Source organism: Seriola aureovittata, chromosome 20 (genome assembly GCF_021018895.1).
Source record: "Seriola aureovittata isolate HTS-2021-v1 ecotype China chromosome 20, ASM2101889v1, whole genome shotgun sequence".
Classification (NCBI taxonomy): Eukaryota; Metazoa; Chordata; class Actinopteri; order Carangiformes; family Carangidae; genus Seriola; species Seriola aureovittata.
The window spans coordinates 8,482,496-8,549,396 of NC_079383.1; the positions used below are offsets into that span (position 1 = coordinate 8,482,496).

The following is a 66,901-nucleotide window of genomic DNA, read 5'->3' on the forward strand; positions in this document are numbered from 1 at the left end:
TATTATGACTTCTCAGCCTGAGTTTTTAAGTCTCTTATTTGTAGGGGTCATACCTTGTTGTCTCTCCATCTTCATTCTGCAGAACATTGCCATCCTGTCGCACAGCAATCAGGAACTGGTAGATGCACATGGAGGCATCTATAGCAATTTTTCTGCCTGTTAAGAAAAGCAGTTAGCAAGTTACAGTGGAAACCACATCTATTGATCACGGCTACAGTGATCAACTGCTTATATGGATCAAAAAGCTTCAAGAAATATTTCTGTACAAATGCTGTTAAATAATTTGCTTATAGTAATCAAGTGTTGCTAACAGTAATCAAATACAGTGTTTATTTTTAGGGTTGGGTATTGCCACTGATTTCCTAAATCAATTTGATTCCAATTGTCAAGGTCCAGATTTGATTCGATTCCCGATTCGATATCGATTCAGTTAAGAGATATTTCACTTACAACATAAATTTTTCTTGGATATCAATGAGATTATCAGATAATTACTGCTGTAAATTGTTCCTCTAACTTGGTGCATTATTAAAAACATTAATGCTGACATTATAAATGGACCCCAAAGCAGTGACAATAATGCTCTTTCTATTTAACCTGACCAACAGTTTCGACACATCTCACATAATAATAGATGTAACATACCCCAGTGCACCAGCTACACTGTGTATGAACAGGTACACATGGTTTATTCTTCACATCTTGCACATAGCTTAATTTTGTCCAGCTCTTCACTGTTTTCATCTGAAATGCAGCCACACATCTGCCTTGAGACTAGCCGCTGACATCATTGGGACCTCATCTGTCATGTTTGTCTCTCTGATGTGCAGTGCTGCTTGTTTAAGCACCAGAGCGCACCTATGGTGCACGTGCACGATTGAGTTGCGGCTCGTTTCAACGTTTATGTAACCACTGTTCCTACCAAGTTTACATTCATTTACTGACTTGTTTCGAGCAAATGAAGTCGCATTGGAAACATCCATTCAAAGGAGAAGCTGTAGGGGTGAAGCTAACAGGCTAGGCTATGAAAACGTAGCTAAGCTAACAGGCTAGGCTATGAAAACGTAGCTAAGCTAGCTTTAATTTCCTGCTGCACAAACTGTCCAAGTGTAAACAGACTGGCTTTGTCATGTTTCTGTGTAAATGCATCAAAGATAAAGAAACTGTCAGAAGAGTGAATGATGAATGAAAGGATGTCCTCTGTTTTTTCCTCTTTACTACTCAACTATTTAATTCACTGAGCAGCTTAGAGGTTACCGGCAGCTACTGGCATCTTTTAAGGTGGACTGTTTTCTTGCGTGTTTCTCAATGCATGGTTGGTGTTCGAGAATGACCTATACTCACCTTAACAGATCTCGTTGTGACAGCCTCACATGTCCACATAAGAGTGTAATATACGTATATTAAAACATCGATCTGGGGTTTCGTGAATCGATATCGGATTATTCTGAAGAAAATCGATTTTAATAGCAGAATCGATTTTTTCAACCCAGCCCTATTAGCCATATTTATTTGCATTCATTAAAACATAGTATTACCTGATACAGCATTCATACAATTTACCCAAGGGAGATGATTAAACGTTCATCTAACGTCATCAATATAAAGGAAAACATGTACCAAAGTAGTTCTTGATGTCTTGTTCTTTAATGGCACCTGGGGACTGGTCAGCAATCAGCTTGGCAAGTCCGTGTATTCCCATTGTGGTAGGACGTCTGAAATGAAATAATCCTTATTATATTTATATTATACACACACCCTACCGTCTTCCATGTGCCTACGGAACTACAGGGAACAATAAACGACCTAGCAATTCACAACCTTTCACATTTTGTTTAGATACTTTCTGCAAACAGTGTTAGGTGCACGACGATTAAAACTAGCTCATAGTGGTAGGTTAGAGTAAACTATGTGTAAAGTGTGTGAATTTAAAGTGAAACAAGATCACATTCTGTCGTTAAGTTCACTGCAGTCAGAAAAGGTTGCAGAACTGCGGTAGAATGAAGGGCTGAAACTTGAGCAAAAATACATGTATTCACATATTTGCTATTAGCGTTTTACAACTACTGACACTTGAATTTCAAATGTTGAATTAGGTTAAAGAGCTTAACTGTACATAACAAACTCACCAGTTAGCTGTTTCACTGTAGTTTGTTGTCTTTCTCCGGTGTCTCGGGCGTGACGACCTGTCTGTTTCGCGGGAAATAAAATAGCAGGCATTGCCAGTCAATCTATCGAGTACAGCGTTCTTGTTGTTCTTCTTCTTCTCCTTCGTCTTCTTCTTCTGTTTGGATTTACGGCAGACTAGATGCAACAAAAGCGTGTTGCTGCTTTCCACTGGCCATTTGTAGAATTCCATTGACCATTAAATCCTTATGTAGAGTCCAGTATGGTGGAGAAAGTTATTTACAGTTTTGTTATTTCACAATGCTCCGTACCTTCAGGCTTTTCTTTTTTCTCAGATTTCTCAGACTTTGCAACTGTCTTCTCTGCAGCCTACTCTCAATGTAAATCTCCTAAAAAAGGACGCCCAGGAATATGAACGTTTAACTCCTTCAAACAGGTGGGTTATATAGAATGCAGTCCATCATGATTTAAAAAAAAAAAAAAAGATCAAATACTTTGACTCTAGCACAACATTCTCGAAGACCCCAATGAAGTGCGCATCGATAATGCAGGTGTGATTAAACTGGTCTGAGTTCTAACAAGGAAGTCCTGCAGGGGCATTCGATTGGTTCATTGAGGCTGAAGGAAATCCGGTCAATAGGGCAAAATAATAGAATCGTTCGGGTAGGGATGCAATCCGTTTAAATGCTGTCTTTTGGTGGCGTTAAAGCATGAAAATAAACCAGTTTCAAATAGTTTGTGAGAGGGCAGTAGCACTGGCTGCGAATAACCTGTAACGTCAGAGGTGTGTTTTTGTTTCTTCGGCCACTCCGGAAAACTTAACCAAGCCGTCGTTATTTTTATTTTTTAGGGTGACGTGGAGTCGGATGCCTTCTTCGACACTGTCTAATGTGTCAGTAGAAGTACTCAGTGTAACAGGATATAACCTTAATGAATGCATAATATACTGGGACATTGCATTAAGGCTTTCCAAGATGTTTAGCTGTAAATCTCTGCATTGAGCTCCAGTGTCGGCTCACAACGGAGCAGAGAGGAGACTGTCGGGGCCTTGAGTCAGAGGAATCCGGCAGACAGACAGATTTTGTTGGATCTGCAGCATCGGGACTGAAGTGACACAACAGTGATACTGGTAGAGCACATTTCGCTAACTTCATGTCCTCACTCATTTGCGGGCTCAAAATAAAAAAGGATTGTGTATCAGTTATTAGTTTTACATGGATCAGTAGGGGTCCACATTGTGGTCACGTTTCCTTCCACAGGAGCAGCAGACAAATAGGATGGGCCCTGCGTTTTGTGGCACTTTTTAAACATTTGACCTTCCTATTGCAGCTGTAAATTGGGGAATAAACTAATTTTTCCATTACTTAAATCACTAGACACATGCGCAAAGGTCTCTTAAGCACAACTGCCTTGGCTATAGTCATCAGTCTGTCCTGTTCCTAATGGTTCAGTTGATATACATTGACTTTGGAAAATATTCAGACTCCTTCACTTTTTGCACATTTTACTGTGTGTATACATCTCATTTTAAATGGATAAAACTGACATTTTTCCCACCAGTCTACACTCAATAACCCATAATAATAAAATGAAAACATTTTTTTTTTAAATTGGCAAATTTATTTAAAAAATCCAAAACTCCATTTACAAAAGTGTTCAGTATTAAAGTCTTGACGTTTACAAATGACCTGTAAAAGTAATATTGGCAGCAATTACAGCCTTGAGTGCTCTTGGGCAAATCTCAACTTTGCACACCTGGATTTGTGCTGTTTACCCAATTCTTTCTGTCATCCTTTCAAGCTCTGTCAGATTGGATGTGACGCATCTCTGAACTGTCATTTTCAGGTCTCTCCACAAAATATGGGGTTTAGGTCGGGGCTTTGGCTGGGCCACTTAAGGAGAGACTTGTCCTGAAGTCACTCCAGCATTGTCATGCTGAAGTCTGAACTTTCACACCAGTCTCAGGTTGTGTGCACTCAGGAGTACATTTTCTTCAAGTACTTCTCTGTATTTGGCTGCATTCATCCTTCCGTCAATTCTGACCCATCTCCCTATCCCTGCTGCTGAGAAGCTCCCCATAGCATAATATGTATTATGCATAGCATAATGCTGCCATTACTATGCTTCAACATAGGGATGGTATTAGCCAGGTGATAAGCAGTGCTTAGTGTTCACCAGAAATAGTGTTTGGAGTTATGGTTGATGGTGCTTCTGAGAGAGTTATCCTTAAAGCAGGTTCTCCAGCCACTGCAGAGAACTTCTGAAGCTCTGTTATAGTGACTCTTAGGTTCTTGGTCACCTCCCTGAGCAATGCCATTGTTGCCCTGTGGCCAATCCTCCAAAAAGGAAGTGTCCTGGTGGGTCCAAACAATAAGTAACAATTATTCAGACTACTGTGCTCCTGGGAACATCTTATCAAATGAGGGTTCTTAGTGGCTGTCCTGGCACAAAAAAAATCAGAAGGTCTAACTCAACAGAGAGCCCGCCCCAAGCCACTGCCAGTTGCTCTAATCTGAAACTAGCTCACCTCTCAAAGCCTTATTTTAGTATGACCAGAAAATTAATTTGTTCTGAAGGTTACAGCATCATCAAGCTGATTTGTAAAATATGTGGCAGAGAATATGATCAACTAGATGTTAATTGCATTGCAACAGCAAAGTACAAATCTTGCATTGCTGTGGTGTTTGCTCAATAATGCTACATCTGTCCTGTGTATGGATCAAGCTTTTAAATTCCTCTTTTTAAATCTTACCTTGAAAAACAGAGATCTGTTCTGCATTTTGAGACAGTGGTAGTTTCTACACCAAGGTTGAGGACTAGCCATGTTACAAAAGTGTTGGTAGTCCTCACAATTCTGAATGAGTTTTCCTCAATTTTCTGCTGTGTTCTTTGGAACATTGAAGGAGTGACGTTGTATAAAATTCTATATGACTTAGAATTTTTCACATACCAGCCCTAATTGGCAGGGACACAAGCTCATTTCTTTACTTGAAATAAGAGGCATACTGTAAGGCTCTGTTCAGACCTGGCATTATGTGTCTCAGGTCATCTGATCACAAGTGGACAGCTCTAAGAACAGGTGTGAAGCCACCCAAGATCTGATCACTCAGACCAAATTCTGGGCCGAATGTGGCCAAATTCTTTTAGTTGTGTTGGCAAAAGTGTCCTGGGCCACATGGGGGGACTCCCTACTCAACTGACGTCCTCTGCCACAGTGTAATTAGTCCCACCACAGATTTTAAAGAAGCTACACTGACTACAACATATTGATTTTCTATTTTATTTTTTACTCTTTAAGTGGCTAAAACCTTATTTAATTATAAAACTGTGTGCAGTGCATTGATTTGCTCACCCCCTCCTTGCCCCCGCTCACTCTCTCTCACATTGACAACAGACCCATCTGTTCATAGTTGGACTGGTCAAAACAACAACACATTTGGTCTTTGCAAACAGAAAATGATGTACATGTTTATTTGCATATTGTGCGGGGAACTGAGATCCATTCACAAGAGGTTTCTCAAGACTCTTGAAGTGTCAACTGATGTGCATACAGCTGTCCACTTGTGATCGCATCTCTCAAGATGTATTTGATGCCAGGAGCAGGGCCTATGTGTCAGAACATAAAGTCTAGTTTAAATCACACCTGTTCCTGATGAATTATCCATCTTTGCAGCAGGGGTTATGCAGTGTGGAGTAGGACAACTGTCTGGTGGCTGCCAGAAGACAATGGGACTGCACTGCATCTTGATCCTGTGCTTGTTCTCAGGCTGGATAGTGGGCTACAAGCAGGGGGACAATGTGACTCTCTATGTCAACAAAGTGGGTCCTTATCATAACCCCCAGGAGACATATCACTACTACACCCTGCCTGTTTGCAGGCCAGAGAAGGTCGGTCTAAATTCTGTTTTACAGTGTATCGCCCAAATTTACAATAGTAGTACATATTTCCCACCATAAAAGGAATATGGTACTTCAACAGTGATGAAGTGTGATTGTAGCCAGCTGCAAAGTTTTGGTTTGCATGCTATAACTTCTTCATGGCATTATGTGCTGTTTGAATTCACTTGATCAGAGAATTATGACCACCTAATGCTTTGTGCTCCCTTTTTACACCTTGTAACATATATTGTATCACGTCTTCTCTAGGTACACCATAAGTCCCTGAGTCTGGGAGAAGTGTTGGATGGTGACAGGATGGCAGAGTCGTTATATCTCATCCGATTCAGAGAAAATGTGGAGAAAAAAACTCTTTGTCAGCTCACTCTTTCAGAGAAACAGGTTTGTATTTATACAAGTAGGGTATAGTTTTGAACTTAACATTGTATATTAGCAGACATCTTAGTTTAAATGACAATGCACTCATCTCATTGGTGATTGAAATTGTTTATAATTTATTAACTAACTTGATTTTAAATTGAATTTGCTGTATCAATTAGTCCCTGGTTGATGGGTGTTGCAAGACAAGGACCATTTAGTACAACAACTTTCTAAAATCTTGTAAAGTTAAACTTTATAATTTTTTCTATCATTATTAACCAATTCTTCAAGTACATTGTTCTCTTTAATGTGCTAATCTATTGTAATTTAGTTTAAAAAAAATTGTGAGTATAATTCAATTAAAATGCAAATTTTCCCTCTTCACAAATGTAAGATAATGGAACTGAAACTTTTATTTAGATATTTGAAGTTCTTGAGGTGTTCTTTTTGTTACGTACCTCTTATAAGGCTATATTATTTGAGTTGGAAGATATGTATTGGTATCGGGATTTAATACTGTATGCTCGGTGTGTGCTGTCACAGGTGAGAACCTTTGTATGTTAAAACCTGGTTTGGATCCTGGAGAAAAGGGCAATGTAGCAGAGCAGGATCATCACAGATGTTTCATTGAATTAGGGCCACAACACCATTAAGCTTCCACCACAGCTTCATTAATATATCAAGCTGACTTGTATATTATTTCCTCAACAATTCTAATAAAAATAAATCATTAAAAAATGGTTGTACTGGAAGCTGTAAAACTTAAAACACACAAAATGTGATCCATGGATTGTTTTATGTGTGGTAGGTGGACCAGCTCCGTGAGGCCATTGAGGAGCTGTACTACTTTGAATTTGTCCTGGATGACATTCCAATTTGGGGGTTTGTGGGATACATAGAAGAGAGCGGCTTCCTGCCTCACAGCCACAAGGTAAACCTGTTGTGCTTCTGAAAGTTTGTGGGATATGTGAAGTAGGCTGAAAATTGCTAAACAAATACACAGAATGAGACTGTAAGTTTTGTTAAAGTTTCATCTTTATGCAAAGTTCTTGTCTCAGCTGAATCAAATTGAATATCAATCTCCAGTTGTCTCACACCTCTCTTTCTTTTTCTCTTTTTGTTCTGTCTCTCTCTGTCTCCCTTTCTTTCACTTCCACCAGGTGGGTTTGTGGACTCATCTAGACTTCAACATCGAATACAACGGCAACTCAGTGATCTTTGCTAATGTCTCAGTAAAAGATGTCAAACCTGTTCCCCTGGAGGAGTGGGTGGGTGCAGGAGTGGGTGGAGTTGGTTTGGGTGGAGGAAGCCTGACCGTCACCCACACTTACAGTGTACGGTGGTTTGACTCCCCTCTACCTCATGCCCGGAGAGCTGAGCGTCTCCGAGACTACTCGTTCTTCCCCAAAACACTGGAGATCCACTGGTTGTCCATCATTAACTCACTGGTGCTGGTGGTGCTGCTACTCGGCTTCGTCATCATCATCCTCATGCGGGTCCTTAAGAATGACTTTGCCAGGTAAGTAAGCAAAGCAGCTTAAAACGGTAAGTTCTGTTGATGCTGATTGGTCTCATGTATTTAAAACAAGACATAGTTTTTTGTTTTTTTTTACGTGGGCACGTCAAGAACTTGTTCCTACGCACAAGTGCACCTACGGAGTGCACTGTATTATGTCGCTTTCTGATTCACTCAGCTGACCTGTGTCAAGAATGTGGGCACAGCTCTCACTTTGGTTAAACAGGGACGACTGGCTCGTAGCAATGGGCCCGGTACCCCATACTCCTCCAGTACCCCCCACAGGGCCCCCTGAGGGACATGGTCATAAGCCTTCTACAAGTCCACAAAACACATGTAGACTGGCTGGTCATACTCCGGTCGGCACCTCCTTTCCTTTGACCTGAGTTTCTCCCCATCTACTGTATGTCCCCGAAGACCTCCTTTTTCTGATTGAAGGAAAGTTTTGATGTTACTGGTGATTCAGCATTCGAAAAGCATTGCAGTCTTTGCTGGTATTACAGTGTCCATCCAGAAGTTAATGGAGTCTGTGGTGTAGTCAACCATTCTGTCAAGGTCAGTGTCCTTGCTGGTATCATTTTCCTGTGACTCCAACAGTACATTCCAATCTGTGTACTCAAAACAGTCTTTTAGAGACTCACTGGCCTCCGGGTTCCAATTCCTGAATGAGCTGGTGGTTGCAGCCTGCCTTAGTATACAGGGTTCGTAGGAAGGCTGAAGAAAAAAAAGATTATGATCTGATCTGCCAAGTGGTTGTAGAGCTGAAGCAATGTAAGCCTCCTTGACATTTGCATACACCAGATCAAGTGTCTTATTTTCCCTTGTGGGACAGTCAACGAACTGAGCGAAGCCAGTCTGGTGAGAGGTGACATAGTTAAAATCCCCCAATATTGCAATGAATGGACCAGGGTGCTGGGTCTGTACCCGTGAATGTTGTCACATGTGACAACAGTTGACAGAGTTGACATTTCGATGGTAGAAAAGGCTTACAGTATATCTCCATCTCCTAGCCTTTAGCTTCGCCCCAGCTCAGCATCCCCAGTACGGCTTCTTCAGATCGGTCAGTATTGGCTGTTTAATTCCATATCTGGTACACTTTAAAGCCAGGAGATCTTCCTTCATGTTTATTATTTTGTCCATCATCAGACGAAAGACCAACATACATAAAACCAGCGTATCATTCGAATTATGAGTTTGTTATGGCCAACTATGACAAGCACAGAAGTCCAATAACAAAGCACCACTCATGTTCAGATCAGGGAGGCAGTTCCTCCCAATCACGTCCCTCCAGGTTTCTCCGTCGTTGCCCGTTTCCAGGACACCACCCAGACACCCCAAGAAGGCCTGGTACAGATCGCGTTGTTTCACCGGGGGCTGGTTTCCCTTTTCTTAGCGAGGTGTCACAACTCTTATAAGGTCTCTTCATTGATGGTTTTATGAATTGCTATTAGTCTGGCCTTCCCCTAGGACCAATTTGCCTCTGGAGATCCTACCAGGGCCAATTGCCCCCGGCAACACACCTCCCATGGTCTCCGGGACACACAAACCTCTCCAAAACCTTAAGGTGGAAGTTCTCTGAGATCTTAATTGGCATTGTTAATTGATGAGTTTTAAATTTGGTTGTGTAGTGAACATTTAATTTTGAAAATTTTGAGGATTTGGCAATATTTTACAAAAGCTAAATATGGCTGACTGGTATGATCCTTTAAACTGTTGTTAGAAGTGTATACATGAAAGGGAGAGTTTTCCTGTGGCCTTTCTGTTTGTTTGGAACCCAAGATTACATCCTGGGTGAAAACACTTTTCCCTCACCCGCAGGTACAATGTGGAGGAGGAGAGTGGATGTGATGATCTGGACCAGGGAGACAATGGCTGGAAGATCATACACACTGATGTCTTCAGGTTTCCCCCTTACAAAAGCCTGCTGTGTGCTGTTTTGGGAGTGGGGGCTCAGTTCCTTACCCTCGCCACAGGTGAGCATTTGTTCTCAAATACACTAATACAGCAACACAGCTTTCTGAACACCACTGACCCATAGCAACAGTCTTTGTATTGAGCACCAGAGTGCTAAAAGAACCAGAAACCTGATAATGATATATGCACACACTTCATATGCACAGACCTCAGATGCAAGAGTGTGATCACCCTAATGTTTCTTCATTGCTATAGGGATCATCGTCATGGCATTGTTGGGAATGTTCAATGTGCATCGTCATGGTGCCATCAACTCAGCAGCTATCGTCTTGTACGCTCTGACCAGCTGTGTGTCAGGGTACGTCTCTTGCAGCTTCTACACACAGATCAACGGCCAGCACTGGGTGTGGAACATCATTCTCACTTCATCTCTTTTCTCTGGTGAGTCTGATAAGAAGGGTTTGTGATGAAGTTCATAGAGCACTTGTACATGTTCAGGTCATTGTGTCAGTATGTATGTGCACTAGTGCTGTCAAAATTGACCAAAAATGACATTTGATTATTCTTTCTAAAAAACATACACACATCGGTTTGAACCATTCGAATATCTATTTTTGCTCATATCCAAAAGAGAGCAAACCAATACAACATCACAACATAATCACTTGTCTAGGTGAATATTTTCAAGACGTTTCCTCACGGTGCTAGTGCTGAAATGGTTGGTTAACTGTAGCTTAAATAGCTTGCATACAACTTTATCTTGAGGGTCCACAATTCTGCTGTCTACTGACCAAAATCCAAAGTATTTCTAAATTTGTAACTTCTGTCTGTGGAGTTGGGTTGTGAATTCTCTAACATCATTACCCCACAGAATTATTTGCTTGTTTTCCCTTTCATTTTCAATCATCTGTTGTTGTGTGAGTCCTCTCTGTCATGAAGTGTATTCAGTGCAGACTCAGGCTGACATGCTAAGCTGCAAGGCAGACAGGCGCGGTACTGCTCCTTTTTTTTCACAATTTACTATTGATTTTCACAATCAAATATCTGTTTCTTTTTCTTTCTTTTTTTTTGCAATTTGATTATATTCATTGATAACCTTCATGTGCTCTTCCTGAGTGTCTTCAAACAAGGTGGTACGTACACTTTTTAGTGGCATTCTGTATGTTGTTATCTCTCCACCTCTCTGCTGAAGAGCAATCAAATTATTTCTCAACTTCATTAGTGTCTTTGGAAAAGCATGTTGACTCTATACAGTTTACTCATATCTATACTCACAATCATCACATACTTTTTCCTACAACTTTTTCTCCCATGGTTAATTTGAACATGGTCTCTTAACCATATTAATGCACCTATAAGTAACTTCAGAGTACTGAAACTCTATTTCATCAGTAATGGATTCAAATAAACTAATTTCTGCTGACAGCTTGATGTTTTCTCTACACTATTATTTTGTTTATCCCTTTAGTCAATCTGTCAACTAAAAAAATGAAGCCTTTTTCTCAAGAATAAATATCACCAACAATGTTGCTGGCTGCCATTTCTCTTTGCTACTTTTTATTTGTATACTATTGTTGTAAACATCAACTTTTACTTTGAGCTGAAACTTTTAGAAAAGAAACTGGAATGATTTTACCCAAGCCTAATGGCTTACCAATTTTCAGAATTAGGCTGGATAGGTAGAGTAACTCTTGTGTATTATATCCTGTGCAAAGCTGACAATGCTGCTCTACTCAGTTAGTGATTTATTTATTTACCAATAAGATATTCATAACATTTGCATTTTGTAGGAGTACTTTGTTCAGGTTCAGGAAGGTGTTTTAAAATTTGTTTCTGGCACATAATATTATGTGGTCTTATTAAGTAATTAAGCTGCCTTATTTCATTGTATTTTCATAATTAAAAACACTGATGTAATTGGCCATTTTTATTAGAATTATCTAGCCTAATTAAAAACAATCCCTCTCTGTCACTTGGTCATTCATTCCCACAGCTCCTCTGTTCCTGACGTGGAGTGTAGTGAACTCAATCCATTGGTGGAGTGGTTCCACTCAGGCTCTGCCGGCCACCACAGTTCTCCTCCTGCTGGGTGCTTGGGTGCTGGTGGGCTTCCCCCTCACTGTAATTGGAGGTATTGTGGGAAAGAACAGAGCCGGCAGCTTCCAGGCACCCTGTCGCACTCGCAACATCTCCAGACAGATCCCTACACAGCCCTGGTACAAACACACAGCTGTGCACATGGCCATTGGCGGCTTCCTGCCGTTCAGGTGAGTTGTCCTTGGGTGTGAAAAGGTTAAGCTTTATTTAAGGGAAAACTGAATAGCATTAAATGTTTCCTCTACATTCTGTATATTCTTAGGGCAGAGAAGTAAAAAAGTTTAGTACAGAATAAACACCGGAGGTAAAATGGCATCATATTTTACAAAATTACAATTAATAATCAATAAAAACTACTTTTAGTGGAACAGGATGCCCCACAATCAGATTTTATTTATCAAGAATTAGTGTAGGATCATTTATTGTAAAATATCATTGAGGGACCATTGAGCTTTAAGGATTTATCTACCCCAATAGAAAATGTTGAAAGTAACGCCTCTTGAATTCCTATTCATTACACTAATTCTTCCTTTCCATCAATTTTTTCTCAGTGCCATTTCAGTGGAGCTGTACTACATTTTTGCCACAGTTTGGGGCAGAGAGCACTACACCCTCTATGGCATCCTGCTGTGTGTCTTCGCAATCCTCCTCTCAGTGGGCGCCTGCATCTCTGTGGCCCTCACCTACTTCCTGCTGTCAGGTGAGGACTACCGGTGGTGGTGGCGGAGTGTATTGAGCACAGGTTCCACAGGCCTCTTCATCTTTGTCTACTCCATTTTCTACTACCGGAACCGGTCTTCTATGAGTGGCCTGGTTCAGAGCACAGAGTTCTTTGGCTACTCTCTGCTCACAGCGCTCGTCTTCTCGCTGATGCTGGGCAGTGTGTCATTCTGGGCCTCACTGGCATTTATTCGCTACATCTACCGTAGCCTCAAGATGGACTAGACATGAAATGTGCACACACACAGCTCTAAACAAACATTTCCTCATAGCACACATGGACAATCTTCATTCTCCTCTCTTGCTCTTTCAGTCATACACACACACACACCTGCACTGTTAAGGTGTTAATGGGAGGAGAAATAGAAACAGGGGCCTTTACCTTGATTTGACAGGAGCTACTGAACTACTGGAGCTTTCATTGTTGGAATAAGAAATGGATGGATGGATAGATAGATGGATGAAAGACAAGTAGGGGAGGGGGCTATTTCCATCAGTAGGGGATGTGTAAAATGCACAATGAGATACGAGTGAGTGGAATTAATATTGTATGATGCAGTGTGGCATCATCTGCTCTGGTTCTTACTTCACGGTCTATCAAGGCTAAGCAGGATCTACACATTCTTTACAGAAAGTTTTGTCAGGCTATTCAAGTAAAAATAGCAGATATTATGTTTTGCACTAGTCCTGCTAAGCTCAACATGGCCCTGCAGTGCATAAGGCGTGTTGATACCTTGTAGATTCAAGAGCTGTTGCAAACTGTGGGTGATGGGAGCAATATTGTCATTGTTATGTTATTGGTCCCCATTGACTGATTTTGGTTCTACTGTAAATATTGTCTTTTCAATAAAGTGCTTTTTAATACAATGATGCCAGCAAACAACTCTGGGCTGATTTTTTTTTTTTTTTTTTTAAACCAAGACTTTGTATTTTTCCCCTTTATTTTATAAAGGTAACAGTAACCTAAATTGTTTTAGCTAAAGATGCTACACTTTTCATGTCCAACGCTTTTTTGAGCTGTTGGACATGTTTGATGCATATCTACTGCCTCCTAGTCTTGATAGCTAGTATTGGAGTATGGCATTTAAAATTAGCTGCTAATAGCAAAACTGTCACACCATGTGTATCATACTCTATTCAATCACAAATTAGAGAGGAGTAATGTGAATGTATGTTATCAAGGTCACCATGTTATGCTTACAGCAAAACATTCAAAGTGAAATGAAGACAATTTTTCAAGTTTAAGTGAACTTGTATTTATATATAAAAAATAAAAAAAATAATGTGTAGCATATCAGACCTGTATCAGTACTTTGCCTTTTAAAAAAAAAAAAAGAAAAAAAAAAAAAAAGACACAAACCAATGTAATACGAAGAATGCATCCAACATGGACCCATGTAGTATCACCAAGCGCAAAGAACACACCAACATACATTAAATAGTTGCATATAAAAATAAAACTTCAAGATCAAACAGTAAAATAATTTTGAACAGTATGTGTATGAACAAGGCATATGTACACCAAGCCAATCAAAAAAAATGACCTCAGTTAATTACAAACTACATTCACAAACAGTAAAGATGGCTGTCAAGTAACATTTACAGAAATGCTTATGAGCTCAAACAACTGTTGGCTGGAATGATGTACTATGGCTGTGTTTAAAGACTTTCAGCTGTCGACAGGCTCCTCATCTTTGGTTTCAAAGCTCATATCATGCCCAGTGTTACTTGCAGATGAGTTAAATACATTGGGACTGTATTCATACTGGCCGACACCTGGGGGCATGGACCAGCCAGTTGCCTGGGGCCTTGTGGACACTGCAGTCTGGGATGAAGTGGACGACCAGGAGTGGTACCCGGGAGGTCCAGCGGCACTGCCCATAGCAGCCAAATAAAAGGCCACGTTCTGAGGAGCAGTCTTCTTTAAGGCTGCCTCCACCATGTGCTGGTTGTAATGCTCCTTGAGCTGGGGTTGGGCCTCTCCCTGATACTGCAAGATAAAACAATTTAGCAATAGTATCAAATTTATATAGTGATCTATATGACGACAATATATTGTTTGACTGTTTTTTGTCTTCACTTTGAGGCCATAACCAGGCTATCATTAGGCCTTCATTAAAAGACATCTTGCTCTATGCCCAAGCCTGGTTCTCAGTTATCAGTTAAAAAGAAACCTGGGCAGGACAATGAAAGAATACAGGAAAATGCATTATTCACAATCCAATGAAATGCATAGTTCTTGTTCAGAATTACATGAACAAAATATGAATCCCAAAATAATAATTGTATATGAACAAATTTTATCTACTACAAATAATGGGAGCTACTCACAGATGGGATATGCGAGGGAATGTTGGTGTATATGGTTCCATTAAGTGGGCTGTCCTTGTTGATTGTATAGCGCTCAGACACCCAGCTGGTATCTTTCTGATGCCTCCTTAGCTTCATCCTTCGGTTTTGAAACCAAGTCTTCACCTAAAAACTCGAGGGAGATCCCAGCTGATCACAGAGTGAACATGAATTCAATTTTGTTGTGCTTGTTATCCAACAAACTTCTCAAATTCCTCACCTGTTTGTAGGTCAGTCCTGTCATTTCTGCCAGGTTCTTCATTTCAGCTGGGGTGAGGTACCTCTGCACGCTAAAGCGCTGGACAAGAGCATTCATCTGACTCTCTGAGAAGGCAGCCCGGACCTTTCCTTTAGGGTTATTTCCAACAGTATTACTTAGCTTATTAGTGGAAATTAAGGGTACGTGTAAAGAGGTGATGTTGTTGGTGCTTTTATTCCTTGTGACAGCAAAGGTCTGTGGCTCCTCCACCAGAGAGCTGGAAACATCCTTGCTGGCAGTGGAGCTCCTGCTGCCTGCCTCGTTGCCAAGATCTTTCTTTGTCCATGTAGCAGAGTCTATCTGGGGCAGACTTCCTCCTCTGCTACTGCTAGAACTCCATGGCTCTAAGTGAGGGGGAACAAACAATGACTTAAGTAAGCACAAGTCTACATGGTCAAGAGGGATCATAACATTCATTTGTCTAAGTATGGAGTTTTGTTTTTCAGCTGAAGTTAACAAAAGAGACCATTATAGTACATTAAAGTTTGTATACAACAGGAAAAAAAAAAAAAAAAATACATCTCATTGAACCTCATTCCTTAGATTAATTAATTTTGTTGTATTGGCACAAGTTTCAAATTCTGTCACAGGATATAGACACTTGGCTTCTGCCAAGTAATAAAATAAATAAATAAAAAAAATAAAACTGTGGCAGAATATTTGGAATATTCAATTAAAACCAAGAAGAAATTGAATTGGACTGAATAACCAATTCTGGAGGAAGAAATCGTCGCTTCAAGCATCCAAAGGGGAGATGCAAGCACTGGCACAAGGCCTCAAGTTACAGGTAATTGTGAAAGTTGCTACAGGGCCACAGACGTTGGCCGAGTTTCTCTTATATTATAACCTCCTTTATAAAATGTGTTTCAGAATTTTAAACCTGGTGAGGTGTGCGGCTCCGAGTCGCTGGTTGAATCGCTCCCTGCTCGCCTGACCCCATGTGCCCGTGCATCGTAGGCAGCCCGGTGTGGTCTGGCCCGGAATAGACGGCCTGCCTGGGCGTCACCGAGGTAAACCACCCCGGAACCCTGGTAGTGGTGATGGCCGTTTACGGCATGCTGCTCCGGACTGCCAGGTGGAGACTCGTCCCGGGTCCTGGCGGTGGTGGCGTAGTAGGCCTGTGTTACCCCGGTGTTGTAGTTGTTCAAGTCCGTGACTCCGGCTTCGCCCCAGCAGGTCAAGTTCCCCTGGTTTTGCTCGGGCGCAGGTTGGTACATAAGGCCATAAGCATAGGCATGGTAAGAGGGGTTGTAGTTGTAACTTATCTGCGCCTTCCAGTCTGCCATTTCTCAGATTTTGAGCGTAGCGACAAAAATTTAAAAACAAAATACAAGATACGGTCAAATATTGTTGCCAAAATTGCTTAAACTCAAGCGAGACAAACCCACATGAGCTAACGGGCAAATTAAGGAAAGCCAATTAACAGCAAAAACTTCACGCACTCTCCCAGAGCCTGTTTATAAAGGTAGTTGTGGGTGTGGGCAAGAATGTAGGTGTGTGTTTTGATTTGAGCCAATCTCCATGGGCAGCAATAAATCCATTTTATTGGCCACGTTGATCAATTTGCTATTTTTTACTTTTGGAGCCAATAAAAAAAGTTAAACATTAAAAGGTTCCTTAAAAACAACCATTTTACATTAGCCCTCTTCTTTTACACTGAAGGGGCTTTAAATTCAAAATGTTCATATATGATATAGGCCTACTGAATATGTAGAATTACTTTATCTTGATGTCTAGATCGCATGGCCGTACCCACCTCTGAGGTCACTGACCTCGGTCTTTTTTCCGAGCTGCATAAAATAAAAGTAATGAAATGATTGTCTGAAAAACTCCATTTAAGTGTTGTGAAGATATTGTACAACGCCAAGATCACCGACTTTCTAATCTGATCACATCATTGCTTGCTGCTCACCAGAAATGCATGCCAATTGCGCACAGCTAAATTGGAAACTACCAGACATTGTAATGATTTCTAAGGCAAAGTACGGCTTGAAAACATTACAACATCTTTATCGGTTTTATAAATGATTATCCAGGGTCTATAGTTTATGAAAGTTTAGAGTTGTTAGACTCTAGCATTCTTGAAGCGCTTCTTCTGAACATTTCTGAAGGCCGGCTCTTTTCTATTCTTGATCAGTGAATTTGTATAGGCACAGCATTTTAAACCGTTATAGAAATTATTCTGTAGTGAGGTTTTCAAATGTGGACCATTGAATGGATGTGAAATTCAGTACACTCAGTAGACTATTTTTGATTAAATAATGTAGGCGGATAGCACTGATAGATTCTTCACTCAGATTTACTTGATGTGTCCTTTCTGAGTGTAAGTGGTGGGTGCACTGCTGATTACAGCTGTTGACCAGTGCTTAAGGTATTAGGTCATAATTAAAAATTAAAATTGTCAAGACGAAGTGGTTCAAATAGCTCATAGCCTATATTGAGCCATTTGATTCTAAAGTCAATGTGGATGCAGGTGTTTTTCATTACACCCCCCCCCCCCCCCCCCCCCTTCTCAGACCAAGTGAGTGTTGGATGTTTGAAATTCACACTGTCAAGCTAAAATGGCCCAAAAAGGAATGTCTATTCATTCATGCACTTGATTCATTGTTAGGCGTTCCTGTTTTTGGAGCTGCCAAGATTTTCATCCCTGGTTTTTTAGCCAAGATGAATGTTATATCAACCCAAAATTCACAATGATAAGCTAACACAGTCCGAAATATAATGTGGATAACATTATTTGATACTTAAATGTCTGTAATGAAATACAAGCAGGGGGTACATTATTTGGCATGGCTTATTTTGGAGCTGCTGAGATTTGCATCCCCTGGTTTTTTAGCCAAGATGAATGTTATATGTATGAAATTCACAGTGATAAGCTAAAACAGCCCAACATATAATATGAATAATATTATTTGATGTTTAAGTGTCTGTATTGAAATACAAGCAGGGGTGCATTATTCGGCATTAAAGTGGTCTGATCAAAAGAATTTAGTGTTCAGTGAAATGTTTTTTTGTATGTTTGTCTGGTTAAGGGGGTATATTGAACTCTGGTCCACACTCCAACATAGGTGGCAGTAATGCGCCTCAACCCTAGATGCCACCTACCTTATAACGGAAAAAGAAGAAGAGGAAGAAGGAAGTCCTGGCTGTAGTCCAGATGGAAGCAGGAGTGATGCCACTTCATTTGAGAAGACACCAGCTAACGGATGTGTATTGGACATCCCTGAAAGGAGGAGGTTCCCATCCCACAAAATAAAATTTTAGGAAAAGTTGCTTTTAGTGGGAAGGAGACAAAATTGCAGATGAGTTGAATCTCAAAACATATAAATACAATCCAACAGTATTTTTTGCAGCAATTCTTTTTTGGATGATAGAACAACCTATCACTTATATGTCACTTCTGGTGATGGAAAGAAATAATATCAAATATAACTTCAGAGCGCAGGTTGATATTATGGAAAGACCATCTGGATATATAGACGGGTCAAAACATATGGAATCAGGTGGGGTTGGAGCATGATTTGTAATAGGCTACCAAAATTAGAAATATCTGAATCTAAAAGGGTTTCAGATCATATTGTTGTATTTGCAGCAGAGATGACAGTAGTAGTAATCTTGCCACAATGGAGGCAAACTAGACAAGAAGAAATAGTAATTACCTGTTCAGATTCAAGTTAAGTACTAGTAAGTAACAACCACAAAACAAAACCACAGATCAAGCAGCCAGTATACTTTACGAAGCACTTCTGCTATATTCCCACATAGTGGAAATAGGGATGCCAATTAAATTTGTCTGGGTTCCAGCACATGTATGGGCATAAGTGGGCAATGAAGCATCAGACAATGTGGCTAAACAGGCATTAAACAGGAACAAGGTGGAAGTGATAATTAGCAAAATGAAGCAAATATGATAGTAATATCAAAAAAGAAAAATAATACTCAAGACAAATCCAAAGGGTTTCTGGGTTGTACAATATCCTGGTGAAAGCCTCTTACAGACCTCTCCTTTTGGGTAAACTGTGGAGAAATTACTTTATCCCAATTCCTCTAACAACTGGAAAGTTGTATGGACCAATTTATCCTTGTCATCCTTTCGTTCCTTTTGTACAGATGACACCACTGGCACATTTATTCATATGATTTGGGACTGCCTAGAGGTCAGAGCTTTTTGGGAAAGAGTGTTCTGTATTCTCTCCACTCTGTTGAGGCTACAGATTCCTAAATCACAGGACATACTACTCCTCAATGATACCTAAGCACAGGGGCTCACTGGACTCACTGCAGCCAAAAGGATGGTGGTCAACTGAGTGAAACCCCTGCACTCCTTATCAATTAAAGAATGGCTATAAGCATTCAGAGAGACTGACCAACTAGAGATTTCCTTTTCTAAGGTTCAAAGCATCAAAACCCCCAAATATTACAGAACTGCAGGAAAACAAATACGACAATTCCTCAAAGTTACATGAATTTCTGGTATTTGTTATGTGTTATACCCATGTGTATGTGTATACGTCTGGGTGTTTAAATGCCTGTATATATGTAGGTATACATGTGTATGCATATGTATGCATATATGTATGTATATGTGTGCATATATGTATATGTATATATATGCCTTTTTAATGTGTATATGTGGGTGCAGAAGGTGCAGGGGCCCATGGATGCATGCATGCACATATATGTGGACATATGGGTGCATGTACAGATTTTATATTTCAATGGTATGAAACAACTTGAATTGACTTTATCGATAATCTGGGGTGGGGAATGGGGATAATGGGAATTTGGGGATAACTTATTATTATTATTATTATTGCTATTTTTTTCTTTTGTTCATATTTTGTAATTATTATTATTACTTATTTATTTTATATTATTCTTATTATTTTTTGTTATGTAATTTTTTTTTCTCTTTGCATGCTTGTAGATTGAGCTGGGGGGCTCTCAATATACTTGCACACTTGACTTACTACATTTTGGATATATTTCATCTCTCCAGTAATATTTTGTGTTGTTACTTCCTGTTCGTTATACAATAAATAATTGATGACAAAAAATAAAAAGTCTCTACATATAGGGACACTGAAACAACGGGAAGACACTTGTATAATGAGCAGAGTCATGAGAAACAAAGAAAATCGGTAAAAACAGAGGAAAAGAAATTACATTCTCAAGGTTAAGAATAGGACATGCAGGGTTAAATGCAACTATGCACTTAATGGGAAATCACAACACAGGGCAGTGTGAAGGATGTAAAGAGAGAGACAGAGGTGAACATGTATTAACAAGATGTGGAAAAATATCAAAGGGCCAAAGAAAATCAGCAAAAATGTAGAAACGGGAGAGTGCAAGGGATAAGTTTAGAAAAATTGTTACATGTAGATATAAAAGACAGTAGGGCAGCAATCATTCGTTTTTTCAAAGAGGCTGAAACAAAAAAATAAAATTTAAAAAATATATATTTGATAGTATGTGTGTTTTTATTTATAAATGAGCATAAAATGAACCTTGTGCGGAATGGAAACTGCTCATCCCTTTGCAGCGTTTTTGCAGTTTTCGCCTTTACACGCTCCAGCCAAGTAGGTGGCGGTAATACATCTAGTTGTTGGATGTCAACCACCTCACCAAAGAAGAAGAAGAAAAAGAAGCAGTAGTAGTAGTAGTAGTAGAAGACGAAGAAGAAGAACTGTCCGGTTCCGTCCCACGTGCAGGCAGTTGAACCGTTAACAGATCAGACGGAAGTCGAACCTGTTAGTATTCGGCTCCTAGGTTCGATAACTAAAAATAAATATCCGACAATTTCGAAGTGAATTTTCACGGCTAACTCGATAGCTAGCGATTGAACCTGTCCACGGGGACATCGCTAGTACCTACACCGCGAAAGGACAACTAGTCTGTCTAAGTTTATTAGGAATATTAACGTTACCAGAAGCTGATACCTCTGAGCTATCGAGATGCCAGCGGAACTTGAGAAAATTCTTTTACAGCTTACACAGCCCGACAATGCAGTTATTCAGCAGGTGATGCCACATTAACTTTGTTCACGTTCGCAGTAATTTGTAATTCAGATGACAAATTTGAAAATCGACCGTTAAAGCTAACTGTTGTCGAATTAAGCTAGGTAATCAGCTAAGTTAACGTGGAACGTATGATTAACAAACTGTCAGAACATTGGTCATGGCATATAGGACCGATTTTCTTACGTTAGCCGCTTACTGTCAGTGAAGTGACTTCATTGAGAAAAGGGAAAATTAAAGCTTGGGCTGGGAATATTTTGGCTTCACGTTTAAATGTATTTCTGCCCTGTGATTCTACAATAATGTATATGTGGCAGTCAGTCGAACTAAGTAAGATCTTTCTTGTCCTTCTTAGGCAACAGCCCAGCTGAAACGGGCTTTCGAAGACCCAGCCATTATTCCAGCGCTGTGTGCTGTCATGAGTGGCTCCCAAAATCCACAGGTATTGTGTGTATGAGAGAGAAGTGTGTGAATTTATTTATCCCATGGGATCCAAATATAATTTCCAGTGTGTATGAGAGAGAAAGAGAGTGATGGGTCTCAGCTCTTGTCTGTTTGTCAAAAAGATAAAAGCTATTGATCCCTGCAAAGAAATTGATTTGTTACAATTGCAGAACACACAAGAAAGAGGAAGAGAAAAAAGTAAAAACTACAATAAAATGGTACATAGTGAGTGAAGTGGAAAAATATACTTATGCAAATGTATAAAAAGTTATGTAAGGGGTAGCCAGGCCTCTCTAACATTAACATTCAGCAGGTCCATGGTCCTGTCTCCTCTGGAGTTTTGCGAGGAGACGTGAGATCGAAATGCGGCCAATGGTAAGCTGGTAGTGGTGGAGCGGCTTATGCCGACCCTTTTCAGCGACAACCTGAAGATATCCACCAAGTTTTATGATCGGACAAATGATTAATAAGTTATGACCACTATTAACTAAGCCTCGCCCTTTGCAAAGACATTTCGATCCATGGCGGGCATGTTTTTTCGACCAATCAAGCTCATTTGTAATATAAATGTGCCTCTCAGTCACCCAAAGCTGTATACCAAATTTGGTATTGATAAAGTAAACATTCGAGAAGTTCTATTAATTTAAAAAAAAATTTAATGTTATGCTACATAGCTCAAAATTCATAATGGTAGTCGCTATTATCACAGAGCCTTTTTGTAGAGAATATTGACCTGTAGCTGTGAGGCCCATTTGAAAATGATGGGACTCTTGGTGTGGCGGGGGCAGCCTTTCAAATTCTTTACAATTTTGACTCATAATTATAGTGCCACCATATGGCTAAACAGGATCATATTTTTTGTAAAGCATTTACACACCATTTGGAGTTATGATACCAATTTTCGTGTGTCTAGCCAAGATGTAAATACCTGGAAATAAAAGTTGAAATGTTGATCTCTTGTCTCATATTCATCTTTTGATGTCAAACCCAAATGTTTTCAGTCTGCAGCAAAAATAAAGGAATTGGCCTCACTGTTCCAATACTTTTGGAGGGGAGTGTATGTTGAATTGTGGCAGGCAACTTAAAACTTAGTATTAATTTAATACTACTAATAATAAGTTATTACATAAATGGGAAAACAAGTCAGATATAGGGATTGGTATCTTAATGATTTTAACGATACTACTACTCTTACTGATACTGCTTATCGATCCAGTACTTTAACAGTACTCTTGTCGACGCTTTTTGAGGAAGACACTGTCTGGTGTGTGTATGTGTCACTGAAACAATAGCCCCGCTCCCCTGCCCTCTGCTCACAAACAGCAGGCAGGCAAAGAGAGAGAGACAGATCTCTCGTCTTCTGTGAGAATAGTGAAAATATATCATACATAGATGGATATTTGACGGAGTTAGTGAAATAAATGTGCAAGATAAGGTTTATCTACCAGAGAAAAAATAAAACAAAAAAAAGGCAACTTAAGTATTGATAGCAGAGCCATTAAGGTCGGCGCTTTTTCATACTGCGGTCTTGAGTAATGTATCCCCGAGGCCCGTTCAATACCGGGGCACGGTACCCATCCTTAGTCAGATATCGGCTTGACATTTGCAATAGCATGAGCAATCATCGATGGTTCTAATGGTCGTCGATCATCAATATCATCGTCCATCATCACAACCCTAGTAGGGATGTCACAATACCATTAATGTGGTACTGGGTACTATTACCAACAGAATTCCATGCTTCTCAATACCAAATTGGATACCACAAGAAAAAATAATAATAATAAAACAGAGGCTGCTGCACACACAGTGTGCTCACACATATACACACACACCTCCATATAGTCAGTGTGCAAGCTTAAATTGGCTAACCTGGTGACACCCCAGTGGTGTGACAAAATCAGTTAAACTGTCAGTATTATATTTTTGACAGACTGAATGGTTTTGACTGTAGCTTACTGATGTTGTGAGTACGCAGCTCACGTCATGAGCTGTCGCTATATTAGCCTAAACAGGATAACATAAGCCTTTGTGATTGTTGTGTGTGGAGCGTTGCTACAACAGATACCAGAAATCAAAAACAATAATGGTAATGTTTCAAGACATTATGACAATATGTTATTATAAAGTTAACAACTGAAACTCACTTGCTCTGAATTCTGTGTACAGATCCAGATGCCTGTCTTTGTGCTGCTTAGATTAGTCTGGGGTGTTTCTTCCTTTCACTTGAAGGACAGATTTGCATACTGGCTTTTGTTCGCCTATAACTTGTCCCTGATGATCTGCTTCAAATGCAAAATATCTCCATACACTAGACTTGGAGTGTTTTATTAGGGTTCTAACCCTGAAGGGGTAGAGCCCTTTTGTTTTTGCTCAGGTTTATTAGTATTGTTTGTCTTCTGCTGTGGCTCAAATTGCCATGAGCTGGTATGAATGAGAAATACAAAACTTGGCCACATAACTGGAAATGATGTGCGCTACTGGGCCAAGAAGTATGAACGCAATCAGGTACATGGTGGAACTGTAATTAAGGCAAAAAAGTCATTTTCAAAAGGCCACGCCCAATATATATAATCTTGGCCATAACCCATTAAACATTGGTCCGATCATCATGATCTTGGTCCATATCTTCTGGACAGGACCTCTAGGGGGCCAAAATGCCAAAAATACTTATCTCAAAATCAGTTGAAAAGATTTTCACCAAAATTTGTACATGTTCTGGAGGCGAGTATTAATGACAATATGAAGTACCCTATTGATTGATGATCAATCTGCAAAGAGCAAATTGAGAGAAAATTGGTATCATAACTCCAAATGGTGTGTAAATGCTTCACCAAAAATATTGTCACATTCGACTATATGGTGGCACTATAATTAAGAGTCAAAAAAATTTCTTTTAATTTGAAAGGCTGCCCCTGCCACACCGAGAGTCCCATCATCTTCAAATGTACCTCACAGCTATAGGTCAATATTCTCTACAAAAAGGCTCTGTGATAATAGCGACTACCATTATGGATTTTGAGCTAAGTAGCATAACATTAAAAACACTAAAATGAGTAGAACTTTTCAAATGTTTACTTTATCAATACCAAATTTGGTATACAGCCTTGGGTGACTGAGAGGCACATTTCTATTAAAAATGAATGAGATCGGTCTAAAAACATGGCTGCCATCAACTGAAATGTCTTTGCGAAGGGCAGGGCTTAGCTAATATTGGCCATAACTCATTTACCATTTATTCGATCATCATAAAACTTGGTAGATATCTTCAGGTTATTATAGAGAATGGGACAACCAAAGCATTAATTAGCTAAAATTCAGCTGCTTCTCTCAGTTGAGTGAGTTTTCTCATCACTCTACACACAATACCCCATAATGACGAAGCGAAAAAGTTTTTTTTAGAATTTTTTGCACATTTATTAAAAATAATAAACGGAAATATCGCATGTACATACATATTCACACCTTTTACTCAGTACTTTGTTGAGGTACCCTTGGCAGCGATTACAGCTTCAAGTCTTCTTGGGTATGAAGCTACAAGCTTGGCACACCTGTATTTGGGGTATTTCTCCCATTCTTCTCTGCAGATCCTCTCAAGCTCTGTCAGGTTAGATGGGGAGCGTCGCTGCACAGTTATTTTCAGGTCTTTCCAGAGATGTTCAATCGGGTTCAAGTCTGGGCTCTGGCTGGGCCACTCAAGGATATTCACAGACTTGTCCCGAAGGCACTCCTTCGTTGTCTTGGCTGTGTGCTTAGGGTCAGCTTTCCCTCGGTCGTGACTAGTCTCCCAGTTCCTGCCGCTGAAAAACATCCCCACAGCATGATGCTGCCACCACCATGCTTCACCGTAGGGATGGTATTAGCCAGGTGATGAGGTGCCTGGTTTCCTCCTGACGTGACGCTTGGCATTCAGGCCAAAGAGTTCAATCTTGGTTTCATCAGACCGGAGAATCTTGTTTCTCATGGTCTGAGAGGCCTTTAGGTGCCTTCTGGCAAACTCCAAGCGGGCTGTCATGTGCTTTTTACTGAGTAGAGGCTTCCGTCTGGCCACTCTACCAAAAATGCTTGATTGGTGGAGTGCTGCAGAGATGGTTGTCCTTCTGGAAGGTTCTCCCATCTCCACAGAGGAACGCTGGAGCTCTGTCAGAGTGACCATCGGGTTCTTGGTCACCTCCCTGACCAAGGCCTTTCTCCCCCAGATTGTTCAGTTTGACAGGGCGGCCAGCTCTAGGAAGAGTCCTGGTGGTTCCAAACTTCTTCCATTTACGAATGATGGAGACCACTTTGCTCTTCGGGACCTTCAATGCTGCAGAAATGTTTTTGTACCCTTCCCCACATCTGTGCCTCGATACAATCCTGTCTTGGAGGTCTACAGACAATTCCTTTGACTTCATGGCTTGGTTTCTGCTATGACATCCATTGTCAACAGTGGGACCTTATATAGACAGGTGTGTGCCTTTCCAAATCATGTCCAATCAATTGAATTTACTACAGGTGGACTTCAATCAAGTTGTAGAAACATCTCAAGGATGATCAGTGGAAACAGGATGCACCTGAGCTCACTTTTGAGTGTCATAGCAAAGGGAGTGAATACTTATGTACATGCGATATTTCAGTTTTTTATTTTTAATAAATTTGCAAGAATTTCTAAAAAACCTTTTTCGCTTTGTCATTATGGGGTATTGTGTGTAGATTGATGAGAAAAAAAAGGAATGTAATCCATTTTGGAATAAGGCTGTAACATAACAAAATGTGGGGGAAGTGAAGGGGTGTGAATACTTTCCGGATGCACTGTATGTAAACTATCTGAAATCTTTTCCTCATATTACCTCTTAGATTCGTCAGTCAGCTGCAGTCATGCTGAGATTGAGAGTAAAGAAACATTGGAAGAAGATTAGCCCTAACGACAGAGAGAGGTTTGTTCATAACTTTCCAGTGAAAAATGTCACACTATTGTAACATTACACCCAGTTGTTATAGTTGAAGTTAAGTTGAAAATGATTTCTAATTATGATTGCTTTGCTCATACAGCCTTAAGGTGGTGGTGTTGCAGGCCTTCATGCAGGAAACAGAGTAAGCTATTCCTTCTATATAACAATAATTTACTTTGTCTTCACTTTCTCTGATTTTTTTGTTCTAAATTAAACTGACACAGAGAAAGATACAGATGAAACAGATGTTACTTGAAGCATGTATACCCATATTACTTATACACACAGTACCAGTCAAAAGTTTGGACACACTTTCCCATTTTGGGAAAAAATGGGCACAATTTTCCATTTTGGGAAAAATCGGCACAATTTTCCATTTTGGGAAAGTTTGTCCAAGCTGTATGTAGCTATACATACTTGAAAAACCTCGTGAATGAATAAGCAGGGAGTCCTGTCTATATCTGTTTCTGTTACAGGCACACAGTGCAGCACTCGCTCTCCCAGCTGTGTGCAGTGATGGTTAAACATGAGACACCAGACCGCTGGCCTGCCCTACTGCAGCTCCTCAATCAATCCACCAAGAGTAGCAACCCTCATGACAGACAGGTACAGGACTCATAGAACAGTTAGGAATTTAGACAAGGTGTTTAGAGATGTTCAAACAATTCAGACTCATGTTATATTGTATTACGTGGTCTTTGTCAATAACATCCTAAGAATGTAAATGCTCTTTTGTCCTAACAGGTTGGCCTCCTGCTGCTGAATAAAGTGATGGATTCCAACCCAGAGGCCTTCAAGCCTCATTTCTGCCAGCTGCTACAGCTGTTTAGTACTATACTGCAGGACCACAAAAACCCAACAGCCCTGTACTACTGCATCCTAACCCTCACAGCCATAACTGCATACACTGGCTCAGAAGAGATGGTAGTATTATTGTTTTCCCCTTGATATCTCGCAAGTACAGTTTGAAATAGTATATAGACATTCAAACCACCTTAGATTGGATAGATTTCGATCTGTTAATGCATGACCTTCTTATACATCATAATGCAAGCTAGTTAAGAAAGTCCCTACCATAAACCTAACCATAGTCTTAGCCCTAAATTGTATCTAAAATATGGTCAATTTGAATACCTAGAACCTACACTTTTTAATGTCTGATGTGACATTTTTCTCTCTACAGAACCAGATGCATTCTATCATCCCAAGTCTGATTGTTGCTCTGAAACACCTCATCAAAGCAGACCAAGTAAACTGTGATATGTTAAAGACATATAATGACAAGTGTTGCTGTTTTCTGCTGCCAGTCAAGTGTATGGATAAATCAGACCTGTTGGATTATTGGGTTTGTTTTTGTCTGAATAGGACCAAGCCAGTGAGGCCATGGAAGTGTTCAATGAGCTCATGGAGAGCGAGGTGTCTATCATCGTCCCTCATGTTGCTGACATTGTCCGCTTCTGCTTGGAGGTAGGAGATGAATGTCTTTATAATGTATTTCCTTCCCAGTTTTGTGTTCTGAATTTCATTTTAACTTAACAAAATATTGTTTATCTGAAGCTATGGGCCATACATGAGAGTTTTAACTGTTGAACTGGCAAATGATGTTCGTTCCTCAAAGCTCGATGAGAACTTAACATATGTGTTTGTATCAGGTGGGCAGTGACACTGCACTGAGAGACTCTGTGCGAGTGAAAGCCCTCTCTTGCATAGCCTTCCTCATCAAGTTGAAGAGCAAGGTAAAGTCACCCCTCGGTTACTATGAATAAATTGCCTATATATTTCCTTTAGTTTGTAATGAGTAATAAGTGTCAAGAATACAAGTCATGGTACACCTCATGGACACCCTGCCTGCTTCAGAAATGCTTGCACAATAACCTCTGTCGGAATGTCTTCCCAACTTTCTTTGATCCACTCAGTGACACAGTGACCAGTTCAGGTCTCTTCATGTTTCCATTAGGTGTAAAAGAGCGATCACCCGAAAGCCAGTCCACCCATTTCTGCCTAACACAGCCTTTAAAAGGCTTGTTCAGGTGCACACTCAACTGGTAGAGCATATACCACTTAGGCTCAGTCCTTACCGCAGCAGCCACGGGTTCAAATCCGACCCATGGCCCTTTGCTTCATGTCATCCCCTCTCTCTCTCCCCAACTTTTCTATCATTCTCTCTCTGTCCCTATCTGAAATAAAGGCAAAAACTGCACAACAAAAAAAGTCTTGTTCACTCCAACGTGCAGAGCCTACAAAATACTAAGGTCATCCTGCCTGGAATGATGGCCAAGTCTGTTTTCATAGCTTTCAGCCCTGAATACATCATTCACCAGCATCACCTTTTTCTTTAAAATGCACCTGCCTTTTGCCCCATACTGTTTTAATCCAGTTGCTCATGCCCTTCTCCTCTTATCCAGCCCTTTTCATTTACCCCTACAGAGACACCGACTGGTATGTGCTCTTTGCGGACCGTTGTACTTTTGAAGATGACCAGTGGCTGCAGTTTTGTTCCATCTGCACAACATGACAAGACTACAGTGAAATGAGATTTCTCATGTCGGGACTTTTTAATATGTACTGTTTTCTTGCCTGTTTTATTAACAGTGCGATAGGGCAGCATATCAAAGCACATGGAAACGTCATCCATGTTCCCTATCTGTCCGAGTTAATTGGAATTCTTCTGATGCATTTTAATTATGAAGTGCTGGAATTTCCTCATTTTCTCTTGATAGCCTTTTGGCATCTTTTGCAAAATGTGTGTTCTTCTGTGAAGTTACAGTCCCTTTCTCTTCATAAACCTATCACACCAGCTATTGCAGCCACTGAAATTTGCCTCGCCTAAATCTCTGGACACCTTAATTGCTTTAATGCAAGATCATATTTTTTGGCACGGGGATCAGACATTGTCTTTGCCCATCAATCAACTCAGAAACAACATCCTCCATCCTTGGCCACAAACATTTTCTTCCTCTTTTAGCTTCTTTTTTTGTTTTTCCATGGCCTCAAGTCGATCTTTGCAACGCCACTAGTCACAAATCAATTTCTCGCTGACATTAAAGTCTTCCTGCATGGCAATTTCCATTGCATTCAGCAAAATCAACAACATGAAGTTTTTGTGCAGCTTGTATAGCGTATTCTTGTAGTTTTCTCTGTTTTTGCCATGTTGAGTTTGTAACAGTAGGCTCGCACACTGTAAATACTGCTAGCTGTAACCTACAGGTAGTTGACTTCAGCCTAATCGTTGTGTGGCTACTGGCGGCTTATGCACTGCCACGACACATGCAAGCTCTAGTTTATAGCGTCACCTGCTGGGTCTGTGTTGGATCCAACCCACAGGCCTATAAATAAATTAAGCAATATCCAGATCCAACTTTTCTCTTCATTTTACTGGTGTAAAGGACGCACTGGTTTATACGACGCACTCAAAGTAAAAAAAAAAAAAAATTGTTTTAACGATGCGTTTTATTTACCAGTTTTTATGGTATTCATCTCCATTTATTGGCAATTATTCTGACTGTAGACTGATGAATATCTAAACTAATTGAGATAACTTTTTAACCCTTTCCAGCTTTATGCAAAACTCTTGATTGTAGGTCTTCTGAGCGCTCTGTTTTGCGAGGCATGGTTCACATCAGCGATGCCATTTATGAATCGCGAACTCCAAATGTTTTTTCATAGACAAATTAGCTCTAACACACATTGTTTTGTTTCAACTTGTTTAATTGATTGGACTCCAGGTTAGATAACTCCTGACTGCAATTAGCTTTTGTTGAAGTTGTTACCCTAGGGGTTTACATACTTTTTCAACCTACACTGTGAATGTTTGATGCAATATTTTTGTTATTAGTTACAACAGAATGTGTTGTTTTCATTATTGTAACTTTGATGAAGATCAGACCATATTTTAAGATACATTTATACATAAATACAGGTATTTCCAGAGGGTTCACTCACCTTTTTGTTCCTGTTTTGGAAAATTGGGAAACAAACTTTCTTCAATTCTGTGGAAAATTTCTTCACCTGAGTTTAGAGAAAAATGTTCACTATAAAAATTTCTAGGCTATTGTTTATTGGTGGAATTAGTATAGAAGAATATTGTATAGCATTCAGAGGTACACATAAATTAAAAAGCCCTAAATGACAGAACATAAATGGCATAATTAATTGTGAATTAAATGTTTAGGTGTCCTGGATATACATATTTCTGTGCTAAGTCACTTTTTGATTGCAAGCAAAATAAAGAGAAACAAATATACTATATTATACTTTTCTGGCTCACTACCTGCAGGCTTAACTAGCTTGACCAGAAACAAAGGTTAGTATTAGGCTAAGTATTTGATATTATATTCACTAAAAAGTAAAACAAAATACTTCTGTGCTTTATAGACGGTGTTGAAGCAGAAGCTGCTGAACCCCATCCTGCAGGCGATTTTCCCCATACTTATTGCAGTTCCCCCACCTGGTGAGCAGGATCCAGAGGACAATGAGGATGACAGTGGAGATGGCACAGACAATGACAACCCAAAACATTGTGCTGCACAGGTGGGGAGAAGTTATTGAATTTTGTTAATATACTGTGTCTTCCTTTTGTTGTGTCCTGTTTTGTGACAAAATTTTCTTCTCAGAAACTTCAGCTGATTCAGTATGCTGTTTCAAGCAAGATTGAACTTGTTCAATTGTTTCTGTATTTTCAGATTATTGACACGATGGCACTCCATATGCCTCCAGAGAAACTGCTCCAACAAATTGTAAGCCATCTAGATGTATGATCTGAATGAGAATGTGATTTGTTGCACTAAATGGTAGTAGTAATACTTAAGTTCCTTTTTAATCACATTGAGTCATTTCATTCAAAGTTAACATTAAAAATATTGTTAGACAGACAGACTGAGGGAAATTCATAATGCAGGATTAAGTAACTGCTTAAATCATTAAGAGCACACACTTACATACTGCCTTTTTACAATGTATTTCTTTGTGTCTTGTGTTTAAGATGCCCCTCATCCAGACTTGCCTTGCCAGTGAAAACCCCTACCAGAGGAAGGGGGGTCTGATGTGTCTTGCTGTGCTGGCTGAGGGATGTGCTGACCACATACGCACCAAGTCTGTTCAGTTGACATAAATAAAATTCTCTTGAGTTTCACTCTTCATTTATTTTTCTTTGAGGACACACATTCTCTATGAGAGATGGTCTGTTGGCTAATTAATAACGATCACAGAGATTTGAGTATATTAAACTGTGTGTCTGTATCTATGTTAGGATGCTGTCATCTATGCTGCAGACAGTGTGCCAGAGTCTTTCTGATGGTAATCAAGTGGTGCGCTGTGCGGGCCTTTTTGCCCTGGGACAGTTCTCTGAACATTTACAGGTGAGTCAGGACACACATCACAACATATGCAATAGTACACATGCTGATTTCTGTGCTTAAATCCAATTACTTTTAAAGTATAGCACTTTGATATTATACTTTTTTAATGAAAATGTATTATTTATCAGTTGTTGTTGTCGTTGTTATTATTGCTTATACTGAGTACAATATTGAATCTTTTAGCACGTACTCATACAGATGCAGAACACTGCTTACCTAGTGTAGTAATACTAACGTAAGTACATCCTACATATCTACAGTGGGGTCCAAAAGCCTCAGAACATGGTCTCAACTCCTGCTGTAGTTTTACATAAATAAAAGGATGATTGTAATTTGGGTTTAATACTTAAAATTTAAGTTTTCTGTTGTTCCCTCAACCGAGGAGGTTATGTTTTCACCCATGTCTGTTTGTTGGTTCGTTTGTTTGTTTGATTATTTGTCCGTAGAATTACACAAAAAGCATTGAAATAACATGGGCCAGGTATGAATCCATCAAATTTTCTAAGGAAGTTATGTATTTGGGCTGTGCGATTAATCGATCGTTATTTTAATAACAATTTTGGCTTCCAATGATTGTGAAAACAAGATAATCGAGGTGAAACGATTGTGCTGCATTCTGTTTCACAACAATTTCATTCCCCTACAAAATCCATCCGATGCTCTCGGTACTGAAGAGATAAGGAAAATAGATTTCCTATTTGTTATTGCAACATAAAAGTTCTCTTGCACGTTCATGAACTTCGTTTCTGATTAAGAAATTTGTCTATTATGCATTTTCGCTATTCCCTACGCAAAATTTCATCTGCATATCTCTCTCTGACCCTGTGTGTATGAAGGGTGGGGCAGTGCTCACACATGGTGGAGCACTGTGCATTCCCATGCTGTACTTATTATTAATAGTAAGTAACAATGCGTCTGGCACAATTTAGGAAAGCTTACATCATTCAATATGCAACTGATAAAATTACATAATAACAATAGCGTTTGACCTAGCAGTGAGACATTTCACACAGCTGTTGAGCTGTATGAACTGTATTATGCTGATGTCATCATTTCACACAACAGGTAATAAAAAGACAATAAATCAATAAAGCTATACTTGAGAACATAAGACAAACTGTTGGATTGTTTGGCCATGGTGCTCTGCTCGTTGTCATTCTAGTTCACTCTGTTTCCACCTCTGCGTTCTAGCCCGAAGTAAGTCAATACTGTGCTGAGTTGATGCCTTTGCTGTTGGGATACCTCTCATCCTTGAACCAGGCCAAGATTGGCCACGTCACCAAGGCCTTTTACGCCCTAGAGAACTTCATGGAAAACCTGGGTAAGGAAAAAAGGAGGTTTACAAATGACTAACACAGAAGAAACTGCATATCATGCCCACCTCAAGAGAAGACATGAAACTTCCACAGACTTTCCTGACATTAATTAAAATAACCCAAACTTTCCAATGAACCTCTGGGTGAAAAAAAAAACTAATCTAAAAACTACAAACCTACATGCTTTATTTCCTCTCTTTTTCTCTGTAAATAGGATCAGATATTGAGCCGTACCTGCCCACCCTGATGGACACTATGTTGTCTTCTCTCAACAACACTGAAAACCTCAAGATAAAAGAGCTCACTGTGTCTGCCATAGGTGCCATAGGTAAGAGATCAAAGATTTGTCCAAAGACCTGCATAAGAAAATAATGTAATTTTTCAGGCTAATGTGTGAGTAGGGGTAGACAATCTTACTTTGGTATGTGATCTCCTTTTCACATGAATAGTAAGGATCGTGTCATTAAAAGGTGCTATATTTAGATATTTAAGTTCAATCAATGCTAATCAGACCATTGTTAACTGTTAAACAGCTAGCCCTCTAATTGCATCTGGTGAAGGTGACAGTGGAATTAGTAGTTGTATAAAATGCTCACACACCTGTTTCAGTAAATTTGAGGTCACAGAAAAAATGCTTTAGGAGTTGCATACTCGATTTTTGTCTCTCCCACAAACAACAGTTACACCTTCTGAAATTCTTCATTGCAAGTGCACAAATCCACAAAAAATTATGAAACTCATAAGCTTGCATTTTTGCTACAGGTGCTCCAGTGAATGTAGTGCAAAACACGTTCATACACCCGTATCAAATGATGTGAAGTCATACACAAAATATGCACATCTGTAAATCATGTTGTGAATTCAGGCAATCAGAGTTGCACACCTGTAGAATATTTTCTCGAAAATACGTTTTTTGGGATATTTTTGTAGCACAAAAACAAGTCAATAACTACAACTACTTGAATCTTCTACTACGAGTTGCAAATGCAATTTTTTCGCTCACAGATGACAAGTTTTGCATGCTCTCACTTTGCACCACATATTTCTGTAATATGTGGAGCAAAAGTGATTTGTGTATCTGTTGAGTCAGGGGTGGGCACTGTTCAGAGATAGGAAAACTTTTGGCCAATTAGAGGAGCTCATTTAGGTGCCTGTCCTTGATGAGCTTTTAGGGCTCCACATGTACCAGTTCTCCAACTGAGCAGAACAAAAACCGCCATCCCCAGCTGCAGTCCACCGTGGAGTTACAGTTCACCCACAGGATGAGAGACCTGCCTGCAGACTGCATCTCAAATGAATACTCCATATGAAATAAGCAAAAAGTGTAATTGGTTGTGACACAATTTGTAAACAGAAGACAGCATTGTGGGTGAAAACAGTGGCGAGTGGACAAACATCTGAAAAATTTGTCAAAGTGGTGGAAAGAGATGAATCACAACTTCCAGTCAGGACTTTCACAATAAAATCAGATTGGAAATAGAATGCAGATCGTGATTAAGATGCTGATTTATGGTGATGCTTTGTAGTTAACAGACTACATTGACAATGATAGCGAGCATTTTGAATTGTGGTATTGACTTGACAATTCTGCTCCTCCTAAATGATAGCTGGGATTATTTGACTGGGAGTTGTGTGAGGTACTTTTTTATAGTTGGTGTATTATCTGTTGTAGATGTGCTAAAATACATTTTTGCTTTAAGAAAAAACATTTTTTGATACATTTTTCATTGTGCTCCCAAAGTTCTTCATTCAACATGTCTAACAAGTGTAGAGCCCTGTAGGGTTGTTGATTTAATGTCAGCCTGTAAACACTTGGCCCACTATGACAAAAGCTTGCAGAGAAAATATTGTGAAAGTGAAGTAACCGTCAACCATTGTGAATCACTGTCTAATTAGCCAATGCTGCCAAAGAGCTGCTGGTTCCCTACTTCCCTCCAGTTATTGACAGCCTTAAGGGCTTCCTGACCACAACCACAGAGGAAATGAGGTCTCTACAAACTCAGTCCTTGGGTAGGTAAACCCCAGAGATTTGAATCTGAAGGAAAAAGCTGTGATATTAGTATATTTGCAACACAAACCTTTTTAGACTTATCCCTTGACTTATCTAGTCATTGAAATTCTTTAGTTTTTCTTGTACTTAAGGCAATTAAATAATGCATTCTGACTCAACATCAACAGCATGAATGAATGGAGGTTATTCATGTTTTGTTGCTGCTGTCAGATACCCTCTCTGTGCTGGCCCGTACAATTGGCAAAGATGTTTTCAGTCCTCTTGCTGCAGAGTGTGTCCGGCTGGGCCTCAACCTTAATGACACCATTGATGACCCTGACCTGAGACGCTGCACGTATGTAACTTAGATTTGAAGATGCATACGATTATCAATAGGAGGGGTTTTGTATTTATATTCTAGATAATCTCTTTCTTCCTGCATGTACCTTGTTGCAGCCATCTTTCTGCTTTGTTGATTTTTCAGCAATAATAGTAGAGAATAAAATCCATTCCAAATATCCCCACTTTTTGTCATTTTTCTTTCACCTCTCTTTCCCTCTGTTAGGTACAGTCTGTATTCTGCTGTATCCACAGTGAGCCCTGACTGCCTGACTCCTTACCTCACTGCTATTACAACAGTCATGCTGCTTGCCCTCAAATCTAATGAAGGCATCATGGTATAAAAAATAAAATATACATGCAGCACCCTCAAAGTAGTGTAAGAGACTATCCATGATATAAACATAATACAGTGTTTCAGTTTTCATCCTCGTCTCTCTACAGGCACACCTTGAGGAGGACAAGACATTTGTCCTGCTGGATGATGATGATGACAAAGAGGAAGACAAAGATGTGGATGATTTTCTAGAAGATGACACTGAGTCGGATGTCCACGATGTTGCAGGGTAGGAGTCTCACACATGCACACGTATTTTTTGTTCTTCAGCTTTTATTGCTTTAGCACATTCGGTTTGAAATAAATATCAAGTACATATTTTTGACATTCAGTACCAGTCAAAACTTTTGACTGGGACCGTATATGGATTAAATTACTTTTAAAACACAGCAGTAATGTGCACAAACAGAGTTCCCAACACACAGTATAGAGAAACAGAAAAAAATAAAAACACTATTCGATGAGGTTACATTGAGGTTACATTGAAGTCATAGAGCATGTGTCTTAGACCACTGAATCATGAGGACAACAGTTGTCCATGACAGCAATGGAAACTGAGTTCTACAGTATAGTACTATACTAAAGTGAGCCAGACTAAATAACATAATTACCCATAAAATGTAAACATAGTCAATTACTATGCTGGTGAGAGAAAAAAAAAAAAAGTGCAACTATCCAAATACTTACAGTCTGGATTGCACATGTGTGAAGAAAATCTTGTGAGTTGAACATCACCAGAAGTTCAGATGTCTCAGGCAGAAGTATTTATTGTAAGTTCTACACGCCATGGAGAAAATGATGACAGCAAGTGAACCAGAGTAGTGCAACAACAATTTTCTCAAGATGTCTGATCTGACATGTCGTATATATTTCTAGGTATCTCATGATTGCAACACTTCCTTAAGACTATTGGTCACTCAAACCTGATCATTGTCACATCCTCTTACCTAATTAATATTACATGTGTCTTGCCCTTTCCCCTACTTAGCTCACCCTTGACTAGAACTGGATTTAGGCAGTATTCCCTAAGTTTATGCTTTATGTTCTACATCCTTATCCATAAGACCATGGTTACTCTAGCAACAGAGGCTAAAAGTGTCTCCAAATGGCTACTTTTAGTCTTAATAACAACTAAACGGTAAACTATTGCATAACACAGTGACTTTATGACCTGAACCTTTGGAATGCGAGTCAGGCCTAACACTAAAGTATGAAAACTCCTTCACAACATGCATGCATATTTACTACTCCTGTTGGGCAAAAGATTGCTCTCTATGCCTCTGATAACATGTTTATCCATCTCTCAGGTTCAGTGTTGAGAATGCCTACATTGATGAGAAGGAGGATGCCTGTGATGCACTGGGAGAGATAGCCTTCAACACAGGGTTGGATTTTTAACAGATTTTAGATCTAGGCTTAGCATTTATATGATGGTTCTTGAATTTCTCTTCTAGTATGACGCTAGTCTCAGGAATTTTATTGCTATATATATTCACTTATTCGGTGTGCAGTAGGGCTGGGCGATCTGACTATCTTAAATTGTGGACAATTTTACTTTGGCATATTATTTATTTTTCAGATTGATCGTACAGATCATCAAAAGGTGATATAATTAGATATTTAATTTCAAGAATTCAATGGCTGCTAACGACACTATTGTTAACTGTTAAACAGTTAGCCTACTAACTGCAGCTGGTGACATCAGTCCTTGTTCTGCTTTGCCACCTTGGCAAGTTTGGCATAGTGACTCGTACAAGTTCACCTGTGCAAGAACAAGAACCACCGTCACCAGCTGCAGTCCAAGACGGTGGAGTTGCACTCCGCCTGCGGGATGGGAGACCTGCCTGCAGACAGGAAAACAGGAGGCAGGACAAGCCAGAGCAGCAACTGAATTTTCTATTTAAAATACTTACATATTGCACCTCGTGAATAAATAAATAACAGCGCTATCAAATACCCGTATGAACTAAGCAAAAAATGTGATTGGTTGTGACACAATTTGTAAACAAGACAGCATTGTGGGCAAAGAATAGCAAGTGAACAAAGCTCCGAAAGAAGCATCAGGATATGAATCACAACTTCCACACTCGCATAACATGAACTTCAGAATCAAATTAGATGGAAAATGGGATGCAGATAATGATTCAGAATGTGGATTACGATTCTACTTAAAAAGATTGTCATATGATCTTTTGGGCAGATCTCCCATCCCTAAAGTGCAGTTATGCTAGTGATGGTTAATGTTTTTAATTTATTTTCTGTCTAATTTGTTCAGATGTTCTTTCAAAGCCTGTAACTTAATTTCATTGTGTAATTTTTAACTTGCGTGGCTGTGGTTTCCCTTGACAGTGCTGCCTTTCATGCCTTCCTGGAGCCCAGCTTCCAACAGGTTTATGAGATGAGAGATGTAAGTTGCTCTGTCTGGCTGATTGGCCCAATCATCCCTCTAATGGGCTATGTAGGGCACTTGGTGATCTGTATTTATACATTGTGCCTCCACAACTTTGTGTCTGTTTATAAATGGAAGTGCCTGTAGGCAGATAGATAATTGCAAGTTCTGAACTCAAATCATTAACCAAACTCAGACCTTAAAAGGTGTTTAGCACAGTTACTGTAAATTGGTTATCTATAATTGACTTTCTTCCACATTATCTCAGTTTAGCAAGACATTTGGTGTGGAGATGTGTCAAATTGCCAAAGCACAAGATAAAGTTAAAGACACTTTGTAAATTCTGGATAATAGTAATCTGGGTATTTGTTTAATTGATAGGAATGAGTTGCCGTAAAAAAATCATGTGTTCAGTTAAATTCAGTGTGAACCTCCTGTTTTTGTGATACGGTGCGGCATGTTGGTTTAATGTTTAGCATTCTCACCTCAAAGGAAAAAGGTTTTGGGTTTAATCCCATTAGACTTGACTGAGGCCTTTGTGTAGCTTTCGTTCCTTCTCAAAAGATGCTAATTAGATTAATAGAGCTGGAATTGATCCCTGAGTGCTGCACTATGCTCACTGGTTGCGCTTAAATTGTTAGGATGGGACCACAGACTATTAAAGTCCTACTGCACTGAGGCTTTAATATTTTCCCTCTCATGTAAGTCTTTTGGATAAAAACGTCCACCAAATGTAAAGTAGTAAATGTAATAATGGATAGCATTACTAATAATGTATTAATCAGCCGTGTGTGTGTGGTTTTTCTTGTTTGTTTGTTTGTTTTAGTTTTATGCAACACTACCCACTGTGCTGTAGCTTTATGTTTTTGTATGCTTCCCTACCTCCCTAGTTTCCGCACGAGGATGTCCGCAGGGCAGCATTTGGGGCCATGGGCCAGTTTTGTCGAGCTCAGCACAAAGTGTGGAAGCAGAATCCCACTGAGGCCAACCACCATGGTAAAGCTCTCTTCTCAGGAACTCTATGCTACTGTTATTATGTTAGGAAATACAGAAATGGGCATTGCTGCTTTTTGCTGCAATTGGGATTATTGATGAATAACATCAAGGGAAATTAAACAAGTTGGCTCTAAGCAGATTTATACTGTTTGATTATACAGACCTGCCAGCCTGTAAGCAGTTTGCGTAGCAGGAATGCATTTTGACATCAAAGTGTAATAGTACAATTTGTCAATGCTGGTCCCGCTTTTTGAGTTTGACCAGTTGAGTAGTACTCAAGTATATGCCAATGAGTGTCTGTCGAAAAGCAAAAGAAGAATAAGAATAATTAAACCAATCATAGCACCGGGTTTGTTTCCCTTGCCTGCACTCACCTACCAAAAACATATTCGCAAGTGGGGATGGTTGACAAATGTGTCATTTCAAGAGACACTAGCTAGGAGCAGCAAATTGACAACAACATTTTGACCTCCTTTGCAAAGGTATACGGACTGGGGAGGACGTAGAAATTTGAGACTGTGAATTAAGTTAAAAGAATGAATTACATTTGTATTTGCAAGCTATCTTGCTTGTTTACCGGTCATTGAAGTTGGCAAATTAAGTCATATTGTCCGTATGTTGTAGATGGTTGAACGCGATTTTCCATAGTATTCATAATATGAATTATTGCAGCCAAATGTGTAATTATAATTACCAGAGCAGATCATGGCACCCCGGCTGAAAAAGTTTTTAACTATCAAACGGGTATTAATGTAGTTGCCTTTAGATAATATTAACTTAATTCCTCCACGTTCTTGTTTCCATTGCCCAGCCCTACTGAAGTTACTGGACATTGTGCTTCCTTGCTTTGTGGAAACGATTCGGACGGAGCATGAGCGCCAGGTTGTGATGGGCATCCTGGAAACCATGAACAGTGTCATCAAATCCTGCAAGGAGGAGGTTTTCAAACATCCTTTACACCTTAAGGAGATTAGCTATGTCATACGTGATGTGCTCAAGAAGAAGGTGAGAGGAGAGAAGACTAATGGGGGCTGGGGAGGCATCATTTTCCAAAGCTAGGGTTGATAAAATAATTTCACGTAAATGATGATTCCTAGGTGGATGTTGATCTTTTTCTCTCTCTGTTCAGACTGTTTGTCAGGATGGTGGTGATGATGAAGCTGATGATGAAGACCAACAGGTTAAATGTCCTTGCACTGCATGAGTCAGAGTTATGAACATTGAAGTCCATATTTACAAGTGATCTGTCGCCACATTGGAATAGATATCTGAATCACATTTTTTATTCTTCAGAAAGGGTTTAGACCCCATCACTCCCAATCTCTCATTTACAAAAGTACTCAGACCCTTTTTTCAGTACATTGTTGAAGCAGCTGGAGTAGGGCAGTCATGTGGCAGAAGTGCAATGCATAAAATCATGCATATACAGGTCAGGAGTTCAAGTTAATGTTCACATTAATCATCAGAATGAAGACAAAATGTGATCTCAATGATTTTTACTTTGACATGATTGTTGGTGCCAGACAGGCTGATTTGAGTGTTTCTCGAACTGCTAATTTCGTGGGATATTAAAGCGCAGTAGTTTCTAGACTTTACTCAGAATGGTGTGAAAAACAAACAACTGCCAGTGATAGGGTTGTGCTGATGGATGATGATATCTGTGATCAGTGATCATTAGAACGATCGCTGATTGCTCATTCCTTTTGCAAAATTGACTTGTTTTCCCATTAATGTAGTAACTTAATATTTGTAGTATTAAATTATTATTAGATTTGCCATGCCACAGTTTAACGTATATAACGCACCAACACACACGCACACACTCCGATCAGCTGATGGTAATGAAGCTGCTTGTTGTGTGTAGGCGCTGCACTGTGCTTAAACAGAGCGGAGAAGATCGGCAGACAGACAGAACAGGAGAAGAACATAACGTATATGCCCCCCATACAGTTCACGTAATCTAGTTGATATTTATATTAATTTCAAGTACTTGATGATCCAATCATCACTAAATCGTATGTCATAAAGAGGGCTAATAAAAAGAAATGAAATGGTGTATTGATTGATTTTCCAAACGTCAATCATGCATTTGAGTAACATGCAAGGAAACATTCCACCTGAAAAGTGTCTGGTAGCTGCTGGTAGCCTCTGAGCTGCTAAGTGAATTTTTTTTATTTGAATAATTAATAAAGACGAAAAGACAGAAAACAAACTTTTATTCATCATTCACCCATGATGAAGCTGTTCATAAAGTAGGTGGAAATCTTTTATAAAGATCTGCTGTACCTGTGATTAAGAAAGCAGAGGAGTGTGCTCGCTTTTTGGCCGGCGGAGAGAAATGGGGCTGCCCGATTATGTCAAAAATCATTATCATGATTATTTTGATCAATATTGAGATCACGATTATTCAACACGATTTCTCATTGACTTTGGGAAAAAAAAACAGAAAAACAAAAAAACTGATTTCAAAACAATAAGCTTTGTGTCTATGTAGTTATTCCCATTATACGTGATATAAGTTATATATAGTATTAGATATCTGAACGTGGGATACATTCCCCTGACCACCCCCACCCCTGACTGACCTGAATTTCTTAACATTTCATATGATGTTCTATCCATTTCAGATTGAATTTAAGAACACACCCAGAACAATCAGCTGGTTAATGGTTACTTTTCATCATTAACCCATATTCGTATAATGTAGTTAACTCTGTGTGTGGGCTTTAGGCTCCAGCATACAAAACGCTCCCGATGCAACGACGGGCAAACTACGAACTAGTCGGTCGAAAACTGTACATTTCTCACCCGTGTTTCCGTCCTTAAACGAAAAAGACTGAACCACACTACAAAACGTTTAGTTCTCTCCATTATCACTAAGAGCAGTGTGTGTGTGTGTGTGTGTGTGTTGCACAGTGCTCCAGCGTGTGTGAGAGCGCTGGCTGCTCTGCTCCTCTCACACAGGTACAGAGAGAGAGATGCAGATGCATTTCTGTGTAGGGAACAGCGAAAATACATCATAGACGAATGCCTTACTGAGAAACGGAGTTGGAGAATGTGCAAGAGAAGTTTTACATTGCAATAACAAACAAAATCTATTTTCCTAATCTCGTCAGTACCGAGAGCAGAACCGATAACATTGGATGGTTTTTGTAAGGGGGATGAAATTTGTTGTGAAGCAGAATGCAGCACAATAATCGTTTTCTGTTGATTATCTTGTTTTCATAATCATTGGAGGCCAAGATTGTAATCGAAAACAAAATTCAAGTTATTGCCCAGCCCTAAAATGCGCAATGCAAAAGGATACAATCAGCATCCATACTAGGGTCAAATGACTATGCAGTATTTATTGGCTCCGGCTCCAATCGGCATTGATGTAAACACAGCACCCTTGTTCACCCCTTTTCTGATTTTCAGAACTCTGTGAGTGCACTCTGTTACTGCATGCAATGACATTAGTCCCTGCAGTTGCGTGTGTCCTCTCAGGCAAACTTGGCAGGCATTGTAAAAGGACTCTGGGGGTATTTTTCTGCATTCAATAAACTTGTTATATACAGGGTAGTTTTGGTGTAAAAAGGATATCAGATAAGCACTCTTTGCAGCTGTGGTAAGCAGAAAAGCATCTCATAATGCACAGCACATTGAAACTTTAGGCTTATGAGCTACAACAGCAGAAGAAGTTGTGTTCCACTCCTGTCAGCTAAGAGCAGAAATCTGACGCTGCAGTGGGCATAGGCCACCAAAACTGGACAGATGAAGACTGGAATAATGTAGCCCGGTCTGATGGATCTGGATTTCTGCTGAGGCACACAGATTGTGGAATCGGAATTTGTTGTCGACAGCATGAATTCATGGTCCCAGTCTGCCTTGTGTCAACAGTCCAGGCTGCTGGTAGTGGTGCTATGGTGTGGGGATGTTTTTTGGCACTCTTTGTGCCCCTTAATACCAGTCAATCATGGTTTGGATGCCACAATGCCACAGCCAGAGTGTCCCTGTGTGGCCTTAGTTTACCGATCTTTTATTGCTACGACCAACATGATAATGCACCATGTCAGAAAGAAAAAGTAGTCTTAAACTGGTTTCATGAACATGACAATCAGTACACACTAATATTCTACTATTATTCAGAAGAAAGATTAGATACTTAGATAGATACTTTATTTATTCAGTACACACTAATATTCTACTATTATTCAGAAGAAAGATTAGATACTTAGATAGATACTTTATTTATTCCCTAGGTGAAATTCATGTGTCCATTAGCTCATTGTTGATAATAATATAAAACGTTAATAATAAATAAACAATAATAATTAGATTAGTCCACTTCCTTTGGCTGAGTTGTTGTATAGCCTGATGGCAGTGGGCATAAAGGATATCCTAAACCCCCCTGTTCAGCAGCGCAGTGAGATGAGATGTTTGCTGCACCTGTAGCTGCTTCTCTGTCCTGCTAGAATGTTGTAGAGAGGATGGTTGGTATTGTCCAAGATAGCCTCCTTTTTACATTGCATGCATCTCTCCACAACAGTCCTGAGCAGTAGCGATTGCTCTAAGCATCCACCGGAGCAGTTTTCAAGTTTTTCATTCCGTTGTTCGGAGTTGATCTGGAGACGTTACTGATCCTCAGCGACTTTGTTTTTGTTAAAAACGACTAGCGTTGTGTTTGGCGACTCTCTTCTGTCACTCTGCGAATTTACATATAAATCAACGGACACATTTTATGATGTAGGCCGAAAATGAGCTTCCCCTCCTATAAGACCAGCAGCCGCCACTGGTCCTGAGTGAGTCCAGACTCCTGTGTCCAGTTTCTTTGTGTTCATGTTGGACCTGCTGCTGCCCCAGCATAAAAAAGTACACTGGCCACCACTGACTGATAAAACATGTAGCATTTCACTGCAGAAGTCAAAGGACCTGAGCTAAAAAGAGCCAGCTCTGCCCCTTCTGGTAGATGGCATCCTTGTCAGGTAATCCACAATCCAGGATGTGAAGCAGGGATCCACCCCCATCCCTTCCAGCTTGTCTTTAAGGATGCGGGGTTGGATGGTGTTAAATGCACTTGAAAAATCAAGAACATAATCCTCATGTAACTACCTGGCTCATCCAAGTAAGAATGGCCCGGTGGAGCATGTAAAGGATGGCATCATCCACTCCAATATGTTCTTTGTAGGCAAACTGTAGGGGGTCAAGTGCATGTTAAAACTGTGGCCTCAGAAAGTGGAGAAGCAGGCGCTCCAGGGTCTTCATGAGGTGTGATGTGAGGGCCACTGGTCTGTAGTCATTTATCTCAGCCGGTCGTCCTACTTTAGGTATTGGGACAAGATATGATGTTTTCCACAGGGCCGGGACCCTCCCTGTTTTCAGGCTTAAGTTGAAGATCCTCTGGAGAGGCTCAGCCAGCTGGGCTGCGCAGTCCTTTAACAGCCTCAGACACACACCATCCAGGACGTAGCCTCTTGGGCTTTGCCCTCACCTCCTCCGCTGTAAAGGACAGGAGACTTGACCCCAGTGTGGAGGGAGTTGCAGCTGCAATGTCAGGTTGTGAAGGAGATGCTGTAGGAGAAACTGCAGCTGAAGCAGTGGGAGAGAAAACAGGTGAGGCTGTGTCAAACCTGTTGAAGAATAAGTTGAACTCATTGGCCTTATCCACATCACCTGATGTTGCCTGGCTGTTGTTCTCTTTATAGCCAGTGATGGTCCTCATCCCCTTCCACACCTCTGGTGGTGTTGTGCTGCTGTTTACTCTCTCCTTTTGTAGTCCTTCGCCTGCTTTAATCTCTTCAGCTCATGTTGCACACACCTGAGCTTCTCCCTGTCTCCATCCCTGAATGCCTCCTTTTTCTGGTTGAGGCGGGTCTTGATGTTACTGGTGATCCAGGGTTTGTTGTTTGGCAAGTAGTGTACAGTCCTTACTGGTATTACAGTGTCTATACAGAAGTTAATGTAGTCTGTGGTACATTCAACTATTCTGTCAAGGTCAGTGTCCTTGCTGTTATCATTTTCATGTGACTCCAACAGTACATTCCAATCTGGCCTCTGGGGTCTAGTTCCTGAATGAGCAGGTGGTTGCAGCCTGCCTCAATACACAGGGCTTGTAGGAAGGCTGAAGAAAAACCAGATTACGATCTGATCTGCCAAGTGGTGGTAGAGCTGAAGCAGTGTAGGCCTCCTTTACATTTGCATACAACAGATCAAGTGTCTTATTTTCCCTTGTCGGACAGTCAACATACTGAGTGAAGCCAGTCAGGTGAGAGGTGAGAGTGACATGGTTAAAATCCCCCGATATTGCAATGATTGCATCAGGGTGTTGGGTCTGTACTCTCGCAACAGTTCGTGAATGTCGTCACACAAGACTGCAGGCTCTGCTCGTGGTTGAATATAAACAACAATGGCGATGATGTGAGAGAACTCTCTTGGTACATAGTATGGTCTAAGAACAACTGCCAACAGTTCAATATCCCAACAGCAGATTTTCTTCTTCACTGTGATGTGACCGGGGTTGCACCATCTATTGTTCACAAGCAGAACCAGTCCTCCACCTTTATTCTTCCCACTTTGGCGTCTGTGTCCGCTCATACTGCAGTGAAGCCTGGTAAATCCACTCAACGGTCAGGAGTGTTGTTGTCGTTTAACCAGGTCCCTGTGAAACACATGAGACTACATGCGCCATATGCTCAATGGTTCTTCACAAGTGCCTCCAGTTCATCACACTTGTTAGCCAGAGAGTTGACATTTCAATGGTAGAAAAGGCTTACAGTATATCTCCATCTCCTAGCCTTTAGCATAGCCCCGGCTCTGCATCCACGGTACGGCTTCTTCCACTCAGCTGGTATGGGATGTTTAACTCCATATCTGGTACACTTTAAAGCCAGGATTACTTCCTTCGTGTACATTATTTTCTCCATCGTCAGACGAAACGACGTAGAATAAAAACATTTTAAAAATCGACAAAAAAATAATCAAATATATTGCAAAAAAACTAAGAGCTATGCAAACTTGCTGCCACTTGTTGGCAGCACATCATGTGTCATTTGAATATGACAATATTCTGAATTTGTTACAGGCCAACATCATATTCCATTTGGATATCCCAAATTTGGCCCTTTTCTGAATATTGCATTTTCTGATTAAGACGAGGGATATGCCAATATTGTTTGGGTTTTAGGAGCATTCTTTGGATATGTGAAAAGTGCATGAAGCACTTGGGGGTCTTTACAGCAGTTTGCAACACGCAGCCTCTTGCCTGTTTATGGTCAGCTCTGTACGTTGTACACAAACCAACAAGACAGTTTGCAAGGCTGGGGTAGAGATCAAGCATCATCCCCGGGGCTAAAAATTTAAGCCAACACATAGGTGACAAGGTTCATTGAATGGCTGCTTGAATTTGACTCAAAGTGAGTAAATCCTTTATAAAATATTATGAAATATTTACAGAAGACATATGTTTACAACGTGCTACGAAAAAGTGTTTTGGTCTCATAGCTAATTTTCCCCTTCGCTGGGTGAATTTTCATATAACTCACCCATTCAAATTTTATTTATGCATAATTAAAGGTGTGGCTGCTTTGAGGGACAGGTGGGTTAGCGTGTGCTTGCCACAAACTGGCATGCATAGAAGTCTTGGTTTCACACACATTTTTGGATTAGCCGGGAGTTAGGTGGAGTCGGGTGCTGCCAAGAGGGTGACAGTGGAGCAGCTTGCTCTGAGCTTCTACACCTCTCCTCTCGGTCTGCCACTAATGACTATTTTTGTAAAAATGAATCTATTGACTATTTTAACAAATTTTGTCGATTAATCTGAATGATTATTTTTCCTCCAGAAAATTTAAATGACACTCTAGCATGATCAATAAGCCCAGATTTTGGGTTAGACATTTTCTCAAACTCTTATTCAGTGTAAATTCTCAGGCAGCAGCGGACGGCTTCATGACTTTATTAAAGTATGTATCAGCTAAAGGGACAATAGATATTAAAAAGCTCTACTAATGAACAGACAGCATTTACACATGAACTAATCTTTCACATGTTTGTGATTGATCTCACTGTGCGCCATAAAAAATAATAATCACAAAATAACATTGGTTAAACAAGACTTATAGTGAAGAGATTTGAACTATGATGTGCTAATCTTCCCAAAGTCAGACATTAACCAGCTGATTTATCTTATCCATACACTTATTGATCCAGCTCAGACTATTAGTGGTTCTTTTTTTAAAATAAATTCTGAGCAGGATTTGAATGCATTTGGCTGGTTTTTCTCAGCCAGTTGCTCAATTTACAACAGTCTGCCATGTTTTAAGATTTGTGTTAAATTAAGATAATCATTTAGACTTGCATACAGACAGCTTTCATTGTAGCCTTTCCTAACAGTTAGCTATTGGCTTAACCAGTGCAATGTTGTGTAAAAGACACCGGGAGTCAACGGAGTGGATGAAAATATCTCTGTTCTGTTTGGTGCTTGTTGAACAGGTGGTTGGATAAAGTTCTTATTGGCCTTTTATTTTTTATTGCACTTACAGTGATGTAAAGTTCAGTGATAGTTGTCGTCAACTCCGGTCTTCAGTCATCTTTACTTCACCTGGTTCTGTGGCTGGCAGAGACTCTGTCATGCTATTTGCGCCGTGTCTGTATGTGTGTGCATGCGCTGTGTACCTGCAGCTCCGCCTCTGCTGGAGAGCAGGGCAGAGGGCAAAGAAGCACTGCGACCATAGCGATTTACAAAATAAATATATGGCGGTTAATAGTGACTGATCACAAATAAATCAATTTGTGGTAAACAATTCGTCAACATGAAATATTGACGTCGATGCAGCCCTACTCTCCTCAGAAACCTATTCATGACGTCGCAGGCTACGTCCAACTTTATTTACAGGCTATAGTACAGCATGCTCAAAAGAATAGTCCACATTTCTGAATGGAAGGCCAAATGTACCTCTTTTTAAACATTTTTGAAAGTCTTGGATATCAGTAGGTTTTTAAATATGCACAAATATCTCAATGTTAACCTTAGTTAATCAGAGTATGCATGGCTGCATGTAAACGGGAATATTCATGGAATATTTATTTTCATTAGCCATGTAAACATGTTTGTAGGAATATTTTCTTTTGGCATAAGGGCAAAAACTGGAATATTTTGTGCATGTAAATGCCGTGAATGAGTTCAGTGTACTTCACTGACCTCTCCAGTCGCCAGGTCTGAATCCAACAACCTTTGGGATGTGGTAGAATGGGAGATTCATAGCATGAATATGCAGGTGACAATTCTGCAGAAATTTTGTGATGCGTCATGTCAATGTGGACCAGTGGAAAGGAAGGTTTCTAGCATTGTGAACACCATGCCGTGAAGAATTTAGGCTGTTTGAGAGCAAAGGGAAGCCATAATCAGTATTAATATGATGTTCCTAATGAGGTGTTTGGTGTGTGCAGTTTGGTGCCTACATCCTTGTCCAATGACTCAGAGTGCTTACTGTTGTCTTGCTGTCTGTTTCAGGCGGAGTATGATGCCATGCTCCAGGAGTTTGCTGGGGAGGGAATCCCCCTGTTGGCCTCTTCTGTCCCTGCAGATAACTTCGCCCCTTTCCTCAACGACCTGCTGCCTCTCATCATGAGCAAAGCTGTGAGTCTGGATGCACTGACAGGAACAGGAGTTTAGCCTATTTAATCCAACACGTTTTATGCCTCTGTGCCAGTGACACTCTCTTTGTGTGTGTGTGTGTGTTTGTGTTTGTGTGTGTGTGTGTGTGTGTGTGTGTGTGTGTGTGTGTGTGTGTGTGTGTGTGTGTGTGTAAATGAGGGTAAATGAGGTTAGCTTATAATGACAGGAAATGAATCATTTGATCATTGATGCAAAGCTGCAGCACACACACTGATCGTGTGGGCAAATGCAAGGCAGTCCAGCAAGGTAGCCATCACACACACGCAATGCAGGCAGTGTATCCAGGGTGTAATGTAACTCTTGACAGTACAGCTGCTGACTGGTCACAAAGTCTTTGCAACTATGTGCTTATTTTCAAGAGACTGAGCTCTGACTTCATGATTGGCTAAATACAAAATATGGCATTTGGTTGCTTGAAAATTTGATTGCCTTAACAGAAACAGACAACCAACTGATCATAGTTCTCAGTGTCTACTTTTCCAAAAAAGTGGATGGCTGGAGTGACAATATCCATGAGGTGCTTCATATAAACAAGTTTATTCTTATTTACACAATTTTTGGCTACAGCCAAAAATGAAATAATGCCTTTGGTGTATCCTGTTTTGCTCAGTGTCAGGCTCACGTTTGTCCTCTGTTTCCACTTAAAAGAAGTCCTCTTGTACAGTGGCAGAGCGCTCCTTCTCTGTGGGTATTATTGGAGAAATCCTGCAGGCCCTTGTGAGTGTATCTGGGGGCAGAGGAGTGGCAGGCCGACTGTCCAATCGTTTGCTTCCTGTGCTGGTGGCTGGAGTGAAAGACGGTGATCCTGAGGTACGCAACAATAGCGTGTTTGGACTAGGATGTTTGGCCCAGGCAGCTGGACCCATCGTTGCATCGTATCCTTCTTACCAGTGTGTCTTTCTTGTCTTAAGTAAGTGTTGTGTATTCATGGATAATTTTAAAAAATATTCACATAAAAGTGTTCCTTACAAAAGTTTGTTCCAGAGACTATCCCATGATGCTGTCTGTGTTTTCCAACCTGCTGGCCAAAGAGTCAGACCCTAGAGTAGTTGACAACCTCTGCGCTGCCCTTTGCAGGATGATCATGAGTAACGTGGATGCTGTCCCTCTGGAGCAGGTACAGTGCATTCAGAAAGTGTTCAGATCCCTTCAATTTTTTTTTTCACATTTTGTTATGTTGCAGCATTATTCTAAATTCTAAATGGACCATTTTTTCCCTCATCAATCTAAACTCTATCCCATAATGACAAGGTGAAAACAGAATTGTTTTGTGTTATTTGACGCATAATTATAGCGCCACCATATGGCTGAATGGGATCACATCTTGGTGAAGCATTAACACTAACACAACTGAGATTTTGATGAATACTTGACATGTGGACCAAATTTGGTGAAATTCTGTCCACCAGGTTTTGAGGTAAGCATTTTTCGTATTTATGGCACCCCCCAGGCTCAAAATGCTTTGGTAGGCCTGTTCCACATCACGCCACAGAGGTATCTACTAAGTTTTATGATGATTGGACAAATGGTTAATGAGTTATGACCAATATTGGCTAAGCCCCGCCTGTTGTGAAGATATATTTGTTGATGGTGGCCATGTTTTCTGCCCATCTTGCTCATTTATATGAAAAATGTATATTCATTTCCCAAGGCGGTGTACCAAATTTGGTGTTTCTAATCTAACAATTCATAAATTTCTATTTATCTTAGTGTTTTTAAAATTATGCATATTAGCAAAAAAATTTATCCTGTTGGACTTTTAGATTTTAATTGGCTTTTTTGTAGAGCACATTGAGCTGGACATGTGTGTCAAATTTCAAGTCAATAAGACAAATGGTGTGAGGGGCGTGGCCTTTCCAAAATTTAATATTAAATCCTTGATTACAGCGCAACCATTTGGCTGATTGCAGTCATACTTCTTTGGATAGTAGCGCACATCATTTCCAGTTATTTGGCCAAGTTTCTTGTTTCTCGCTCATTCCAGCTCTCAGCAATTTGAGCCGTGGCAGAAGACAAATAATAATAAACCTGAGCAAAAACAATAGGGTTCTACCTCTTTGGGGTTAGAACCCTAATAAACCTGAGCAAAACAAAATTATTATTATTAATTATAGCCGCAAGCGTCAATTTGCGGGTTCTGACCGTTTTGCACTCAAATGAGACAAGCAGACAATTTTAGCTTATTAATGCTTAGGTTGACCTATTCGATATAAAAACCTGAAGATATCTACCCAGGTTTATGATGATTGGACAATGTAAATGAGTTATGGCCAATATTAGCTAAGCCCCGCCCTTCGCAATGACATTTCAGTCAATGGCGGCTGTGTTTTTCGACTGATCTTGCTCATTTGTAAAAGAAATGTGCCACTCAGTCACCCAAGACTGTATATATATATCCAAATTTGGTATTGATAAAGTAAAAATTCAAAAAGTTCTATTCATTTGACTGTTTTTAATGTTTTGTTGGCTCAAAATCCATATTGGTAGTCGGTATTATCACACAGGCTTCTTGTAGAGAATATTGACCTGTAGCGGAGAGGTAAATTTGAAGACGATGGGATTCTCGGTGTGGCGGGCAGCCTTTCAAATTTTTTACAATTTTGACTCTCAATTCTATAATTGAGAGTCAAAATTGTAAAAAATTTGCCACCATATGGCCTATAATATTTTTTGTGAAACATTTACACACCATTTGGAGTTATGATACCAATTTTTGTGTCTGGCTCATTCCAGCTCTCTGCAAATTGGGCGATAGCTTAAAATGGCACATATTGATGAATAGACCCCGCCCACTTTCATCAATCAATATGGCACTTCAGATTTTCATTAATACTCGCCTCCAGAACATGTTTACCAATTTTGGTGAAAATCTGTTCAACCAGATTTTGAGGTACATATTTTTGGTATTTATGGCATCCCCTAGAGTGCAGGCCCAAAATACTTTGATCGTCCTTCTCCGTGTCCCAGCCTGAAGATATGGACCAAGTTTCATGATAATTGGACATATGGTTAACCAGTTATGGCCATTATTAACTAAGCCCTGCCCTTTGCAAAGATATTTTGGTTGATTGTGGCCATGTTTTTTTTTTAACAATCTTGCTTGTCTGTAATAGAAATTTGCATATTCATCTCCTAAAGCGGTTTACCAAATTTGGTGTTTCTCATCTCAAAATTCATTAAATTCTATTCATTTTACTGTTTTTCAAATTATGCAAATTAGTTAAAAATCTATGTTATTGTCCAAGAAGCATTTTTTTTTTTTGCTTTTTTTTTTTTAAGAGCACATTGAGCTGTGTGTGTCAAATTTCAAGTCAATCAGACAAATGGTGTGAGGGGCGTGGCCTTTTGAAAATTACTTTTTTGAGCCTTGATTACAGCACCACCATGTGGCGGATTGCGTTCATACTTCTTGGGCCAGTAGCGCACATCATTTCCAGTTATTTGGCCAAGTTTTGTGTGTTGCTCATCCCAGCTCATGGCAATTCCGGGTTCTAACAGTTTTGCACTCCCCTAAGAGAAGCAGCCAAATTTCAGCTACTTAATGCTTCTGCAGACCTACTTGCCATAACAACCTGAAGATATCCACCAAGTTTTATGATGATTGGACAAATGGGGGTTGGAACACTAATAAACCTGAGCAAAAATAATAGGGGTTAGAACCCTAATAAAAGTTGAAATATCACCTTATTATTTCAAAGTTGATCCACAAAATGGGAGGCACCTGAGCTGAATTTCAAGTGCCACAGCAAGGTGTCTGAATACTTTTGTCAATGTGATATTTCAGTTTTTCCTATTTATTAAATTCCCCCAAATTCCTAAAATTCTGTTTTCACTATGTCATTATGGGGTATAGAGTGTAGATGGATGAGGGGAATTTAAAAAAAAAAATACTTATTTTAACATAATGCTGCAACATAAAATGTGAAAAATTTGAACAGGTCTGAGCACTTCGGGGATACACTTTATATTGCAGTTTACACTTTCTGTCAAGATGTTTTTATTCCCACAACTAATCTTTGGTGCGATCAACACATTTTGACAAGTAGAAAATTCCCCAGAAACTCAGCTAACAACAGAATTCTGTGCATTTTATTGTTCAGTCAGTTCACATGCTGTGCTCTGTGACAGGTTGTCCCTGCTCTGGTGGCTCATCTTCCCCTTAAAGAGGACTTGGAAGAGAATAAGACGGTGTTCAGCTGCCTGGCCATGCTCTACACACACAGTCCTGCCTTGGTATCAACTTTCCTAGTGTAAAGAGAATATGTGATGAGATTCTGTCTCTGTTGGGAAGCTAGGCATAAAAAGTAATATTTTGAAAAACTCTATGTATGTGGGCTGGAAACATTTTTATGCGTTTGTGCCAATGACAGCCAGTCTTGTTTTCGGGTTGTCCCTGCGTATGTCTGTTCCATTCTTGTGGACAAGATATCTCAGTAACACCTTGATGGAACTTTATCAAATCTGGCACAAACATTAACGAGGATCCGAGAATGAACTGGGGGTCAAAGGTCAAGAGCGTGTGACCTCATAAAACACAGTTTTGGCCTTGTGAACGAGATATCTCAGTAACGCCTTGAAAGAATTCAGCACAAATGTACACTTGAGAAACATAAGCAGAAAAATTTGACAATATTGTTGCTAGACTGAATGTACTATTGTTTGAAATGATCCCCACACATGGTTTTTTAGGAACAACTATCAGGCCAGTCCTGTCAATTATTAATAAATGTTATATTTTATTCTGTATATTCCTGCAATCTGCCACATTATGCACACAGTATTTTAACTCTCTTGATCATAGTATCTTAAACAGTGAAGCAGGGCTTTGACTACAGGGGTTTTTGGACAAATATTCCCAGATTCACCCTCCCAACAATTGGTGTAGAAATCTGCTCTGAGACCTTGGTCGGTACTGATATTCAGCCCAGATCATCTGGTAATGTGAGGGGTTTGCACATCCAGTCTCAAACCATCTGGACTGCTCACAGACTCATTGGGCTGCCCTGGTTATATCAAACATGTTTTATATTTAGGAGTTAAGAACTTTCACAATAGCCCCCACATTAGTCCCTGTGCAGCTGACAGTGTTGCCAAGCAATTGTAAATGTTTTAGCCCTTGAGTCTCCCCAACCATCTTGTAGTGTGTATGCAAGTAGAGAGAAAAGAATCGGAGGTTTCTCCTAATGTGCATAATACAACCCAATATCAAAATTTGTTAGGATTTTAAAACTCCTGTAGTTGGAGCCCAGCTTTAGTCAAACTCAGCAATTTAGACATGGATAGAGGATGCATACATTTGATTCAGAAAAAAAAACATCACTTGCATGGATAACAGTGTTAAACTCCAGACATTGTGTGATGTGTGCATTTAATTAATGGACTTACACTAAACATATTTTTTTTCCTTTTTCAGGTTTTGAAGCTAATGAAGCCCATAATTACTGCTTCCAGTCATGTCCTGGGCAATGAGAATGTTGATAAAGGTGAATGTCATTACTAAAATCAACATGTCTTTGGAAAGAGGCAGCACTATTTAGTGTATAGTACAGCCTTTGCCCTTCATTTAGATTTATGTTCCCCCTCACTGAACATCCAGCCTCTGCATTTTTCTAATCGGTGTTGGTCCATTTCAGTACTCTGTCTTTAGGTGTTTTTCTGTCATCCCTAAACTCTTAATCTGTTTCTCCTCCTCAGAAACCAAGAAAACTGTGGCCATGATGATGAAAGATTTTTTCCAACACCACTCTGCAGACTTCCAGTCAGCTGTAATGTCACTTTCTGGAGAGCAGCAAGACAAACTCAGTGTGGCCATCTCTGCCTCATAGCCCACACACATCCTTCAACTCTTAAGTGAAAGCTAGGCAAAACAACTTTTATACTGTAGGTGAAAAATGGGACTGATGTTGGTAATGGATCCCTAAATTATCTGAAAATAGCACTTCAACTATCTACTATAGTTATTATTACATTCAGCAGTTCTGCTTCTGAGTATTAACTATTAATTTATTTGCTTATGTGCTTGCCGTTTTGAAGTTTTATTATTGTTAAAGCTCCAGTTAACCATCCTATATTTTTACTGTTCTACATAATTTTCCTGTAATTCCTGTAAATTTCTAAAGATTGCCTCTGCCCCCTGGTTTTGCTATCTGAGTGTGAGGCAATTAATTTGATTTCCTGATAAATGTAATATTTCATCATTCAGTGGACTTTAAACTTGGGATCCCTATGCATTCTATAGTTGTTCTGCCTCTCTTTTACTCATTCATTTGCCTGAAGGGATTTCTGTAATGGGCCAACACTACAGCTGTGTACTAAGTTCTGCAGTTGTGTTCTTAGTACAGCTCTGTAATAAGTGTTTGTTTGTAATATAATTCTATTCAGTGGTACCCTACAACACAAATTACACCATGCAATTTATGTTAAGCTATTTAATCTTGCCTTGACATGGAAACAAACTGATGACACCTTGAAGCCTCTAAATAAACGAAAACTTGCCCTTCTCAAAACGAGTTAAAAACTTTGCTCTGCCATGGACTACTTGAGCTATTTTGTTAACCTCTTTTTAAAGAGTAACCAAATGGGTAGCTTTGATTCACATAAAAATTGCACTCTGTTTAGATGATGGTCACTTTTTGTTGCTCCTCAGATGTCCTGTTGTCCCTGGGCCTCAGTAAAGTCAGGCTGCTTTTTTTCCATTTCCAAAGCCATCGTCATCTGCACTGGTGTCAATGCTTTCTCCCCTGACACAGACACAGAGAGGTCTTTTTAAATGCATGTTTATCGTGTGCTCCAGATGAGATGGACAAATACCACACACTTGTAGCAGCTATGGAGGCTACCCTATGAATGTGGAAACAAACACTGAAAAGATGCAGTCTGCCTTCTGTCTGTTTACTATCTGTTTCTACAGATTTTGATCAGGCAAAATCTCTGGCAAACAATTGTGAGTAAATGGCTAATACTGGGGCAAGTAAACCAGATTTGTCTTGTGTTGTCCAGATCTGGTTGACTTGACTTGCGACTTGTGCAACTGTTTAGGTCCAAGGTTTTCTTTGGACACTAATGTAATGTTTATGTTTCAGTACCTAAGTCTGTAGCACACTTTTATGATCCACATCAGTCTGACAGTTCAGTTTCTGAGAGGTTGCTATTGAGTGCAGCAGGGCTGGCTGACTTTTGGGATATGGTTGTGCAAAAACCTTTCATTTATTATATGTTAATATGAACCCTGAGCTAACCCTGACGCACACCATGAAACAAATAAGAATCTGAATCAAGAGATCCTTGTAACTAGGAGTTAACATCAACAAAGTAATATTTAAAGCATAACATATTGTAAAACAATGCAAGATTTTTTATATGAATTTATTTAAACTAGTTCCAGACCTGTGCATCTCTGTTTCCATGGAAGGATATTCATTCCAGTGCGACAGAAGGAGCGGTCAGTGTGGGCCTCAGTGCTGTACAGGACCTCTTGGAGCTTTTTATCTCCAGGCTTCTGGGCTTTCACTCGTACCTACAAAAAGAAATCAAATGTGTTAATGTCTTTTACTTTACAGCCTCATTCTTTTGTAGAAACTGAAAATAGATTCAAGAGTTTGTTTCCTGTCATCCAAAGCCGTACCTCCAGGATAGTGATCTCTTTCTCCTTCAGCTTCCCTGCTTTATTCTTCACCTGCGTCTTTTTGGTGTCAACCCACACCACCCTCTCCTTCACCTCAGACCTGCCACATGAGCACACAGACTTGTTAATAAATCTATCTGAAACAGCTTTTTAAGACTCACCACACTGAGAGCACACTCACTCTTGTATACCCAGGTCAGCCAGTGTTGTGTCCAGGAAGGGGAAGGGTTGGTGTGTGAGGTCAGGCTGTACCTGGATGGGCAGTGTCACTGACATGGGGATCTCACACTCCAGTTCAACACACACTTTCTTGCTATGTGGCCCAGGGGACTCCCTGCCTGCTGGGCTGTCAAATCCTCTGGTGGCATGTTCCAGATGTGCCTCTCCCTCCTCCAACGACCTGTTTGTCTCATCTGCTGCCAGCTTGACTTTCTGATAAGTTATCTCAAAAGTATGTGATGTAACTCTCTCTCAGTGCTTGTATGATCTATTCCTTGTCTCTGTGACTCGGTTTCTGCACCTTTTCTCTCTAGCTGTTCTTTGTTGAGAGTTGTCGGTGATAGTGGCTGGTCTGCTCTCCTCCTCGGTGCTAATGATTCAAAGCTGTCTCTTCCAATGATAATAGCCTCTGGAAAGTGTGAGTGAATGTCTCTAATACATACAGACTTATGCTCCACCCTCCTGGCTGGTTTAAGCAGTCGTGTGAATGTGTGTTATGTGTCACTCAGATGTTAGGTTTATTAGACTGTCAGGAGGATGATGGACATATGGTGGTGTTATTACAGTGAGGAGCAATGAGGTGTTTGTGTGGATTATCAGTGTGACCAGGCCACAGTGAAGTCAGAGTTTAGTTGAGTGTGTTTCTACTGTAAACTGAGGTAATATGAGATATGAAGTACTTCTGGTCTGTTAAACAATTTGAAACTGAACTGATCTATGACTTAGAACGGATTATATATATGATGTTATATTTTAAGTACATAAATTCGGTTGCATAACACAAACTGTCAAGAGGTCACTTCAGGTTCAGTGTGGACAACAGATTTATGACTAAGATGATCACTCTACCATATCTACACCTCAGCTCAGCATTGTTTTCCTGTTCCCTCTCTCTCTAATTCCTCTGACAGTGTAGGTGACAGGAAGTTGATATGAGCTTCTCACAGTATAGCACCACATTTTCAGCTTATGAATAATGGGCTTTTGCTGTAACTTACACAAACATGGGACACATGCAGGACCATGCTGTGTATCATTTGTGTTTCCCACTGAACTAACACTGGACTTGCCATGTCACATTCCCTGTGCAGCCACAACAAATCCACACAGATAACAGCATGGTGAAGGGGGGTGATGTAAAGGTTTAATAAGGTCAAGAGGCTGATTATCTGGGCCCATATTCACAAAGCATCTTAAGGCTAAAAGTAGCTCCTAACTTGCCGATTTAGGAGAAACTCCTACAAATAATGGGCGTGTCGGTCCTAACTTTAGAAGTCCTATTGTTTGTTTTTTTACTAAGAGCTATTCACAAAGCCACTTGACGCTAAAAGTAGCTCCAAAGTCTGGGAGAAGTTAGAAGTAGTCCAGAGGACTCCTAACTCACTGAGAACAAATCACAAAGAATCGTAAAAGGGCCGCTGTCATTCCACATCGCAGTGTTTTGGAAGCCTTACGCGATGCTGAATTACTTAGAAGGTACGACTCAATTACGAATGATCATTGTGGCGTTTGTGAAGGATGCAATAACAACTCCAACTGAAACAACCCGATCAGTGCGGAAATTAAGTGTTTGGCAACGCTGCGTTACTTGGCAACAGAGAAAAGCCGACCTATTTATCAAACAATAAATGTGCTGTGACATCATATGACAATTCATATGATTAATTTTAGATGTTCAACAACTACAGAGAAATAAAGTAGCTCTGTGGCAATGCCAGTCTACCCGGTGTGATCGGTGCCAGAAATGGAACACGTGTAAAAAAAATTATTGCATCATCGCAAGATGAGATATTTGGACAGGAAAACAAAATCACACCATCGACACACAGGTTGTATTCGATGTCGCCTGTACAGTTGTAGACATTGATGTACAGTGTCCTCGATCTACACACGATTCATGGATCTTAATGGAGAGTGGCATGAGGCAGCTGTTTGAAAGGATCATATTCCAGCTGGATGTCACCTGGTGGGGGACAGGTGAAATCTTTATACACCTCAACCGACAGCTACTTTACAACAGGTACAGCTACAACAGACTTGGGGTAATAGGCTGCAAGTTAGGTTTAGTTAGGTCCTCTAGGACAGGTTAGTTTTTTTTATTTTTCCATTGAAGAGAATTGACCAAAGATTTTATAGTAAAATTAAATTATCCCGGGTCGACACGATCCTTATCATACAGATGCATTTTGGAGAATATATATAATATATTTTTAACAGTTCATCATGCAAGCACCTGTATGTCAAAAAGGTAGCTCTTACTGATGAACGCACAGAAAGTTATGATGGAGAATTTCCTCAGCTCTGCTGAGCTTTATAGTGTCATTCAACTCATTGTAATGGTTTTCACACCCAGAACTGTTTTGGTTCGCTTTCGCTGCTCTCGTGTCGATTTGAGGAAATAAGCTCTAAACCCCACTGTATTTTACCTTTCTACTATTCGGTAGACAGACAAAGTAAGCAACTAGACAGTGAACATAGTGGTGTATTTTGCAGTTAGACAGACATATATTTCTACCAGAAACCACAGCTAAAAGAACTTAACATTTGCCATGTGAGATGCTAAAGAATACTGTTCATTTGTGACTACATGAACAAGCAACTCTTTGCTTGCTCCTCATTGTTCCCGACAAAATCTGCAAGGTGATGGCGATGTCTCCACAGCTTATTTCCTGCCCCTGAGGTTAAAAATTTTACAGAAAATGAAGTGAACTGAGAGTTAATAGTGACTCTGCTGCCCGTCAGAAGTTACTGGACACATTCTATTAGTTTGAGAAATATGACTGACATTTTGCTGGAGTATGTCACAGGAAGCTGTGGATCTAAACGTTGCTGCTCGATCCCGGACTAGAACATGTCGCTTTTAATCCAAACTATTACAAAGTGTTATGAATCTTTCAAATATAATTTAATAACTCATACAAATTGGACAGTGTTTTATTGTGAATGCCATAGAGCCAATAATTAAACTTTGTTTAATGCTTACATAATGTCAAAATGTGATTATTATTAATTAAATAATAATAATGAAATTAATTTACATAGCAATGTAAGAAACACACCTACCCTCTACATTTACTTTTGACTAGAATGTATCAAATAATTATTTTGTTTGAAGTACTGTTCTGTTCCTTTGCTGTATTTTCATTATCTGCTTAAGTTTGCAAAAAGCTAACGTTTGCTTGACTCCTGTTTCATTTATATATTTTATATTTTTGGTACAAATAAGTCAAAGGCACTGCTGTAGAAATATAGCAAATTTATTACAAAATACACACTTAATTCTCTCTCGCACACACCTATAACCATAACACACACCCACTAAGAAATTAACGAAAAAGATTTGAGTTCATGGCATTGACTATGACATTTTACTACAGGAAGGGAGATGTTACAGGGCGTCCTGCAATATAGCTGAGCGGACAGCTCCACCCTGTGGGCGCGTCCTGCAGGTGCTTGTTTTGGCACCCACCTCCCTCTGACTCGTATGTACTGCACTAAAGCCACATTCCTGAAATACAATCGTTATTCACATACCTGCCACATCCACTGACATAGGAGGATAATAACGTGACAAGAGTTATTGCCAGATGTTGCTCAGGTGCTGTTGGAGTAATATTAGATGCAGGACCAGCAGATGCCAGGAGAAAGGGGGGAGTTCGAATGTCAGCTGAGCTGGTGGTGACGACAGATGATGGGTCAGAGGACAGTTCCAGTTGCTCAGTGGTAGGGTCCAGGCTGAGATCCAAACCAGCATCTCCAAAGCCCTCATCTTCCAGCTCTTCCTCTGTGTCTTTGCCTTCCTGTCTGGCAGTATAGGTAATCTATACCTATAAGCTCCCCTGGGACAGACAAGAGAATAATAGAGAGAGGAAAATTAGCTTTGACAAAATTCATAAAAAAAGATCATTCTATTTTATGGATATAACGAATAGCTTCATAATGATGGAAAGCTAAAACTCACCAGTATAAACAGCAGGTGGCTAAAAAGAGGGGAACAGCTTCCTTCCAAGCACCTTGATGCTGGGTGTTAACACAGTGAACTCCTGAGTAGCTGACCAGGGAGGGAGTCTTGACTGCCAGGGATACAGCTTCACGGTCCTGGTTCCATCTGTTGAGTCCGTCTAGGAGTTATGGAGCTGGAAATTCAAGGTGTTGGCACTAGTTCCTTAAGACAAATGTGAGCAATAACCTAATGTTAATTTGTTGTGTTTGGAAGGACATTAATTGTGTCACTATTTCCAGGATACCGGTATTGATAAAAATGAAATAAAATATTAAACTATAAATATTTAATCTTGCTGATGAATAATGATTCATACTGACCTGGAAGGAATGAACATACACGTGAAAGGAAAATATGGCACACCTGTAGTTTGGCAGGACAATGCCCACCTTGGTGGCGGTGTCAGTCTGTGTAAAGAGGAGCATACCTGGTTCGTCCTGGATGCATTTAACATGCTTCTGCTGGACTTGCCATATGTGCTGCATCCTCTCCTGCTCCAAAAGAGGGACACCAAGAAAATCTCTGCCCTTTACCCTGATCAAGTCTTTAAGAAGTTAATCAATCATGATGATAACCTTCCGCTCTCCTCTTGTCTGCCTTCTAAGGTGCAGGGCCAGTTCCTCCTTGATGATCTGTTGGTCCAGTAGATTCTCAGAAATGCCAGGGATACCTTCCCGTCTCATCTGCTCCCTCTTGGCTTGCAAGGTAACATCTCCTCTGTCACACTCATAAATACAGCTTGACAGTTTGGCCATATTTATTTATTGACCTTTTGCAGTCACATGACTACCAATCATTACAGTGGACAGCGGATGTACATTTTAGTTTATAATTATGTTTTAGGTATGTTTTGGAGCCATAAAAGTAACAGAAAGTAACATAATAGAATTACCCTACTTAACACAAATGTCAGTGACTGTGAAATGAGGTGAGTCACCTAGAGGGTGCTCACAAACAGAGGTATGTAGAAAAACTTGCGAAGACCGGACTGAAACAGGATCCGTACTTGATGCCACCTGGGATGTTTACAGATGTAGTTAAAGCTCAGGGCCTAACAAATTACACACCACACGATTAATATCATTACGTGATACACAGGCAGTGATTTTAAAGCATACAAAAGACTTGTTGCCTATGTTTACTAATTGGCGCTATACAAATAAAAATTTACTTGACTTGACTTGACTAACCAGAGCTAATTGCAAACTCCAAGTGCCATCCCTGAAAATTTTCAACAAAAATTCAGACAAGCTCTTTTAAATCCCACAATTTCCAACATTGATTGACAGTTTTTTTCATAAATGTAGAGATTTTTTTTGTCCTGCATCACCCAGTTTTGGTCTCATTCTAACATCTTTTATGGTTTTTGAGGAAGTGATGGGAGTACCCTCGAACTCTCCCATTGACTGCAATACAAATTTGGGGGCAGGTGTTACTGGGCAGAAATGGGCATAGCTGATTCTGATTGGCAAATTAAACTAATTAATTATTAGCCTTTTAACTCAGTTATGAGACTAACTGTAAGATAAATTAACAAGGTGTATTTGCATGTATTTGCGTTATTTGCGTGTATTTGTGTGTGCGTATTGATGTGTGGTTCTTTCCGTGTGTACATGTCTTTCTATAATTGTGAGGACAATTTTGGTTAATAACCATTATTCTTGCCGGTCCTGACAACCTCAAAGGGCTGTTTGAAGGTTAAGCTTTTACGCAGCTTTTACGCAGTTAAAAGTACCAGGGTCCTGTACTTTTAACAGGACCCTGGTAATTGAGAATAATAGTACACTTGAGTACAGCCTGAGTTTGTAAGTATGACATGCAGGAACATTGAATTTGATCGCAGGGGAAAATTAATGAATGTGTGATTAAAATGGCGGCACTGTGCCAATCAAAATAGCTCTGCCAGCAAAACTAAAAGTCCGACACATTTCTGTGTGAGCTAAAGCCAAGTGAATACATGAACAGTTATAGGTTTGAGAGATGTATTTGTCTTAATAGACTGTGAAATATGGCTAAATTAAGGTGGGCATAGCAACATTGTTTATAGCAGGGGTCTCCAGCCTTTTGAGAGCTACTTTTACAAAATGAAAATGGCCGAGAGCTACTCATGTTTTCGAACATTTATTCTTGTAGCTTATTTCAACCTAAACAAACTGAATAAGCTTGTTTTGCCAGAACATTTACAAAATGTTGGTGTCCACAACTCACATTTTGCATTAAAACATCACAAAAATATTTAGTTCACCTGAATGTGCATTTTGTATGTCTGTATGCAATTCTTTCTAGTGTATCTCACAACATTAAATTAAAACATGAATGCTGTCAAAACAAACCAAGGCAATTACAAATACACAGATATTACATATTCACTTGTCATTTTGTTATATCTGTCCACATGTGACTGTATCACTTCACAAGAGTATTGACATGTCCAGTTGTATGTGTTATGTGTATTCAGTCCTTTTCAGTTAATGAGATGACTGGCACTGCATGGAGTCAACAAGAGAGGTGTATGGTGGAGTGTAGCCACTTAGGTTCACTCTTATGGAGTCATTTAAATTTTCATCCGTCAGTCTTGTTCTGAATTTTGATTTCATGACATTCATGTCAGAAAAGGCAGACTCACAGTGGTATGTAGACCCAAACAAAGCAGACATCTTCAGAGCTGCTTGGTGAAGATTCTTATAGTTATCTGGCTCTACTAAGCTCCAGAAATGCTCAGAATGCTGTTGAGACTTTAACTGCACATTATTTTGGAGGTTTATAACCTCAATTTCCATTTCTACAGGATCAACACAGATAAGTTCAGCCATCTGTCCCGAAATCTCACTTATGTCCACATCCATGAAGGGGTTGGCTATAAATGTCACACATGGCTCAAGTCTCTCAAAGTCATTGAATCTGTTTCCAGACTCCTGTCCAAGCCTAGACAAGAGGCCACAATACTTGGAAACATTTAAAACGCTGGCTGCACCTGTGTGATTTTCCAACATCTTTGAGACAGAGGGGAAGTGCTGAAACCTTTAGTTTTCCACTTGCTGAATGTACAATGACAGTTTTGCACTGAAGGCCTTGACAGCACTGATCATATCAGATATGTTTTTATCTTTGCCTTGTAACTGTAGGTTCAAGTGGTTAATTTTCTCAGTTACATCTGTCAAGAAAGCAAGATCAAGTAGCCACTCTGCATCAGATAATAGGGTGGTATCCTCTTCCCTCGTTTCCATAAAAGCCTTGATTTCACCCAGCAAGGAAAGAAAGCGCTGTAGTATCTTACCCCGACTTAGCCATCTGATTTCAGTGTGGAGGAGGAGATCCCCATACTCAAATTCCATAACTTCTGCGCATATAGCCTGCTGGTGAATGATGCAATGATAGTTCAGAAACTTGGGAAAGTCCGCATCCGCTTTGCAGTGCGCAATAAATCCTGAGTGACGACCTGTCATGGCGGGTGCTCCGTCAGTTGTCACGGACACCAGCTTTTCCACAGGGATCTTTTTTTCTACAAATAATCCTTCACTGCATTGTAAATATCAACTCCCCTGGTTGTAGTTTTCAGTGGAAGTAAGGTTAAAAACTCTTCTTTGGCGGAAAAGTCATCAAACACCATTTGGATGAAAACAGCTAGCTGGGCTGTGTCACTGGAGTCAACAGACTCATCACACTGAATTGAAAACCATTTGCACCTGTTCATGTCGGTTTCCAGCTGTTTTACCGCATCCGCAGACAACGCAGACGATCTCCTTGCCACAATATTTGCACCAAGTTGTACATCGGCAATAGCAGACAAAATTTCAGTCTTACTTTTGTGGTCCCTGAATAATGTTTCCGCCACCGCAGTCATGGCCTTTACAATCCCACCATTGGTGAAGAGCTTTTTGTGCTTCATTAAGACGTGCGCCACTTTAAACGAGGCTTCTGTTGCTGCATTGGCCTTCTTCGTAGGTTTGGTGAACAAAGACGGTTGTCTTTGAAGGGTTGTTTTCAGCTCCTTTATGTTCTCTTTTCGTAGACTGCTACCCGCAGGAAAGTCTCGTGAAAAGTTGCTGTGGACCTTGGTGAAATGGCGCTCCACGTTACATCTTTTACCGACCGACACACTTGCACCGCAGATTAGACACACACACTTGTCATTTACGTTCGTGAAACAAAAGTCTGTTTCCCACTCTTTGTGAAAATGGTATGTTTTTAGCCTCTTCTTAGAATGGGTACCTGCCATGGTCATGGTTGCTGCCCATCTCACATCATCACTGACTCATCAAGCTTGACAGCAGCGCAACTGTTGACTGACAACTAATTGGCAAATGATCATTTTGTGTGATAAGGGGGCGGGATATCTATGAATTTGATTGGATATTATGTAAGTTGGTTTGCCGAGTGACTAATCAAATTTGACTACTCAAGTTTTCATTTTCCATTCAATTTATGTAGGATTCATTAACCCTTTGGCAAGCTACTTTGAAAGGGGTTGCGAGCTACCGGTAGCTCGCGAGCAACGTGTTGGAGACCCCTGGTTTATAGCTTTGTATCAGTGCTACATGCCAATGTTAATGCTAATCGTTGGTAGTATGCTAATGTTACTGCTTTTGAGATGAAAAAGCTATTCTGACAGTCATTGGGTTGAAAATGTGTTTAAATACATGGTGTTTTCAAAATAAGTTTACAAGATGCACTATTAATTGATGCTGTACTACAATTTCGGAGAGTACACTGAAAAGGCTAATTACATTGACTGTTGCTTTGATTAAATAATACGGTTAAGTTAGTTCATGTAAGTATATTTCATAGAGGTTTAAAAAGGGGTAAAAGAAAAGTAAATGAGATGTTGAATACTTACCTGTAAGGATATCTGGAAATGAGTATTTTACAGCTAAATCATTACTTACCTGTAAACCTGTGAAAAGAGAGAAGTTAAATTAGCAGAAATAGAAATGTTTGTTTATAATATTGTGTATGAGTTTCAAGTGGTTATGGTTTAAAGCTAACGTCAGTAGCATAGAGCAAGTCAGTATGTAATGCATGAGTTCAGGAGTATACACGCAGCAGAGCGATCTGAGTTTGACCACTGTCCAACTGAGAACTCAAACATTAAATGTGTCACACCAGAGTGAGCTTTGACCTTCATTTCTGTCCCTGTAACATAAATTAACATAAAAATGTCAAATTCGTTTTAATTAGTTACCTGTACACGTACTAAAATCCTCAAAGTTGCAATGAGTTGCAAAGCTGCAATGCTCCTCAGGCCGAAATGAGAAATAGCTGGACTACACAAGTGTAACATTGTGGTGAGATGTTATGGGTTTGTGTTAATGTATTAATGTTTGTGCCACATTCAGTTTAGGTCATATTATTTTTGAAACATGAAAAACACCAGTCTTTAGTATAACACATTTGCAATCCTCAAGACATGTCACATGTCTGTTTTTGTCTGTTACTGTTCTCTACAGTGGGTTACATTATTAATATTCACCATTAACATTTACATTCTGTCCTTACCAACACGAGATGTCATTACAGCAGGAATACTTTATTTTGATTATTATAATGCTTTTAAAAAATAAAATAATAAAATATTTAAACACTTTTTTGATTTAAACATTACAATTGCAGTACCTTTCATAAAAAATAATTTATTTTATCTTTTCTGAACCTGAAGACAATTGACATATAAGGTTACTGTCTACATTTTCTGTGGCACAGAGAAAACCATGAAATCCTTTATTTTATATTATGTTTTTATATCAGTGTTTATAATGATATACTTGATGATATGTGTGAGTTTCTCCTCACATATATCTTTATCAAGTCAAGTTCAAAAACCAATTTAAAAAATAATGTTAACGTCGACTGGGACATCATTAATTTCTCTCTAGAGTCATTTCTCTCTGTAATAAATAAATTATACCTACCTAGCTAGCTAGTTGACTAAACACAATAATATTACCAGCATCCTACCTTACAATGGTGAATTAAAAACTAAGTTCAACACAAACAATTTGAGTCATTGTAGTAAAAATGGAAAATAGACTGTCTGCGGCTGCGCTGATA

At 39.8% G+C, this 66,901-nt stretch overlaps 5 protein-coding genes across 9 annotated transcripts in view; 2 read left to right on the top strand and 3 right to left on the bottom strand.

Moving 5' to 3' along the window:
• fen1 (flap structure-specific endonuclease 1) overlaps positions 1 to 2,287 on the bottom strand; it is a 12,280-nt gene extending 9,993 nt beyond the window's left edge. Inside the window, exons 1-3 of one of the 2 annotated variants that reach the window (XM_056364045.1) lie at positions 2,130 to 2,287; positions 1,621 to 1,715; positions 54 to 156 (exon numbers count right to left, since the gene is read on the bottom strand). In XM_056364045.1, the coding sequence (XP_056220020.1) occupies positions 54 to 156; positions 1,621 to 1,702 (185 nt within the window). In that variant the 5' untranslated portion in view covers positions 1,703 to 1,715; positions 2,130 to 2,287. Of the gene's footprint in view, positions 1 to 53; positions 157 to 645; positions 1,213 to 1,620; positions 1,716 to 2,129 lie in introns of those variants that run through there. The other variant, XM_056364046.1, reaches the window with a different exon arrangement.
• A 445-nt stretch (positions 2,288 to 2,732) lies between these two features.
• tm9sf1 (transmembrane 9 superfamily member 1) lies at positions 2,733 to 13,498 on the top strand. Of its 2 annotated transcripts, none has more exons than XM_056364041.1 (9): positions 2,733 to 3,256; positions 5,801 to 6,015; positions 6,274 to 6,405; positions 7,193 to 7,315; positions 7,545 to 7,903; positions 9,719 to 9,873; positions 10,070 to 10,255; positions 11,808 to 12,081; positions 12,463 to 13,498. In XM_056364041.1, the coding sequence occupies exons 2-9, from the start codon at positions 5,809 to 5,811 to the stop codon at positions 12,854 to 12,856; spliced, it is 1,830 nt and encodes a 609-aa protein (XP_056220016.1). In that variant the 5' UTR covers positions 2,733 to 3,256; positions 5,801 to 5,808; the 3' UTR covers positions 12,857 to 13,498. The 2 variants fall into 2 exon arrangements, with proteins under 2 accessions (XP_056220016.1, XP_056220017.1); XM_056364042.1 differs by having other exon boundaries at positions 5,804 to 6,015.
• A 114-nt stretch (positions 13,499 to 13,612) lies between these two features.
• Positions 13,613 to 16,879, bottom strand: nanog (nanog homeobox). Its single transcript, XM_056364043.1, has 4 exons — positions 16,120 to 16,879; positions 15,201 to 15,583; positions 14,963 to 15,106; positions 13,613 to 14,621 (listed from the first exon to the last, which is right to left on the bottom strand). Exons 1-4 carry the CDS (start codon positions 16,523 to 16,525, stop codon positions 14,301 to 14,303), a joined length of 1,254 nt encoding a protein of 417 aa, XP_056220018.1. The 5' UTR covers positions 16,526 to 16,879; the 3' UTR covers positions 13,613 to 14,300.
• Positions 16,880 to 20,900: 4,021 nt separating this feature from the next.
• ipo4 (importin 4) lies at positions 20,901 to 55,513 on the top strand. 3 transcript variants are annotated; one of them, XR_008826093.1, is made up of 30 exons: positions 20,901 to 21,259; positions 21,612 to 21,698; positions 26,537 to 26,616; positions 26,732 to 26,773; positions 27,108 to 27,237; positions 27,376 to 27,555; positions 27,815 to 27,880; positions 27,997 to 28,098; positions 28,284 to 28,367; positions 31,006 to 31,161; positions 31,314 to 31,367; positions 31,613 to 31,722; positions 31,880 to 31,988; positions 33,180 to 33,309; positions 33,519 to 33,632; positions 35,201 to 35,314; positions 35,526 to 35,649; positions 35,860 to 35,971; positions 36,078 to 36,199; positions 37,278 to 37,355; positions 38,320 to 38,377; positions 39,250 to 39,355; positions 40,167 to 40,360; positions 40,485 to 40,535; positions 48,843 to 48,968; positions 49,656 to 49,882; positions 49,992 to 50,124; positions 53,136 to 53,257; positions 54,421 to 54,490; positions 54,702 to 54,755. XR_008826093.1 is itself a non-coding variant. In XM_056364039.1 (30 exons), exons 1-30 carry the CDS (start codon positions 21,194 to 21,196, stop codon positions 54,830 to 54,832), a joined length of 3,261 nt encoding a protein of 1,086 aa, XP_056220014.1. In that variant the 5' UTR covers positions 20,903 to 21,193; the 3' UTR covers positions 54,833 to 55,513. The 3 variants fall into 3 exon arrangements, 2 of the variants coding, with proteins under 2 accessions (XP_056220014.1, XP_056220015.1); XM_056364039.1 differs by having other exon boundaries at positions 20,903 to 21,259; positions 53,136 to 53,240; positions 54,702 to 55,513; XM_056364040.1 differs by having other exon boundaries at positions 20,905 to 20,989; positions 53,136 to 53,240; positions 54,702 to 55,513.
• A 112-nt stretch (positions 55,514 to 55,625) lies between these two features.
• On the bottom strand, positions 55,626 to 57,875 carry si:ch211-196f5.2 (uncharacterized protein LOC556372 homolog). Its single transcript, XM_056365062.1, has 4 exons — positions 57,849 to 57,875; positions 56,813 to 57,099; positions 56,632 to 56,731; positions 55,626 to 56,523 (listed from the first exon to the last, which is right to left on the bottom strand). The coding sequence occupies exons 1-4, from the start codon at positions 57,873 to 57,875 to the stop codon at positions 56,377 to 56,379; spliced, it is 561 nt and encodes a 186-aa protein (XP_056221037.1). The 3' UTR covers positions 55,626 to 56,376.
• Between the last annotated feature and the right edge of the window lie 9,026 nt (positions 57,876 to 66,901).

Excerpts from the sequence above, each read along its gene's own strand:
- nanog (XM_056364043.1), bottom strand. The coding sequence starts at position 16,525 with ATGGCAGACTGGAAGGCGCAGATAAGTTACAACTACAACCCCTCTTAC. Across the intron at positions 15,584-16,119 it reads GGAGCCGCACACCTCACCAG|AGCCATGGAGTTCTAGCAGT; the intron begins GTTTAAAATTCT and ends CCCCTCACTTAG. Across the intron at positions 14,622-14,962 it reads TTCCCTCGCATATCCCATCT|TATCAGGGAGAGGCCCAACC; the intron begins GTGAGTAGCTCC and ends TTTATCTTGCAG.
- si:ch211-196f5.2 (XM_056365062.1), bottom strand. The coding sequence starts at position 57,875 with ATGGTCCTGCATGTGTCCCATGTTTGT. Across the intron at positions 56,732-56,812 it reads GCTGACCTGGGTATACAAGA|GTCTGAGGTGAAGGAGAGGG; the intron begins GTGAGTGTGCTC and ends CTCATGTGGCAG. Across the intron at positions 56,524-56,631 it reads AAGAGATCACTATCCTGGAG|GTACGAGTGAAAGCCCAGAA; the intron begins GTACGGCTTTGG and ends TTCTTTTTGTAG.
- tm9sf1 (XM_056364041.1), top strand. The coding sequence starts at position 5,809 with ATGCAGTGTGGAGTAGGACAACTGTCTGGTGGCTGCCAGAAGACAATG. Across the intron at positions 7,316-7,544 it reads TCCTGCCTCACAGCCACAAG|GTGGGTTTGTGGACTCATCT; the intron begins GTAAACCTGTTG and ends CACTTCCACCAG. Across the intron at positions 7,904-9,718 it reads CTTAAGAATGACTTTGCCAG|GTACAATGTGGAGGAGGAGA; the intron begins GTAAGTAAGCAA and ends CCTCACCCGCAG.
- ipo4 (XM_056364039.1), top strand. The coding sequence starts at position 21,194 with ATGCCAGCGGAACTTGAGAAAATTCTTTTACAGCTTACACAGCCCGAC. Across the intron at positions 26,617-26,731 it reads AGCCCTAACGACAGAGAGAG|CCTTAAGGTGGTGGTGTTGC; the intron begins GTTTGTTCATAA and ends TTGCTCATACAG. Across the intron at positions 39,356-40,166 it reads CACTGAGGCCAACCACCATG|CCCTACTGAAGTTACTGGAC; the intron begins GTAAAGCTCTCT and ends TCCATTGCCCAG.